General features: G+C 45.2%; 1 protein-coding gene and 1 long non-coding RNA gene across 2 annotated transcripts; one reads left to right on the plus strand and one right to left on the minus strand.

Annotated features, from left to right (window-relative positions):
- Positions 1–7,610: 7,610 nt before the first annotated feature.
- LOC139588951 (uncharacterized) lies at positions 7,611–22,914 on the minus strand. Its single transcript, XR_011678876.1, has 2 exons — positions 22,778–22,914; positions 7,611–21,727 (listed from the first exon to the last, which is right to left on the minus strand). It is a non-coding gene; the product is annotated as an uncharacterized lncRNA (long non-coding RNA).
- On the plus strand, positions 22,481–56,422 carry SLC1A4 (solute carrier family 1 member 4). Its single transcript, XM_071424802.1, has 8 exons — positions 22,481–23,073; positions 32,232–32,274; positions 33,379–33,441; positions 38,496–38,662; positions 41,371–41,604; positions 42,777–42,971; positions 44,406–44,540; positions 46,750–56,422. The coding sequence occupies exons 1-8, from the start codon at positions 22,550–22,552 to the stop codon at positions 46,982–46,984; spliced, it is 1,596 nt and encodes a 531-aa protein (XP_071280903.1). The 5' UTR covers positions 22,481–22,549; the 3' UTR covers positions 46,985–56,422.
- Positions 56,423–60,931: the final 4,509 nt, after the last annotated feature.

Here is a 60,931-nt window from a genome sequence, read left to right on the forward strand (position 1 = left end):
CTGTGTTACAGCTCTGTGATATTAGCAGAGTCTTTCTGCATTACACCTTGCCTATTTCAATAGGGAAAACCATTTGTTCCCTGCCACCTCCTGAGTTGGTCAGACATTCACAAGTCTATTGCTAACCTGCTTTCTCTAATGAAAGCATCAATTCCCAGCAGCAATAGTTGTCATTAAATCAATAAGACACACAACCCATTCTTCTGGTGCCTCACAAAAATGCTCAAGCAAATTGTTAACAAGATTTGCTAATGCTGGGGTCCCATGGTCCGGAAGTCTCTGCTAAAAAATAATGGTATTTGGCTCACAGAAGAACTTTCCTGGTTTGCTTTGTTCTCTGAAATATTTTAACCCTGTTTTCCCTACAATTTTTCGGTGTTTGAAACCTGTGGAACAACTTTGCTTGGGTGGAGGCAGTTCAGGCTGGAACAATGCACTGACAGCAAATATCAAGGATAGTTTTCTGCAGGTAGTCAAACACTGCCTCAGAGACTGTCAGTTCTTGGTCTGCCCAGCAATTTATTTTTCCCCCAGGAAAGCACTAAACTGGCTCCTAGTAATCCCCAAGGGGTTTCCTTCTCTCCCTGGGATCTATTCCTGATATTTTTCCTAAATCACTTGAATGTAAAAGTATGGCCTCTTGTCATCTCCCAACACTCTTCAGGGTGGTGAAAAAACCCGTTCCTGGAAATCTGGAGGCTGACTAATGCCTTAAGGATGAAGAGATGACCCAAAGGTTGGCAGGTTGGCAGTTTTGCCTCCTGAATATTTCTGACATTAAAGTACAGCTGACGTGGCTTTTCTCTCAAGCACTGGGCACAGCATATGCTGACAAGGGAGTGCTTCTATGATAAGAATCAGCCTTTTTTACTGGTTTTACAGGGTTTTGGTGTCCGGGCCTGACCATCTCCCTGAAAGGTCTTCATCCGTGTTTGTGTGTGCATTGACATAGTGGGATTGAGGGCTGCAAAAATAAGGATCCTACTGCTGACCTTCTGGCTCGCAGACCATAATTAGTTTATGTCTGAAAAGCATGGCAACAGCAAAACACATCATGTGTGTCTGTTCAGAGAGGCAAGCAGGGAAGCAAGGAGGGTGATGATACTCGAGGAAGAAGAGAAATATCAAAGGAGTGAACAAGCTGGCAAAGGGGCCAGGAGTGCTCAAGAACAAGAGCACCGGGAATGAAGCTGATTATGAAGAAGCAGAGGCTGTGCTTCAGAGCATAAAGGGGAGCAGCACAGAGGGACAGGAAGGAGCAAGACTGACAGGAGATGGATCGGATGGGCAAGCTGTGGATAGAAGGCAAAGGCACAAAAGGGCAAGGACAAATACACACAGCTTTGCAATTAGCAGCTGTGATTTATGGTGGCTTCTTTGTCTTATCATGCTCCCCTGGCAGATGTCCTGCCAGCAGGGGCAGTCGAGGGGTGTCTAGGAAGGGGACAGAGGGGGTTTTAAATAGTCAGACTAACGGAGAGATATGGAAGGGACTTTCTAGTAATCTGTACAGCCTACCCAGGCAATTCTCATTAGCAATATCTAAATTAAATAGTAGCTGATTTTTGCAATTTTAGGAAATTTTCCATTTATCCCAACATCTGGGCTTCCCACAGCAGGTTTCTGTTCCCTCAGACAGAGCCTGAACACTGAAAGCTGGTTTTGGACTTCAGCTGGTGGCTCGTGAGGGGCTGGGGGGAGTTAAACAGGAATGAAAGTGACAGAGAGGAAAAACATCCTTTGTTGGCACAAATCTGCTGCACTGCTCTCTGATCCTTTCTCCTCATCCTGATCATCCCCTTTTCTCTGTAGACACACACACAAATTTCTGTCCTATCCCTGTGCCAAAGCTCGAAGCATTGTGATGTCATGGCCATCATGCAAGGTAAGACCATGAAGCTGATGGAGAAGTTCCAAACCCAGAAGGGGGCTCAGATATTTAACTTTGATTTACTTTCACTGAATTGTTTACATCTCTGGAAGATGAACACTGTCAGTTGGGAGCAATGGGCTAACCTGGGGCTGCCCCAAAGGGAGCTCCATCACTACCAGTGCCCGCCACAGAGGAAGGGGCATCTGAAGGAGGAACTGGGGCTGCACAGAAGGAGGAACAGGAGACAAACAGTGAATTTGGGAAAGGAGGGGTGCACTCCCTTGGGAGCAGAGGTCAGAGAGGCTCCAACATTGAGAGGGAGCCAGCTGCAGCCACAGCAAAGGCGAGTGGTGGGGCAGGAGGGAGGCACGGCTGACCACAAGCTCCTCTGCTGGGTGTCCCTCAGGGAGTGAGTCAGGACATGTGGGCTCACTCTTTCCTATAATAGCTAGGGCCAAGGGTGTTTACCCTGTCTGCTTGGGCAGCTCGAGCACAGGCACCCTTTGTAGTCCTGCAGGAACCCACCTGCAGCTCCAGGCTTAAAGGCTTCATGCCCAGGGCACCTCAGGACTCGTGTCCCAGTCAGGGGAATCAAGAAATAAAGCTCCTGGTATTGACTGTGTTAATAATGACACCATAGACATTTATGTAAAGGCAACTACATGAGCATATTAACTTTGCTTCACTGTTCAATGGCTCCAGGAAAGCTGATGTTTGGAATGAGCACACTTCGGTAAATCACTCCCAAACACCTGGGAGTGAAATGAGGTTAATGCACTTTTTTTCCTCCCTTAAACTGCTTTTGAAATTTCTGTTGCTGTTTTTCTCTTATCTGCAGGTCCTTTAGATGAGCTGCAGATACCTGCTTGTCCAGCTTGACTGCTTTTTCTTGATATCCCACACTCTCCCTCATATTCCTTGGAGTCTGTAACAGCTCCCATGCCCATAGAGGAGCTCAGGAGGAGATTCGCCTGGGAAATGGGGATTTGCTGCCTCTTAGGCTGAACAACAGCACACGCTGTGGTAGTAAAGCATTAAATCTCCTCTGGCATTTTGTGTAAGAGATACAACCCTGAGGTTTTCTGTCTGGTCTGGGGAATGGACATCCCTGTTTCTCCTCTAAGGGAATCTATGAGTGGTGATTTCAAAATGCAAGTCAGGTGAAAGTCATTATCTGAAGTCAGGTAATCCCCATTTTGAGTAGACGCTCTTAAAAGAGTCAGAATACCCAAAAAGGGTGCAAACATCTGCAGGGGACAGTGTCCCAGGCTTGCTTCTGACAAGAGCTCATCCCTGTGCTTGGAGGTAACTTCTACCAGCTGAGTCCTGCATCCTCCTGGAGCCAGGAGCCTGCAGCAGACTCTTGAAAAGATGCCTTGTTAGAGGACCCTCAGTCAAGCATCCCTGGATCTCAAATTAAGAAGGAAAAGTAAAGTGAATCAATTTTTATCCTGGAAAGCAGAGGTTATTGGCCCTGCCTGGCTCAGTGGGGTGCTTCCAGCTCTCCAGAGGAGAGCTGGCATTTGCCCTTTGCCTGCTTGGAGCAGTTTCGACAAGTTCAGGAGAGAGGAAAGCAGTGGGAAAAAGGATGGGAATAAATAAAATAAAGACAGGAGAAAGAGGAATTATTTATGTTAATACTCACTGCCCACCTGCAGAAAGGGAGAGAAACATGCTTGGGTGTTTGTTGCCCTTTCAAAAACACATAGAAATGAAAGTGCATAAATCGTTTAAAAAAACAACACCTGCCAAACTGAAGGGGAGGAGGAGGAGGAGGGGAGAAAAGAAAAAGACATCAATTGGAGGGAGAGTGGAAAATATTTTGATTGAAAAATGTCAACAAGCTCCCCTAGAAGCAACAACAAGCAGCAGTGATTGTGTTTGTAGAAAACAAGCCCTTCTCCCTGATGTAGAAGATTGATTTTTAGTTTTCCATAGGAAAGCCAAATAAAGCCACCCAGACATCCCAGCTCCATCCACTGAACTCCCCAGAAAACTTTGGGCTGCAGAGAGGAGAAAATAAGGGGAAAAACCCTTAGGCACAAAATATGACAGCAAGGTCCAGATCCCCATTGACCTAAAAATAGCCCTGAGGGCAGGACTCTGTGTTGGCAGTGACGTTTCAGGGGAGAAGCTCTTCCCGCACATCCTGGCTCATAGCTCAAATCCAGGCACAGAAAGGGATTTTTAAGGTGTTTGGGTTGTTTGCAGGTTTAGTGCCTCACCAATGACTTCTAGGTTTTTTTATTCCCTAATCCTATGTGAGCATTGTAGGCCAAGAGAGACATTATCCAGACTCTTGAATGAATCTCGCAGAGTTTTGTTCTTAGACAGAAAATGAATTAGGTTAAGCGGGGATTAGAGCAGACACACCACATGCCCACTTGACCCCATGCAATCACAATTGTTTATGTGTGAGCTGGAGGAAAAATTGGTTTGGGAAAAAGAGTAAGTGAAAAAATTAATGGGTTTTGCAAAGGAAAAAAAAAGTAAATAAAAAGTAAGTTGGAGGGTTGGCACATTTCGTGGTAGTGAATAGGCCTGGAGGTGTGGGGGAAAATGTATCTAAGATGGAGACTGTATCCATGGAAAGATGGAGGTTCAGTGGCTGTGGATAAGTCTGGGAATATTGAAACAAAGCTTCCCTGAGCTAAGAAGTCTGGATAGGGAGGGGAAACCTTTAGACAGCAAAAATCATGAAGATTCAGGTGGTGTATTATAAACTGCAGCAGGGGGTGGTGATGGCCTGTGGGTCATCTTCCTTAACCCTGGCATTTCTCTGGCCCTGTGAGGCCAGATCCTGCCCTGCCTGCCATGCTGGAGCTGGGCTTGCTGAGCATGGAGCACAAAGCTTGCTTTCTGGATTTTCTATTTTAAGCAGCTTCCGTCAGAGGTGAGGAGTTGAAAGTTGCCATGCCGACAGGGAAATTTCAGGCCCTAAAATAGTCAAAACTTGCTCCTGCATCATGTGAGTGTGTGTGTGTGCTTCCTGCAAGGGAGGCGAGGACCCAGCTAGGAGGGTGTAGGGAGGCTGAAAGGGTGCAGGGAGGGAAACCATCATCTCAAGAAAACATCTGTAGGATGCTATCTGTCCCCTTTCCTATACCTATAGGGTATCTGGATAAATTAAGCAGCAGTGGGAAACAGACTGCATCAGCAAGGGGGGGGGATCTAAATGATCACAGTATTAAAAACAACAGTTCTTCCAGTTTTTACTGTTACTGACACTGCTGGAGGTCTTAGGCACTGGATCTTGATAAGGAATCCAGTCCTCAGGGGGAGACATAGAGAGAAGAAGAAAATGAAAAGGGTGGTTTTTAAGAGGGAATATGTATTTCTCAAGGAGTTCTTGCAATGTGCTTGTGGAGCATTAGCGGTTCATCAGGATGTAAAAGATTTGCAGCTGTGTGCTGGAGATACCCAAAGGCTGCACCAAGCACTCAGGTGCCTCCTGTTGATCGTGGGCCTGAAGTCTCCTGACATGCTGGGCTGAATGGTCACAGATTTGCCTTTTCCTGCTGTTCAATCCCATTTCGCCAAAAATTCCCAAATGTGGAATTTTTTAAACATTCTTTAAAACTGGAGTAGACCCTGAAGAAATGCTCAAAATATTCAAACCCATGACACAGATCTGCCAGTAGTTAGGGGGCATTTTTGTCCCTTGTACATGCTTGGGTGAGGTTATTATCCAGCCTCAGAGAAGCACGAACACAAATGCTGTTTAGACATCCCAGAATGAGGGGAAAATCTATTCCCTACACATGCCCTCACAAATGAACCCCAGAAGAGCCCACGAAGCTCCTCGCTGCATTTTGGCAGGGAGAAATCACAGTTCACCTTCCATTTCCCACATTCTGCTTTTTTTTCCTCCCTCCCTCTCTCCTGTTGTTTTTCCCTGCTCGCCCCTCCAGCCAGTTGTCGCTTTGCAGTCCACGCTTACAAATGTAATTTCTTCTGATGTATGAATATTTCACAAGCACTCCCTCCCTGGGGATGCTGCCTGTGAGGAGGAGGCAGCCTCTGTGGAGATGGAAACGGTAGCAAATGACAATCTTAATGAAAGATCTCTTCTCCAAGGGCGTCTCTGCAGAAGAGAACACCATCCTGCAAGAGCTCTCTGTTCACCAAAGCACGCCCTGCTCTCCAGCTGCTTGGATTGCCTTTGGCCATGGCTGGTGGATGTATAGAAAAATAGAGCTCAGTCTTTTCCCAGAATACACAGTTCTGTAGGCTTGGAGGGTCTTGGGATGCTCTGGTCTGAGCTCCTCATAAAACTGTTGGAAATATCTTCCCTTCTGTAGATGCAAAGTGGCATAACCCAGAGAGTGACATGGTGCTTTGGGTGAAATATTTTCCACTCAATGTTCAGACAGAGGATATTCATCACATAATTCCATCTATCCTGATACACATAAGTAGCTGATAACCAAATATGTATCTATTGCAAACAACAAATTAAGCATCTTCATTGAAGCATGCACATGGGTCCCTATTTCCCTGCACCATCACATCTCCATCCCCTCCCAATCTCCTTGACTATCCCTTCTAATCCTGCAGGCCACCCAGGGGGGCTGGCACCCACCTATGTATTTAACCAGACACTTGTGACCTCCAGACCCATCCAAAGTCTTTCCAGAAAGGTCTCCTCCTCACTGGATCTCCACTCACTTCAGCTCAGCTTTCTGTGACCCATCAAGACTCAGAATGGTACACAGACATTGATTGATGTAGACAATATTTATATCTCTATCTATATATATACACACACAGCTCACCCCAGCAGTATGTATATATCTGTGTGTATATATCTTACTGTATGTAGAGAGCTGCCTTATAGACGTCTGGCTCTCTTAGATCTCAGAATGGTCGATCTCAGATAAATATCTTTGTTACTGATGGGAGCAGCAAGCGCCGCCCATCCGGCGCAGCGGCCCCTGTGCCGTCTGTCTCTCCGACAGTGGGTGGCACTGTGCAATCAAAATAGCTTGGCTTTCCCTTTATTCCACTGCCTTCATCTTCCAGCCCGCTAAGGTTTGAGCCTGCGGGGCTCTGCAGGGACAAGGGAGGTCAGTACCGACAGCATCTGAAAGCTGAGGTTCATAGGATGGGAACTGGAGGATGCTTCCTTATGAAAACCAGAAAGGGTAAATTTTCTCCAAAAGGCTGAGCTTGGTTTGAGCTATGCTCTTCATTACTTCTTCTATTATTTAAGAAACAGTAAGTGTTTATTAGGATAAATCAAGTAAGATTGCTGCTTCTCCCTCCCCTCCCCCTTTTTTTTTTTAATGTGGAGAATAATTTCTAGTCTACTTTTCCAGGATGATGTTATTTTTTGACACTCCCTATCTTATGTACAACTTCAAATATTGCTCCTGATAAGAAGACGTGGAACTTGATTGGCATCTGTTGCAATAATTTTTATTTGGGTTTCACTTCTGTTAGAGGTGCAAGGGAGGTGGTTGAGCCTGACTTTTGCCTGCCCTAGTATTTTCTCATCAGCAAGCTTTCCCTAATTAACTCCCATTGCAAAAATTCTGCCAAAATGAATGGACCTCATGTGAAAAACAGTAAGAGTGTGGTTTGTGAGTCCCTGAGCAATGGCACAGTCACGTTTATCATGAGGGCAAAGGACACAGAAATGTTTGCCCGGACTGCTGGGCTCACCAGCTGGGCTGGACTCATATGAAAATGTTGTTCTCAAAAAAATTAAGAAAATTTCTGCAGTAATAGCAAACACTAAGCTGTATGGCAAACTGTATTTAAAAGCTGAATGGATTTTTTTTAAGCTAAACCACAACCTTGGCAGGGAAACCACAAGTTGATAAACAAACAATGAGAAAACAACCATGTATTCATGACAAAAATGCAGAATCTCCTGACACCTCAAACCAAGACCAGGTTCCAAGGGGGCGCATGCAGCAGAGTAAAACCCAGTGTGTAGTGTTGGGTATAGCCCAAAGCAGAATTTCTCAGGCAGTGGCTGGTGAGTCTTTTCCCAGTGATACACGATACCAGGAGGTGTCAGTGTCTCCTGCCTCTGCTCTGTGTGCTTGCAGAGAGTTTATGGTAGGAGCTGCTCAGAGTTTGCAGCTCTGGGACTCTGGGATTTGTTCAATAGAAAGCTGCCCCTGCCTTAAGCAGAGGAATGGGACCAGCTTTCAACAGCAGCACGGTCCACAGAGAAAAGCAGCAGAGTTTATAGGGGTCAGTAGGGGAATTAAAACTTTGCTTTGGCTCTTCAAATAGAACAGGGGGGATATCCACCTGGGGGGATGTAAGTCCTGGCCTCACCCTACTGAAAATGATCCCAAAATAGGAGCAAAACACTTTAGTCAGGTGGCCCAAGTTAATGTGGTACCCTGCTGAAGGAGGGTTTGTAAAACAACAATGCATCATCTCTCTGGAGGGTATTTTATTCAAGGGCCCTTCCACTCTGTCAGTCTTGGCCAGTTCAACTTCCCTGAGGCAGATGAGGACCCAAGTGAGGAAACTGCAACACAAACATCTTCTGAGCAAAAACTGCTGTGTGACCCCAGGAGCTGCTGGTTGTGCCCGCAGCAGCTTGGGCTCAGTTTAGAGGACAGGCTGTGCCCAGCCTGGCACACTGACTGTGGACAAATCCATCAGCAGGGATATAAGCCATGCCTGGGCAATAAAATGCAAACAAAGTGAGACTGCTGAACTGGAAATGCTCAATGTCATGCAGTGGGGCTGTGCTGGTGCTGGCAGCCAGGAAGGCTTAGGGTGACCCTGCCTGTGGTGGTGACATGGGACCAAGCCTCTTTTCCCAAAGAGAGCACCCCCAGGACCTCAGAAAGCTACAGTTTACTTTGGAGATGTGCAGCAGCTAATGATTCTCTTAGATGTTTGGAGGAAGCCTTTGGAAGAATAACAATGCTCCTTTTGGAGGCCCAGACTAGAGAAAAGACTTTCATAGGGACTCAGAAACCCAGTCCCTACATGCAGGGAGAGTAGCAGATGGTCGTACAATCCCTCTGAGGTGCAGTGAGAGGCTGGGCAAGCATACACAGGATTGGTGCCACATGGTGGACACTCACTGCAGACCCCAGAAGTGCGACACCACCAAAAGGACATGAATGTGCTGGGAGAGTCCTGCTTTTTCCACTTCCAGAAGATACCTCTTTGGCAACTGCAAAGCACACTCCATTTTTGCAGACTACAGCAGGTGACTTTTGTCTCAATGTCCACCTCAGGGGATGACAGCTGCTATGATGCTGGCTCGTGACCAATCCCAAACCCTCTGTGCACACAGTGTGTGTCTCCTTTCACAGCCATACCCTGCTCTTCTTTATTTTAAAGTAAATGATTCCGTGGGCTTTATACCAGCACTTCAGACTCTACAGTGTCTGTACATCAGTCAGATCCCAATGCAGTGTAGCTCCAGCAAGTTTCATCTTAGTGGGACTGGAGGGAAAAACAAGAGGCTCTTGTCCCAGGGGAGATGCCTGGGTGTGAGAAAACACCAGTTTCCCTGAGGCAGACTGACTTTGTACACTGCAGGATCCAAACAGGCAAAGACCTCACACAATGTCAGCTCCCCTGCTCCCTCTTGCAGAGGACCTGGGGCTCAGGGGACCAGACCACATGGGCCAGACCTTCATCCTCTCCTTCACAGCATCTTCTCTGCTTGGGAGGGCAGTGCAATAGAACACTGAGTGACAACACCTGCTGCTGTGGTTGCTGTCCATATGCTTATGGGTTTTGTATACACTGGTGGAAAAGCCAAAATCTGCACTGGTAGTGAAATCTGTGAGGTTTTATGGCAAGTCAGGCAAGTATGGCCCTGTCATCTATGTCAGAGCTGGAGGTGTCCTGTAATTTTCTAGAGTTTCCCCTGAGATTCCCCCCACCAGTCTCCCATCTTTCTTACTCCAATGGGAGCAGAAGCCCATTGCCCAAGATCTGTCCCCACCATCCCCTTCCCATACATCATGTGCCTCAGTTCCACGTGCCTTGAGTGGCAAAATGAAATTGTGCTTCTGGAGCTGGGAACTGTCAGGCTTTGCCCAGACCTGCGCCTGTCCAGTGCCCACACAGGTGGCAATGCTTGGAAAAGCCCAAGGCTGAAGCGCTTGGCTCAGACTTGTTCTCCTGGCTTTGCTCACCACCACTCCTCATCATGTGTGGACATTGTGGTTGGTGTGGCAGAGTCACAGCCCTGGCCTGAAGTCCTTGCCATCAATAAGATGCCCTTTATGAAACTATTTCAGCCAGGGTCATTTAATGAGAAGTGCTTTGCCCTGTTTTACCTCAGTCAGATGCCTCACTGGGACTGGCGGGAGCTTTGCTCCAGCGGGGCCAGTGTCTCATCCAGGAGCCAGAGGCTCTCAGAAGTGGCTTTTCTGAAATTAGTCTGCTTGTGACTCACAAACTTGTGTCTTGCTCTCAGATGAGAAAGAGAGATAGAGGAAGGATGGGTAAATAGGCAGACTGGTGCAAGTTTCATTCCAGGCTCTGCAAATTGCTTTAGCTACATTAGAGACGCTGGTGGTGGGCTTTAGACAAGCAATTCCTGCCTGCTCCTTCCCTCTGAGCAGAAAATGAGAGGATTTCATTTCCTCACCAGGACCAAGGCACAGTGCTAGGAAGGGGAAATGACTCCTCCCTCTTGTGTGCTGTGGGAGCCTGAGAAGCAGCATGGCCATGAGAAGTGCACAGGGCTCCATCACTGGGGCTCCTGGGTTTGCCTGGGAAACCTTCACCGAAATCTGTTGCATTTCTCACCAGCTTTCCCACATGCCTGAGATCTGCAGGAGGAAACTCTGCATGAAGTAAGCAGCCACAGGGAGGAGTAGGCAAGGTGCCAGCAACAAGAAGCTGGGTAAAACTTCATGTGTCCCATGTCCCTTCCTGCTGGATACCTGCTTCACACATGGTGAAGGAAAAGGTCCCAAGAAATTATTTCAGAATATGCACACGATTAAAAGAAAATTGTTGTTTTCCTGCTGGCTACAAGAGAGCCAAGAGTACAGCTACACACCTGGTTGCAACCTTTTAATTACTGGAAATTTGATTATTGGAAATTTGTATTTCACTGGATGCATTTAGAAATAATAGCTATATTTGCTAGTGAGGCTTCTGATACAGTGACAAGAGAAGATCCTAAGATACTTATGGGGTTTTCATTTCTGGAATTGGTTTATCTGGTGTTAATGAAAATCTAATTCTCTCCATTGCCAGTTGAAATTGTTTTTCATCGATTCCAGGTCCTGGGGAAGGGCCCAGAGTCATGAATATGGCATTTCCTGTCTGGGAGTTGGACCCATGTACCCTAAGTATGTGTGTGTACCCTCACGCAAACTAACACATCCCTTCTTGTTTATCTAGTTCAGCCTCTTGTGAAATACTTCTACCAGATTCTGTGCATTTTCAGCCCAATTGCTCTGAATTTAATTACCCAATCTTGCTAAAACTGTTTAAATGCAATTAGCCAATGCAATTATCCAATAATAGAATAAGTCCAAAAATTAAAAGCAGCAGAAAGAAAAAAGAGAGGAGGACAAACGAAAACAGAGGCATTTGCATCAGATTTTTAAAAATTAATTTTCCTCTTTTACAGTATGGTGGGAACAACACTCTGCAGCTAGAAAAAGATTGGTTTCAGAGTGGGAAAAAAACCAAATCCACCTTATGACTAGAATTCATTCTTTGAAAACAGTTTCCTGTCTGAAAATGCTAATGCAGGGAAGATTCTGTGCCATTTTCCCTGAGGTCCTCTTTGGGCCGCTGGAGGATGAGAGATGGTGTTGCCTTGTTCCACATGAGTGGGAACAACAGTGGTCAATGTCCCATGAAGAAAAATGCATCCAGAACCTGCTGGAGCTGGCTGGTGATGCTCTCCTGTGAAAGATGCTGAGGTCTGGGGGAACCATTTGGGGTTGAAGTGGGAACTTTGCTCCAGATGTGCGGACAAATGCTGTGTCATGCACAGCAGCAGCACCTCAAAAGTTTGCATCCCCCTTCACCCAAAACGGCCCTTCCAAGGACATCATATGGTTACAGACTCAGCCTTCCCTGAGAGGCCCTGAGGTTGAGGGCTACTGATCAGCTCAGTCCCTTTCTTTGCTGATTCCTCACCATTTTTCTGAACCATGTGAACAACCACATTAAACATCCAGACACCAAATGAACACGGCTCTCCCAGCTCAGTAATGGAGGTTATAAGCCAAATTAACAAGTCAAGACTTAATTCTATGTATTCACTTTTCATTCTTCATTTCACTAATTAAGCAAGAAGCCTGGGTCATAAATTAATATGGTTAAAGCAATTAAGCAGCATAGAGTACACCCTTAACTGTACAGCGCATGTAACTGTGCAGATCATAGGTTGCTCCATCTGTGCTTGTTTGCTTAGCCCACTCTGGACAAAGTCCTAGTAGATTTTGAGCATTTAATTGTCAACTCTTCTTTTTTTACGGTTCATTGCTTGCAAGCCCACAGATTGGACAGACATCGAGAGACAAAGGGCCAAATCCTGCCCCATCCTGTCCCACTGGGAATGAACTGAATCAACAAGACAGGCGACTGTGCTGCCAAGGGTGGGACATGGCAGTGCCCAGCCGCTCATGCTGCACTTTGGATTGAGCAGAAGTCGGAGGGATTGGTGTTTTATCATGGAGAAATTTCCTACTTCCAACCTACCTTGCAAGACCCACTACAGTGATCTCATGTCCCCATTAGTTTCCCCTTTTCAGCTCAGGCTGGATATCAAAATTTTTCCTGAACACTTTCTCTGTTTCCAGTTGGCAGCAAGGGGTGTCCAGTTTCCCATCACAGGACTCACAGGAGTCATCCCTAAGTATTATATCCTTGAGTATTACCCTCACATAGTTCATCCTTTTGCACATCCTGGAGAGCCCTTGCTGCTCCCCTGTCTTCTTGCTCAGTACCAGATCATTAAGGGACCAACTACTACCCAGCCACCACTTGCATAGATGTGCTGCAGCACCAGGGGATCTGAACCCTTCCTGACAGTGCACACAGTCACCTGACAAAGAAATTTTAAGAACACCTTCATTTAATTCTGGGGATGTAAAGCAGAGAGATCAAAGTGACTTGCACTTCCATCTCAGCCATTCATCTCCAGGTTGCACTGGGGTGAAAATGCCATGAGGCTTTGGTAGGCGAATCTCTGACCCTTCATTAGCTGAGCCCAGCTGAACATCTCCCTTCCTGCCTTGTTAGGTGCTGTGGCCCTGCAAAGGTAAGTCAGGATTTGAGATGAATGCAGGGAAGGAAGGGCAAACCTCCAAACACCAGTATTTTTCTGAGCCCCAAGGCTGTAGGTGAAGCAGTGCATCTGCTGGCTTGAGGTGGATATTGTTATTGGAATTTGGGATGCCTTTTGGATTAAGCATCACGCAGAACTCACAAGGCTCCACTTAGCTGACATGTCTGAGCTCTGCCTGAAAATCTCCCTGTCATTACTCCTAAAGCTGTCTTTGCCTCTCCTTTCTTTTCTGATTATTTTCATCCTGGCCAGTTGTAACACGCACCTCCCCGTTATGTTCTTCAGATGTGCTGCTCTGTTTTTACTTGAACTAAATAATACCCTGTGCTCTTTTCTCCCCCTTTCCCAGTGTTGGATCTTCCCCCAAATTCCTTGTGCAGGCAGTTTGTTTTCTATGGTTTTGCTTCAGTTGAGTTTGGTTATTAAATGTGCTTTCTTCTTTCCAGGGAGACTCCTGGTCCAGCCTCTGAGCTGCTTTTCCAACACATGAAGTATTTCCGTGTCTTTTCTTCGCTCCAAAAAGTTTTCATTGTAATGTTTAAAAGGTAGCAGTAACTTTGGACACCTCTATTTCTGTCCCATTTTCTAAGAACACAAACTTTTGTTAAGGGTACTATGTGTGGGCATAGTTGCTGATTCCCTCACCACTTGAACTCATCAATGAAATTTAATGAAGGTGGACAGAAGGTCAGAGGGCTCAAAGACTTCAGGTTCTGAAAAGTCTCATGAATACATCTGAGTGAGCAGACAAGGAAGATGTTCTGTGTTGCCTAACCAAATGGCAGAATAAACACTGATTTTTGGGCTAAAACCTCAAAAATATGATCCAAGGGTTCCAGTACCAAAGGCAAATTAGGAGCATGCACTTATTTTTCTTTCAAACCTCATGTTTTTGAAGCCATAAAGTCTCATGCTTTTAAACCCTTGGGTATGGAAATAGCCATGTTGGAGTCTCCTTGAAGCCAGGAGTAGTTAATAGATCATCTCAACCCCCAGAAGGTAGAGCCTCACCTCCTCCTTCCTGCTGGTTCCCTGCCATGCCATTCCTAGAGGCAGGAAAGCAATGCTCCCAGCCTGGAGCTGTGCTATTGCAGCCTGATATGTGATACAAGTGCCAGAGGGGACAGCATGGGACAAAGCAGATGAAGGAGCTGGGTGTACTGAGTAATCCTGGGCATGTCTCTTTACCTTCCTGTGCCTCCACTTCTCTACTCATCCTGCAGAAACCTTTGTTGGGTGGGGGTTTCCCTGGTGTGTCTGTACAGCACCTACTACTACAAGATTCCCACCAGGCTGAGCGTGCACGGAGGGAGAACAACAGGTCCTAAAACAAAATAATTATGGGCACCTCAACTTCACAGGATCAGCTTCACTTTAGAGAGCAAAGAGCCTGTGTTGTAGGAGACATTGCTCTGGGGCTTTGTTCCTTGGATGGGTTCCCCTTGGCTAGGGTTTGTCTCACAGGCACTCGTCCCAAACAACACTGAGGAGATAAAAAGTTAAGGTGTGGTAAGAGAAAGAAATGTAAGAGCAGGCAGGGAAGGAAGGCAGAAAATGGGAGAGAGAAAGCAGGAGACAGCTCTCAGGTTTGCCAGAACAGGTAGTTGCTGATTCAGGGCAAGACCAAAGCCCCAGCTTCCTGTGTGCACAGCCCCTGCACAGGCAGCCAGCCTGCAGAGGGTCAGCACCGCTCCCCACCGAGGAGCACAGCTGAGAACAGCCACGTTTGCTACCTACAGTTCCCACACGAGCAGGCCCCTCAGCTGTGACCCAGCTCCTGCCTCCATGCAGACAGCTATTTACAGGATTTCAATGGGTAGGGCCGAAACGACTCCATGTCCAGAGCTGCCACTGCCAAAGGAAGGAGACGGGGGTCTTTGCAAAGGGCTTTAATAATCTCTCTGTTGCTCTGGCTGGCAGTTTTCGGCAGGCATCCCACATTCTTCAGCAGCCCTTTCCTTAGCAATGAATAGGCTTTTAGCACACTCTTATAATGGTTTCTTTTCCTGTGGCACTCAGAAAAAAACTTTCAGTGTGCTCCAGCAGCCGTCTCTGCTGCCTCTCCTTATCCACCAGAAAGATGTGGTGGCTCTGCTCAGCATATCCTCTGCTGCCAATAGAGCCACTTTGTCACCTCTGAAAAAGGTGGTGTGTGAGCAAGGAGTGGAGGGTGGTTTTGCCTCTCTTCACTTTTCTCAAAGCTCCTTTGCAAGCTGAGGGTAACAAGGCTCTTCACCTCTTCATCTTCCCCCCAGAAGCACGTGTCCCACAGATCAGCAGCCCCAGGGCAGGATCAGGGACTTCACCCTGGGGCCGCCTCCCTGCTCTGTGGCTGCACTGTGCCAGAGGTGAATTCCACTCCCTGATGCAGGTCTTGGCTCTGACCTCAGGCAGGTGGAACGTCCACACTCCTCCTGCCTTGTTTCTTTTATCTTAATTCCCAGCTGGGCTATTACTCCAAAACCTGCAGTAACAGGAGTGTTACATAGTCACAGTGGTGTGTAATGTACTCCACACAAGTATGTTGTTTGTTTTGTTTCACCTAATATAATGATTTTATGGTTTTGATAATGATGCTGCTTCATTAGAGAGCTAAAATTGCTTCAGTTCAGGCAAGTAAAAGGGCATTTGGAGCTCCCAGCAGGTATCCCACACACCTACAGTAGCCCAGGCAGCTTTGAAAATTGTACAATAGATAAAGTAAGCTCAGATTTTCAAAGGTTTTGAGATCACTGAGAACTACAAGCCCCAGAAAAACATCAAGTACCTATGTACTTTCCTAGGTCTAGCTAAGAAATGTGTCCGAAACTGTGGAATTCAGCAGCAAAAAGCTCATTTTCCACAATGCAAACATGTTGGGAGAAAAGGGAGAGAGTAGCAATGCAACACCCTGCTGTGGTGTTGAAGACTTTGAGGTTATTTTCATACTAACCTGCAGACTCATCACACACGTTTCTGTGTTTCTCCTTTCTTTTGAATATGCATTTACTGTTTGCCTGAGATATATGTGACTGCCCTGTATCTCCACATATTTTATGGGTCTTTTCAGGATTAAAGGGAAAATCTGCATCAGCCCTTTCTCCCAGATCAGGAGAACTACTTTGTGAGTCACACAGAGAGTTGGGACAGCAGTGAGCATAAAGGTAAGTTTTAGCCAGGTACATTGGCACATCCACTGGGAGATGTGTCTCTGCTTGACTCCATATAGTCCCTCATTAACAGCACTCGATTCCAACATGCAATTCCACTGAATATTTTGCTGAGGGGTAGAAATCGCACAGGAAGTGTACTACTGTGAGTTTCTAAAAAAATGGGCAGGTTGGCTGAAGAGCAACCTCGCTGAGGAGCTGCCTGAGATTATCTCTGAGCAGAAATTCAAGGACTGAGCCTCAGAGACCTACAACCTTATTAGACTCATGAGCCTAATAATGTCTCCTGAGCCAGAATGCCAAATTCCTTTCTTCATGAAGGAGGGAATTGCACTTGGTGGCTGAACAGCAGCCTTGGATGACAGAGGCAAAAGGCTGTAAAACCTTCTTAAATCTGTATCTCACGGACTGTAGTAAACATGGAGATTTTTAGTGGATGCAGTCCTGGTAGATACCTGTCTCCACCAGGAGAGGTGCAGAGGGTAACAGAAGCATACAGTGAGCTCTGCAGAGGGTTAACCACTTCTCTGGAAAAGAGCTGATGGTGTTAAAAACCACAGCAGCCAAATTTACTGGTGGAAAATTAATGGAAGGCTTTTAAATCAAAGGACCACCTGGAATTATGCAGATTGGTGGATACTTGGAAAGTATTCTCTGAAAACACCACTTTCTTGCTTTGCTTACCCTTGTGTTCTTTTCCAGTTACTTCTCAGATGTGCTTGGTCCCCACATGGGCTCCCACAACTCCTTGGTGTGGCCACTGTCACATCCTGCAGTGAACTGAGGGCACGGGAAGGCAGCCTTACAGTGGACAAAGGGCAGCTGCCTACTCCCCTATGTTTCTTGGCAGAAGCTTTGTCATTCCTGTTTGCTGTCATCCTAGTTTACTGTCACCCATAATCAGGGATACAGTATTCATTGTCATACTGTAATCAGGGATAAAATATGTAAGGATAGAGATTCTCCTTGTTGTTTCTAGCCACTGAATCACAATCAGCGTTCAGAAATTGCTCACGCTTTTTTTTTCCCCCTAATGTGGCTTTTTGTAGCATATGCCATACAACTGATGTGAATCAATGCATGCTCTGCTTGTGTATGGATCCTTGAATGCCAGGCAAACCCTCAGATGTCCAACTTATCCATCTCCTGCCAGTGGCAAGGCACTTTGTCAGCCCACTACCATGGGAGAAATCAGCAGGCACTTGGAGCATTTTCAAGCTCTTCATTCAAGCACACTTCCCATGGCTGAGACGCTCTGGTCGCTTCCCTCGCCTCTTCGGTAGCAAAGCTTCACTGCTTGTTTTCAGATCAGCCCAGCTTGTTTTGAAAAGCCTGACCCTGAATTTCCCCCACCAGCTAGAGGCAATGTCCCCTGCTAGGACAGGTTGTCACATATCCAAGATCTTGAATGTCTCTTCTTGTTCTTGCCCTTTTTTCCTACTTTTCCCTACTTTTCCTTGATTTAAACTCAAAGAAAAACCTCTGGGAGAGCTTATGAAGGAAAAAAAATTCTACTATTCTTGGGGGGGTGGCTGGTTTTTCTTCATGTTTTCATATTATAATAGTTTTGAAAAAGGGAACAACGCACACAGTTTAAAAATTACTCTTGCCTCAGTATAACTTTGTTTCCAGAGCCCTCAAAGGATCCTTAGAGTAAACAAGGTATGTGTGTGTGGGTATTATTCTATATTTTTCATCTTCTTTCTGGTAAAACTGCATGTACCTTTGAAGGATAAAGTTAAATATTTACCCTAGGTCAACCATCCCTGTCTGCAGAGTTTATATTTTGTTGGAGTTTGGGCAAGCAAGTGGTATTTGCAAAATTCCTTGCCTGCCTTTGCTATTAAAAATGCATTTACAGACGACATTTTTTTTCCTACTCAGAATATTTTTGATCAGGTGTGAGCACATACCCAGCCTGGAGAAATGCTGAATCAACATGTGACACTGTGGTAGGATTGTGTTTGGGACTGTGTTATTTCAGTTGCTGGCCAAGAACCTAAATGAAGCAGGACCAGAGCAATATTCTTTGGTTCTGTCATCACAGGAGGCCAGGGGTTTTTTTCTGTGGTTTCAGATGTCTTGAAATCTGGCTCATTCTGGTAAATCCAGGTAACTATGCATGGGTGGCTAGTCCTGCATCCAGCTTGCAATGAGGTGAGCAGGCCAGGGGCACTGGGAAGAGCTGAGGAACACATCTCATGTTTCTCCCAGATGCAGACATAGAGGATTTCTGCAACGGGGCTGGAGTCCCTCCAAATTGCTCGGCATCCCAGGCCCAACAAAGTCTTCTTGCCAAACTAAAGTCTGCATACCAAGAAAGTGCTCTAGGCCTTCCTGCCTCAGCTCACGTGCTGTGCCTCTTCTGAGGACTTCATTTTGCTCAGTAGAAAACAAGAACTCTTCCATGTGCTCTTCATGAATCCTCCTCAGAAAAAGGCCACATTGTAATACAGCCCCTTAGGACACTGCAGGCTGCCCAGCACATCTCTGTTGGGAAGTTTGAGAGCACCTTTACTCAGACTTGTCTTGAAAAACACGGCTACAAAATACAGCCCCTTCCTGCAGTCTTCCCTTTCATCTTGTTCCCTCCTCCCCGCCATGCCTTTGAGGCATCAGTCTTCAAACTACTTCAAATCAAAGCAGTTGCAGGAGATGACTGATGGATGACTTATCTGGAATCCTGCTGATGTTTCTATTGGGTCTCCCAAAAGCAGAGAGCAAACAGCAGCCACAAAAAGCTGCAGATGACCTTGCCAGTCTTAGGAAGAGGGAAATAGCAGCAGGAAGACGGGGAAAGCAGAGGTGGCACAATGAGTGTTCTCTGCACTCCTGCTGCTATGCAGGTTTGTAGGAAATGTGGCCTGAGGGCTACTCTAACCTGTGCTAGCTGCTGAGACTTGTATGTATGAGGCATGAGACTCAGGGAGCTGCAATCAGCTCTTCGAAGGCCTTCCTCTCTTTCGCTAGCAAAGAAATTCAAATTTGATTTCTTCCAGTCTTTGTGTTGACCTTCCACAGGTGTGAGAAACAATCACCTCTGTTTCCTAGGGGCATTAAAATCCTACATTTCCAGTGTGTTATTATCAGCGTCCATCTGCACTGATGTGCAGATGAAACATAAAGGGACCTGGTTCCCTTACAGCCATTAAGATTTTTTCATTCCTTCCACTGAGGCTGGAATTTCAAATACCTACCATCAAAAACCGGTATCAAGTTGAATTTGACTGGAAAACAGCATGACATCTTCCTTCTGGGCCAGTGGTGAAAACTATATTGGCTGTTTTTTCACTGAAAGTAAAAGGATTAAAAAAAATTTCTTTAAAAGTAACTGGATTTTTTTTTCTGGTTGTTTTGTTGTTGTTGCCTGTTCATGATCCCTCTGCTGATTTCTGGAGGAAGCACCCTAGCCCTATGCAGGTGAAAGCCACTTAAGCCAAAAAAAAAAAATCTTCAAGTTCCAAGAGGGAAAGTCGAAATCCCTAATTTAGAAGCACCAGAGGGGTGGACATTGGGAACAGGCAGACTCACTCACTGGAAATCTCCCAAGATCTACAAGCGCTGAAATGAAAACATGACACAATGGATCAGTCAACGATTACTACTGAATAAGCCAGCGGGCTTTGGGGTTAATCACTTCAGCCATCCATGAACTCTCACAGGGTGGAAAAACAGTTAGCATTGCCTAGAACATCTTTGGGATGATGTCCATTTGTACAGTGGGAGGTTCATGTGCTCTGTTGTCTTCTTGTTGGCAAAAGCATTGTCATCTGGAGATATGTCAAGAGAGGAAGGATAACTGTTTGGATCAGTATTTGAATTAAACAATCAAGAGAGGGGGAAAAAGGAAGGGGAAATTAGGAGGAATTCTCTTGGTGTTATTGACGAGGAAGCTTGACACCAGCATCCCTATGTCAAAGTGTTGTTTTGGAAAGGTTGGCTATCACCAAACAGCCTCAGCATGGGTTCAAGAACTTTCACTGGGATCTACAGTTCTGGGGGTGTGTGTTCCTGCAGGCCCCCTGGCTGTTCTCATGGCACTGCTCTGAGCAAGGTGAGTCCCACAAGGACACAGGGGGATACACCAAGAGAGAAGGAGTCCACTGTCATATGGTGGAAAAGGTTTTGTGTTGGTTCTTGCACTGGTCTCATACATGTGCCGCTATCAATGAGTTTTCTGATTTAATACATTCTTCTTGTTTACGCTTTCCTGAATTTCTCCCCTTGCTTTCAGTTTGCTCAAGGGAACAGCATTTTTGTTTGTTGTTTGGTTTTAGAATCTCTTCTCGTCCGAAACAAGGAATAGATTTCCATAATTTTATATTTATTTTATAATTTTCTGTTGTAATTTCTTTTCTGCTTTTCTCTTTCCCTTTTCATGGGTAAATTGAAAGAAAAAAATGTGAGATCAGGAGTGAAGGACAGGGAAAAATGCAAGGATAAAATGAAGCATGACATTTTCACAAGGACCACTCTGAAAATATTAATTAAAAACCATTTTAGAAATGCTTCTGATGGAGAAAGAAACAATTATGTTGGACAGTAACTTGTTCATTAATCACAAACCTATTTGCAGAAAAAAATTCAAACCCGATTTTAAAAGATCTTCGTAATTTTTTTGTTCTTTTTGAGGTTTGTGGAATTGTATGTCTTTAAAAGTGTTTGCAGATACTTGTTTTCCTGTTTAGTCTGTTTCCTATATCTGTTGATTTGATGGGACATTGATTCACAGACTTCCACAAACCAAGTGTTACTCAAAGGGAAAGTAATCAAGGAAAAAATACAAAATCAATAAGAATGTGCTGTTATCATGAGTCTAATTTCAGAGCAAAAGCGAATCAAGAATTTTCATCAAGGTCTAAAGTGGATGGTCGTGGACATAGCTGCTTGTCAGTGGTGTTGTTACCTATTTACACACAAACAATTCCCAGGAGCTCCATGGTATAGCGATCTTCAGGCCTATCCATGAGATTGGAAAACAGAAAAGTCTTACTAAATCGGGATTATTGTTGCATCACACCCTGTCAGTCACCTTAATTAGTGCAGTCTACTTGAAAAGCAGATGTGTGGCTGGCTGTTTTCACAGCGTGTTTTCTGCTAGGCTGTGCTTTGCTGATGTCAAGGGAATGAGCTGAAATGGAGCTCCTGACAGAGTCCAAACACCAGCTGGAACTCCTGGAAATGCCCTTGTGAGCAAACATGACACTGGTGCACCCACAAGGCTCTTCTGGGTTTGAAAGCCCCAAGTGCCCTTTTTCAGCTCTGTGTATCATCACTGACATTGTCTGCTCTTCAGACAACCAGCTTGTGAGGTGAGACATGGGTTCCTCAAGGACAGGTGCTCAGAGTCCCCGGATGAACCCATGGACCTGCTGAATGGCTTTGACAATGTAGATGGGGACACACACACAACCTGTCCTGGTCCAGAGTGGCTCCTGCCTCCATGAGAGATTCCTGGAGAGGAGAGGGGGACACTGAGGCCACAGGTGAACCCCACTGATGGGGACAATGTGTGAGTTGTGAAGAATTTGAGGGGGTCTCTGAATGGACAGGTGAGCTGTGGGAACACTGATAGGGATGTATGCAAACCATGGGGACACTGAGGGAGACGTGTGAGCCGCGGGCACACTGAGGGGATGTGACTGAACCACGAGAACATGGAGGGGGACATGTGCAAACTGTAGGGACATTGAGGGGGCATTTGTGAACTATGGGGACTGCAGGGGTGTGTAGGAACTGTGATGATACCAAGGGGGGACAATGAGGGGACACGTGTGAGCCACGGGGACATGGACACGAACAGAGGGGACACATGTGAGTCCTGGGACACTGAGGGGACAGGACTGAGGGGACACGTGTGAGTTATGGGGACACTACGGCGGTGTGTACGAACAGTAGGGATACTGAGGGAGGACAATGGAGGGACAAGTGTGACCCACAGGGACACAAAGGTGGACGGGAAGGTGATGGGGAAATGTGTAAAACGTCGGGAGACACGCGTGATCTCTAGGACACCGCGGGGACCCGGAGGGGCCTTCAGGCCCCGGAGGGGCCTCACGCCGAGGGGACGTGGGGGAGGCAGCCCGGCCCCTGAGCCTGCGATGGCGCGGAGCCAGGCCAGGCCGGGCAGGCACGGGGCGGGCCGGGGGCTGCGCCCTCCCTCCCCCGGGCGGGGCCGGCGCCGCTCCCGGGCCTGGGCGGGGCGGGCCCGCCGCTCAGTCCGTGCCTGGAGCGCCGCACGCTAGCGGCACACGCGGAGCCGCTCTTCGGCGCAGCATGGAGGAGGCGGCGGCGGGTGAGGGCAAGGCGGGCCACGGCCGGAACGGCCATGCCGAGGGCCCGGCGGCCGAGGAGCGGCGGGGCGGCGGGGCCCGGCTGCGGGGCTGCCGCGGGTTCCTGCGGCGCAACGCGCTGGTGCTGCTGACGGTGTCGGGGGTGGTGGCCGGCGTGGCGCTGGGGGCCGCCGTGCGCAGCGCGGCGCTGAGCCCGGCACAGGTCTCCTACCTGGCCTTTCCCGGGGAGCTGCTGCTGCGGATGCTGCGCATGGTGATCCTGCCGCTCGTGATCTGCAGCCTGGTGTCGGGCGCCGCCAGCCTGGACACCCGCTCGCTCGGCCGCCTGGGTGGCATCGCGGTCGCCTATTTCCTGGGCACCACGCTGCTCGCCTCCGGCCTCGCCGTCGCCCTCGGCTTCATCATTCGCCCCGGCGCCGGTGCCTCCGCGCTCAACACCCAGCTGGGGCTGCCGGGCGCGCTACCCAAGAGCAAGGAGACGGTGGACTCCTTCCTCGACCTCATCAGGTGAGGCCGCCCCGCTCCCCTCCTTCCCCCGCCCTCCCGCCGCCGGAGGATGATGACAGACCCGGCAGTGTTGCACGCTGCAGCCGGAGAGTCCTCCTCCCTCTTCTCAACCTCCTTCATCTTCTTGTCCTCCTGCATCTTCTCACCTTTCTTTCTGCACCTTCCCCTGATTTTTCTCCTTCTCCTTAACCTCCTTCTTTATCTCCTTCATTTTACCATCCTCCTCATCCTAATCCTGGTTTCTCCAGAAACACGGCTCTCTGCCCAAGTACCCGCAGCCCGGTCAGGTGTAGGGCTTGGTGCTCTGCTTCTCTCCGCTTTGTTTTTAATTTTGCCTGGGTGGCTGCAAGGATGAGTCGAGGCTTGCTCAGAGTTCTGGGTGCCTAGGCCCGTTTTTGGTTCTGCCTGGAGGGAGAGCGGCTCCTGGGTGCCGGCTGCGGGGCAGGCTTTCCCTGGCACCTTCCCCTGCCCTGCTGCCTGTTGTTGCCTGTCTCCTGCAGGCAGGGCAGGGCTGGGCAGCTCTTTTCATCCCTCACACACACTTTTTTCTTTAATTCTTCAGCACTTTACTAAGTCTCCTCACCCAAATGCCTGCCTGCCTCTTAGAGTGCCCTCCCATAGATGTGCACGTGGAAACGCAGCCCTGTAATTCCATGGAGGACATACCCTAAACATAGTCCAGTGTAAGGATGTAGGTTCGTGAGCTTCCCTTCTTACCTCTGCATCTTTCAAAGACAAGACTTGCATTCCCCAAATCTATCTGGAAACAAGGCTTCCACTTCTAATCAGATGATAGTGTTTAGTGTATCCTTATTCCTCCTTGCAAAGTTGCGAACTTCACCTTTTTTGTTTTTCTCAAAGCCCATGTCTTGTTGAGATCTGTCTGGCTTTTTAAATAAGATAGGAGCACACAGACAAACGAGGCAGTCATCCAGATGGTGCTTTGAGTATTGGGCTTCCAGCTGCATTTCCTTGTGCTTTGCACCCAGGTACCAACACAAGAATAAGGGAGGTGACCTGTGTGTGTCACACCGAAGTGGCTGGAAAGTTGAGCTTAGTCGATATCCCAGTAATTACAAAACTGAGTGGTTTTTTTAAAATTATTTTGATTGTTTGCTTTGCTTTTATGAGTCCAGTTTTTCAGCTGAAATGTTTTTGCTCTGTCTGGACAAGTGGATGTCTCAATAAAGATAAAAAAAAATTTCTAAATAAAAAAAGCCCGACCCCAAATCCAGAACTGTATTTACAAATTCAGGTTAATGTCCTTTTCTCCCCCTGAGACAAGTATGTCCCCTTTGGATAGAAAGTAAGTCTGGTTTGTTCCTTTGGCAGCCATGTGCTCAGTGTCCTCAGCTCACCTCTCCCTCTCTTAAGAACCAACAATTAAGGACCTTTCTTAAGGACCAGCAGTTCCTGACAGCATGTTAAGAAGGAATAGCAGGAAAATGGGAGTAGGTAGTCTGGCTGTGGTGGTGATTTGTTGTTGAATGGAGGGGAGGGAGGTGAAGGAAAATTGCCAAAAAAAAAAAAAGGAGTAGTCACACCTGGGAGAGTTGGGAAGATGCCTGTAGTGGTGGCTGCCCCAGTGCATCCCGGTGTTACATCCCTGTGTTACCTGGCAGCATGGAGTAGGATGGAGTTGAGGAACAGGCCAGGGATGTTCCAGTGAGCTTCAGGCTGTGGGTAATATCTAAAGTTCAGAGGAGACAGCTGTTTCTTGGTCTGGTCTGTAAATGCAGGTTTAGAATTCATCTTCAAAGGGGTTATGATGGTGATGGGATTGAGTCCCTAATTCCAAAGTAGAGCTCATAATGATGAGGCTTGGGTAAAGCATGGTGGGTTGCAGAGGAGTTTCCTTCTTGGAGGTGAGGGGACAGTAACTTTCCCTCAGTAGTGCATGTATGGGGGGCTGTGAATACAGCTTTTTCTTGAAACCCCAGAGAAGGGCTGTTGCAGCCACACTGTTGGGCTGTCAAGTTGTTACAGCAGTGACATTGAAATCCAGTCCAGAAAAGTTGTGTTTGGACACAGCCATCACTAAAGCTTTCAGTCTTAGCACAAATCCCTGACAGACTGAGGGATGGAGAGAGTATGTGATTTTCAGGAAATAAAATCTCTCTGCTGTGTAATGTTTTTCTTTTAACTGTTCTTGAAAACATGGGTGTTCTGGTTTGAGCACTGAACCTGGTCCCTGCTGTGATGAAGGGTAAACTAATTTTGAGATAACAAAGCAGTGATTCTATAGGGCATGGAGGGTCGAAATGATTGCTTTTTGTGTGGGTGGGTCTTACAGCATCCTCCTCTTTGCTTCTCCTTTTATCTCATTTGGCCATGAAATTTTCTGTTAGATGCAAGAAAACTGTTTTCAGTGTAGCACAAGACTGTGTCCTTCAAGGCTTTGCTGCTGCTTGGTTTCAGAGGAGAGGTAAAAATGAGTTGCAGGTGGGTAAACTGAGTCCCCTATCAGCACTGAAAACCAATGACCCAAGGAAGAACCAGCAAAGAGGAAATCACAGCTGTGTGTCACTATTTGGTTCTGCAAATCACTTCTGCCTTTGGGAAGTTTTTTAGGTAATGATTCAAGGTGTTGCTTTTCGTTGTTGCAGTGATGTTTGGAAGCCAGCTTAGTTCTTGGTTTTCCTTTTCAAAGTCTAAAGCTTCCCCACAAACATGCATGTAGGCATGGACAAATGACCTCTGGAAAAAAGATTTATCTTGGGCTTTGGTATCAAATGAATGATGACTCACTGGTGAACCCAAAGGCTGTCTCTGTTTGGTTTTGTCCATTGACCATAACCTCCAGGTCTGATTTGTCTGGCTGGAGGTGCTGGAGCACCCTCCTGGTTTCCCTTCTGGCAAGTGCTAGAGGCAAGCGAGTCCTGAGCATGTCTGGTCAGGGCTTAGGCACACTGTCCTCTGCCCCAGCCATGGGGTGGGGACAGCAAAGCTGCCCTGAGGTGCTTTTGTGCCCCGAAGCAGGAATGCTGATGGCTCCTCTCAGATCTGTCATGTGGGCAGCTCCTTGGAGCTTCCTAGAAATGAGCATGGCCAGAGGCAGTGATCATGGGAGGGGATCCAGCAAGAGTTCACAGCTACCTCCACAAGGCTGATGGCTTTAAAAAAGGCACCCAGAAAGTGGGGTGTTCCCTGAACTCAAGGCAGGATCTTAGAATTCCTTAAGTCTGTCAGCAGAAGATGAGGAGAGTGAAGGGAAATTTTGGAATTTCTGGGGTTTTCCCTAACTCATGTATTTGGTGGAGAAGATAAAGCAATAGAGAATAAAGAGAGCTTATGAGCTTGATTTTTGAAGTGGTTGGCAGCTGGAGGAAGGGGCTGGCTGGGATGTGGTGGGCTCTGGGCCTCAGCCCCCACCTGAGAAGGTGACACTGGGGAGAGCCAGCTTGGCTGTGCTTGTGCTCTGCTTGTAACCAGGGAGAGGGAGTCCCAAGGATGGGACTCCAACCACCTGCTCACACAGCCCACCTGCAGCTTGTTGGAAAGCAGTTGGAACAGCAGGATCAAATATTTTGCAAGAATCTATTGATCTGTTAACACTTTTGATGGACAATTGTCACGACTGAATGTTTCAATAAGGTCAGAGTTTTGTTCTAACTCTGATTTGTATTTGCTGATTCAACAAAATTGAACAGTTTCACCTATTGATCCTGTCAAAATTTCCATAGTGGGTGATTGTGGCATTTCATTTCGGTGAGATCAGTGTTTTGCTATCATTTTATACAAAGGACTTAAGCAGAGAATCTCACTCATCAAAAAAGGAACATTTCAACAGAGTATTTTACAATTTTTTTTTTTTAGTGGAAAAAAGGATCTGAAACAGGCTTTCTTTGCCCAATTTTGGGATGAAAACATGTTTTGCAACTGTGAAATTGGCCTTGGAGAAGGAAATTCTGTTTTTAATCCAACCCTAACTGTAAGAATCTGGGAAGGGAAGGAGGTAATCCCTTTTTTTTAATAGGGAGAGTGCACAGAGGTCCACACATCTGACCCAAGCAGTAAGGTCAGGGTTTCCCAGTTTGCCAGGCAAGTCTGCAAAAGCTGTTTAAATTTTATTGCTTCTCAATGCCCTTTCTGTCTGTCTGCCAGATGTTACCAGCGGAGCTGCCAAAGGGAGCATCCACACCAAGCTCATGCCTTTGCTCCCAGTGTCTTCAGAGCCGTAGGGAAAGCAGACATGAGCACAGGGAGAAGCATCAGTTGTGTTTTGCTGGCTGGGCTGCAGAGCAGGTGGCCAGAGTGGCAGTGACCCTCTCCTGGGCACCAGCTGCTGCAGTAGCACTTGTTCCTTGTAGCCTTGGTCTTCCCAGTGAGTTACCCAAAACCAGCAGCCATGAAAGCCATCTCTAAAATCCCAGTGTGGAAAGACAGTAAAATGTGGCTGTTAGAGGGGAGGGGGGAGATGCCACCTGTGAATTCATAAATAGAATAAAAAGTGTCCAGGCAATGGCTGCAGTTACCCCAGGAGACCTGCTGACCTCTGGGTTTGAAGCTGATGGCTGGTTCTTAAAGTGAAGATAACTGTCCCACTTTGCTTGTGTCACTTTCTGAGTCTGGAATGAGTTCTGTAGGAAGAACTCTGTTTTCATTCATGTGCCTGCACTTTCTGGCAGAGCTTTTTTAGTAAAAGCCTCTGAGCATTTCTGCTCCTTTCATTTGTTGCCTTTTACAACTGACTCCCCCCAGTTACATTTTATTTTCCAAGCATCAAAAATACAGACTGGACCATTAAGACAAAAAATGTGTCAAATATCTGCTAGAAGTAAACACATTTTCAAGTTTCTCTGTGTTAAAACGAATGCACACACTCAGAAATATGAGTATGTACAGGGCATGTGTTGTGCATCCACATATCAAAAAGCAGATGAAGAAAATTGCTGTGTGATGTTGAAGGAAAATCTTTGGACAGAAAAAAACCACAGGTACTGGAGGAATTCGAACTGGGCTCTGGCATTTTGCCACAGATGGCAATAAAGTTTCTGCAAGTGGACTTGTACCATTGAAAAAAACCCTGCAAACTGGAGATAACCAACACAGAATATTTTTTTGTAGACTTCCTCAAAAAAGTATGTTTTTCAACACCAAGGTTTTTGGCTTCAGAAGTGGAACCTTTTTGTAAGAAGCAATGTGAGAGGAATGCATAGTATTTTAGGGTTTCATTCCATTTGCCTGGATTTCCCTTCACGCTTTTGCTGCCAGAGCAAAGTTGTTTGCAGAGCTCTAGCAAACAAATAATTTAGAAACAGTTGTTAATAATAATCCCTTACACATACAATGGAGGAGTTCCTGTGTAATCCTCATCCCGCTGGTGGAAAGATACAGGCATGTAAGGAAGAGAGCAATTTGACTAGAATATCAAAATGGAGAGGGAGGAGAGTTACAGCCCCCCTTTTCTTCATTTGCCAGCTCCAGGTTCCCTTAGTTGTCTGGGATTCCCAAGAGTGGATGTTGCAGCTAAACTAAAGATTTCTATTACAGCAGAAATACAGTGGGATCTTTTTGGGGAGTAATGGTCAATTTCTGACTGGTAGGAGCAGCTTTTCACAGGAAGAAAGGTGCATTTATCTAGCTGTGCACAGGGAGATGGTGTGATGAGCACAGTATTCAAGCAGGAAATACACACTTAACACCTGCCCTTGGTGCTGCTACTTTCTTGTTCCTGTTTTAAGAGGATCTGAGAAGAGTGCTTTTCACCCACCCTGTGTTGTGCAGTTACATGGAGGTTTCTTGGCTCAGCCCAGCTGTTGCTTCAGCCTCAGGACACAGCTGTCCCTCTTGGCAGCTGTCAGATGGATTTCTGATACGGCTTTTTTGGAGGCTGTCTGCAACTTGTAGCAGGCAGAGAGAGGCTTTCCTGCCTGGTGCTTGGTGAGGGGAGTAAAGCCTCTCTGTGCCTCACTTTTGTTGCACAAAGGATTTGGGGGTCTGTGTGTGTGTGGAGTGAGGTGCCGGCAGCAGGGGAGTACGTGGGGTACAGGCAGCACATCTGTCCCTCTGCCATGGTGGTGTGTTATTGGCCTGTCTGGTTTGTGCCACGTGCAGCAAGTTTTGTCTCCCTGCATCTGGGGCCAAGGCTGTCTGATCCCACACTGCTGTGCTGGGCTCCTTATCACCCAGACCCAGAGTCTGGCCAGCACCGTGTTCTTGTGATAATCCACATCTGCTTCAGAAAGACGACCGTGTTCTCTGGCACAGGGCATGGGGATGGGGCCATCAGAAACAGTTAACAATCCAGCCATACAGCCAGGGTGATTTCCCTACACTCCATGTTCACATTTGCTACAGGCTTTCAAAGCACAAAAACCTTCTAAACCTTTGGTCCTCACAGAAAAAACAACTGGCAGACACCCAAATTTCATTTGCATGCCCAATTACCCAGTTCATCAGCTTTCCTGTTTGTTGGTTCACCCTCACACGAGGGATGTCCACACTTCCCCACGCAGCTCCTCTGCTCACAGGGACAGAGCTGTGTCTGTGTTTCTGTGATGGGTGAGCTTCACCTTACCAGGCGTGAGGAGCAAACCCTGCAGGCACAAGTCCATGATGGGCCCAGGCAGGTCTCCAGCCAGCTTTTCTCTCTCCCCAAAGCAGGCAGCATCTTGCCCCATTTTTCAGGCACTGCAGTGGTGTTCTTGCACAAATCCATCCAAAGGTAAGAACTTGTGATCTGACCCACCTGTAATTAAAGTTTAATTTAGTTCACATGCTGGCTGATCTTAGATGAGCAATAAGTGTAGCCTGTGCAGACCTCGTGCCTCCAAGATAAGCCATTTATTTGTAGATTGCTTTTTATGAGCCGACACATTTTGTTCTTAAGCTTTGGGATTTGAAACAGAGGAGCTGTTTTTATTTTATGTGGTTTTGGTATTTTGCAGTCAGGTGTACTTAGAAGTTGGATTGAACAGAACATAAAACTCCTTATTAGCTGCTTAAGATCAAAATTTTTTACTTGGCAAATTGTCAAGTTCCGCATCTGGTGCTGTGTCTACTCTAGGTTATTTTTCAGCACTGTTCACACTTGAAGTAAGAACCTGCCCCTTGCCTTGCTGTACCAGGGTTGCTGGCATCACTTAACTGTGTGCTTTAAGTATATGCTTGGAGATAAGTTAATGTTTAGTTACTGAGGCCCATGCCTGACATACTGTGCAAATTATGGAGGGTTTGGTTTCCTGGCCACATTTAAACATTGGAGAACTATGTTGTTTAGGCTTTAGTATTGCTTCCTTTGGTTTTGTTTCCATCAGGATGGAAAAGCTGATTTAAAGAAAAGAAAAAAGAATTGATTTCTGGTTGGTTTTCAGTCTTTTTTAATCTCTTTGCTTCTTCAAAGTCCAGTCAGTTCTTTTTTTGAAGAAAAATAATCATCCTGCTATGAAAAGCTGAAAAGAAATACCTTTCTTTTCCCAACAGCATGAGCCCATTTGTATATGTGATATTTTACTCCTGATAAAGGCAAGTTTGCTTTTACTTTACTCAAGGTTTTTATCCACCAGAGAGTTCCAGCTGTGCAAGAACTGATGCATGTTAGCTGTTCCATTGATCTTACTTGGCCAATTCTTGAGTGTCTTTGCTGAATGGGAGAGAGCTCACACTCCTGCTTTCAGACAGACAGCTGTATGGTCAGCTTATGAGGAGAAAAAGTTGCTGTTTCCTTCATGCTTGGTGGAATGTAGACTCCAAAAGACAAAATATTCTTGCAGCAATCCTCCTAATACAATTGTAGTGCATCAGAGAGAGAGAGGCTGAATATTTCACAGCAGACCAGTGTTTGACAAAGTTCCATGTCCTTTACAGTTGCTGTCAAGGCTGTGGGAAAACTCCCTGTGTGGCAGGAGAACAGAGCCATGCAACCAAAAAGGCCAAAGTCCTTATCTGGGCCACATTTTAATCTCCCTCTTGCTTTCAAAGATTTGACTCTGCTGCTCCTTTCCTGGCTCTGGTTTGGATTTGTGCGTTCCATGCCATTCGTGGAATGACCTGGTTTAATGTTTGCCTGGGTAACTGTGGCAAAAATGGGGGGAAGTTAGCAGGGCACAGCCTGGAGGGAGCTGCAGCTTCCTCAGAGCAGCACAAAGAGCAAAGGGTGGGGAGCAGCTATCCAAATGTTTTTTACCACAATTAACTGGCTCTGGGTAAGGTCTTCTGTTTCCTTACCATAAGAGTTCTTGTGCCTCTGTGATGCCTTCTGCTGGCAGTATTTTCAGCTGATACCCATCACATTCCTGCCCTTGCCAGCTGTGGTCCTACCATGATCCCAGATACCAGGTTTTATTCCTGTTTTCCTTTCTGACACAGAAAACCAAGAGCTGTCATTTGGCTAGGGGAACACGTGCTCTTTCCCCTAAGGTGAGAAAGGAATTAGAGCATTAAAACCAACTATAAGATACCACAAGAAGCTTGGAAGAATGCCCTGCTCGGTCCAGTTCATGATTTTAATTTCCTGTATGTAGATACATACTGGATGGTCAGAAAGAGTGTACATCACATTGCATGCTGTCCTCTCTGCACCAACTTCATGCTAGATTGGCATTTCTGTGTGAAGGCACTACTGGATTCAGATGTTCCATAGGAGTTGCCTGTACTTTCCACCTGTGTTGTCTAAGTTCTTGCAGAGAAGTCTGGCCTGTGATGTTGTTCTACTCTGCCTTGGTGATCAGGGAAGCTGGCTGTGCTGCGTTGAAGGGTTAAGCCATTCTCATAAGTGGATTTTGCTGATTGGATTGTCCTTCATGTTGATGCTGTGAGTGAAGAGTAATCACATGAGCAGTGCTAAAAACCTGCCTGATACTGGAGGCCATAAGCTGGTGCTGCAGGTGGTGTGGCTGAACCAGTTTCCATAGCCACTGGGCAATGGGCGTGTAGAGCCAGCATTGTGTGTGATTGCCTCTGGTGGCCCTGCCCAAAAGGTGAGGTGTGACAGCAAGCATCTGTCATCTCTTTCATGTGAGCCAAGGAAGATGTCATCGACACCTCTGGACACATAGCAAGCTCCATGCTGCCGGAGAATTTTCTGTGCTACACGCTTCACCAGTGCCAATGTGCTTGCCTTTGAAAAAGGCATTCTGTTTGAGAGAAAGATACATTGGTGCATTAATTTAGAAGTTCTCCATGACATATTTCATTTTCTTTTTTGTCTTTTACAGAAACCTGTTCCCTGCAAATCTTGTTGCTGCAGCTTTTGAAACGGTAAGATCTGTGAGGTCTTTGGACATGAGCTACAGTGCATAGGCTCTTTTATTGGAAGAGGACTAGAAAGATGGTATAGAAAATATCAGAAGTTAATTTACTTACAGAAGGCAGGGTTTTTAAAAGCACATGATATAGTCAGACATACAACTTCCTTGGCAAATTATTTGAAAAATATTCCTCAAACAAAAGCATATTCAAAGCCCATCTTTTCTACCTTCACCAAAAATATTCTTTAAACTTTGGGTGCCATGCTAGGCAGCAGTGGCAATCCTGTGCAGGCTGCTGACCATGTTGCAGTAGCTAGCTGGGAATCCTTTGGCTATGTAGTTTAGAGCTGGGTTTAGAACAGACAAGGCTGAAGACCTTTAGGCTCCCATGTGTGTAAGCATTACCTGTTGCCTGATGGTTTTATTCAGTAGTTTCCATTGTATCCCTTGCTGGATTAATTACTCAGCCTGGTTTCCCTTCCAACAGAGACAGCGTGGTGGGATGGTAACTGGCACCAGAACATAGTGTGGTTTAAACTGATGGATGGGAGCTGTAGGGCTCCAAAAAGATTTTGATTTAGTTGTCAATGCTAATTTTATATGTCAGGATAGAGAGTATTGAGAATATTGTCATACGGCAGAATGATTCTTTATGATATAGGAGCAAAATAATGGCTTTTGCTTTCATGGTGGGTTTGCTTTTGTATCAAAACCAGGGGCAAACTCTTAAAATCAAGTTCCATATTGCATGAATATATAATACAGTACAAGTCAATATTCCATGAGTAAAACCAGAAGCAGTACAAAAATAACACCTTGAAAAGGATATTTTGTGATGCCTCTAGTGTCAGGGCTGTGTGTGTTTAGGGATGAAATAAAGCAGTCCTCTTTTCCTCTGTGCTGCTGTTGTCACAGGGAATTGACAAGGACAGAGGCTTTTCCTTCCCTCCTTTCATATTGAAAGAAAACAAGCCCAAAGAGGTGCCCTGCTTTTGTGAGGTGTCTAGTTTGTTTATCAAAGTAAATTGTTGCCCTAGTTTTTAGATATTTTGCTGACAATTTTAATGCCTGCCTCACCATTTTTGTTTGGTTGTGTTTTATTTCTAACCTGCAGTATGCGACAGACTATCAGCTGCTGCTCAGGAACACAACCTCTGGAAATATCACATGGGAAAAGGTAAGGTCATGGGGAAAAGGTAAGGTCATTTCTTAGGTTTTTAAACAAATTGTTGTCAGTAATATTTGACTATTTTACAGCCTTTAATCCTTTTCAACAGTCTTGAGAAAGAAACAAGTGCTTTTATTTTCCTGGAACTGAGATACGCACAAGCTGAATGAGTACCCATGGCCACAACAGAAAGCCGTGTTTGAGAGGAGAGTTGAGCTCAACTGATGTGACCCTTGACACTTTATTTTTCTAGGCCATGCTTTCTTAGACCTGGTCTCACTTGATCTAAATTTTAGTCAGTCTACATAATGTTTCCAAATAACTTTCTGTAGACTTGGAAATAAATAGCAATCAAGCTGGCTGACTATGTCCCTTAAACCTTACTCTTCATTAAGAGTTTGGAGAGAATGCGGGTTTTTTTCCTCTACCCAAGGCTCTTTTAAAAAAAAGAGATTTGTTGGGTTGAGAATTTTTTCTCGTTGCTGAAATTTTGTTTGAAGGAGTAACAAGTGGTCTGAAGGAGTAAAAATTACAGACAGGCTTATTATTAATATTATGTATTAATATTACAGCTAGGCTACTGTTGCAATGGTGTCAAAAAGGGAACTGGTGTGTGGGTGTAGACAAAGTAGAGTGGCACCTTCCATATGTAGATGGTAGGACTTCCAGAGATGCTCTGTATCCCGCTAAGTGTCATTTCTCCAGCAGACAGGGCTATAAAACATGTTTATTATTGGCCAGAGCCAACATGTTGCAGGCCCGGCAATAATTACTGTTGTCTTACAAGCAGCATGCTGTGAAACAGACCCAGGGACCCAGCCTGCAAGGTGTCACCTTGCTCCAAATAAAGTGTCTCATGTGCTGCCATGGGATTTTTGGGAGACTGGTCTGAGAAATTACTTTCAAGGTGATTTTCTCTTCCTCAGGCTCATTCTGGCTGTCTGAGCTCAGTATCAGATGTTGGGTAAATACATTTTTAATATGATTTGAATTCCCCTAGGGCAAGAGACTTGTAATGTTTGCATTTGTCATGGAAGGGCTCAGCTGGGGTTTGCCCACCAGTTTGTAAAACCATCAAAGAAAGAGCAGTTTATGCTCACCCAGAGGGACTCTGGAGCCTATCCCTGAGCACAGGAAGCATTGGCTCCATTGCCTTCTCCTCCCCATGCGTGGTGTGTGAGCAGGTGATGCAGAACAGTGTTTGTGAACTCTGCTTCCAGCCCTGACCTGAACTTTCACCAGCCCTGGAGACAGGGTGACAGGTGACTGGGATGGCGCATGAACCCGAGCAAAGCTGTCCCTTGCCTGAGAGCCTGGCATCACAGGGTGGGCAGCTCCACTGGGGAGGAGGCAGCTCCCCCTGCCCGTGCCTGCTGGATGGCCCGGCTCTGCGGTCACCCCGTGTGACACGGATGTGTGACACGGATGCAGGTCACCGGGAATCCCAAAGGAGCACTTTGTGTGCCCTCGGGCAGGGCACGCCCCTGCAGCTTCGTGCTGCTGAAACACGCTCGGTATGAGAGGCTGTAGGAACGTGCACTTAGATTTGTGTGTTTGTTGCGGAGTGCTGAGTTATTTGACATTTAAGCAAGGGTAAGTGAAATGGGAGTAAGTCTTTTATTTATCTTCACTGTCAGGTTTGATATGGACTCCGTAGCAACCAAGCATGGATTAAGGCTAACCATATCCATTGAAAATGGTGCTGCTGTCAAGTACTTTTTAAATGCTTGTTCAAGACCATCACTTTTCCTTAAGAGATAAGAATGCATCTTTTGGCCCTTTAAAATGCAACATTTATTTGTTTCATTTTTCCTCTCTCTTTTTCCTGCCTATCGGTCTCCTGTTTGATGTAACATCAGAAAAAATATTCTGAATATGCCACTGGTGTCTGTTTTTGCCAACAGTTGTGATGATGTAAAGGTTATTTCTGCTATTATTTTTCCAAAACCTTTTTTAAGTTGTTGGAGCAAAACCAGACTGAGCTTCTTTAATTCCAGAAGACGCCCTACTGTCTCTAGGGAAGAACAGACCAAATAAAAAGAGAGCATCATCTCAGTTTTGTTAGCTCAGTTTTAGTACTGGTCTGGCCATAGTATTTATGGATAGACGAGGATTAAGTTTGGAAAGAAGAGTATGATTTTTGGATATCATAGTGACAGAAGTTTGGTTCCTTAGGAATAAGATCATATTCCTATCTACTTTTTTTCTTTCATCAGCAGAATATTTGAGGGAAGAGGAGAAATATTTTCCTTCAATTTTCCATATGAATAATGTAGAGCAAAAATTTCCATTGATTATATCCCCCCCCCCCCCCCACTGGTTACTAGGCTCTGTCTTCTCTCACTGATGAAGTGAACAGTGGGACATGTACTTGTTTGCTCAGCCATGTCCTTTTTTGTTGTTTCACATGCTCACCTCTTGTTTACCCAGCTTTTATGGCTACATCCTCTCTGTCTCATTGGCAGCAAGACTTCCTGGGGCACAGACTATCTCAATTTACCATCTGCAGAACAGGGAGCCTGGGGGGGCTCAGTTCCTCTTTGGACAGGAGTAAAAATACACAAACCAGTGGTTGCTCTTCTTCCTCACATCACATGGCTGCATTTTCTTTTCAGCCACCTACTACTGGGACTGTTCAATGTCAGCAGTTGTTTCCTTGATAAGCATTTTGTTTCAAGAGCTAAAAAACAATGGGATCTTCAGAGAGATTCAAGGACCAGAAGAGCTCCATGAATCTTCCTAAGAGAATGCATAATTTCAGGCAAACAATAACGTGTCCCGTAGTTTGTCCAGGAACAAAGTTCTCATTAAAGCTGTTTTTGTTTGGCGTCCACAATGCTGCTTGGTTTGGCTGCCCCTTTGGGGTGATGCACTCTTGTGTGAGAGTACAAAAAGGCTGTTCAGCATCTGCCAGTTTTAGAGGCTGGGATTGTGAGGATCTTCCGCTGAAGATTTTCTGCTGGACTTGTTCTGTGTGGTGTCGCAATGAGGTAGAATTCCCTGAATGCTGAGGATCGTGCCCTGGATTTGCAGGGAGAAATTTCTTGCAATAAGTTACTACTCTAGGCAAGTGGTGCATCTCCTGCCTACATCTGCAGTGTTGGGAGGTGATGGTGAGTGTTGTGTGTTGTAAAGAAATCAGTGAGAGACAAGGGGAGAGCAAGGCCTGAAAGTAGGGACAGGATGACAGCAAATAGAGGGAGACAGCTCACAAGCTTTTGGCAGTGGCACACACAGTCATCTTCTGGTCACCAAGAGGTCAGGGGTCCCCAGATCTCAAAATCTAGGCTTGAAGTGCTGGTGAGTGTGAGCACTTGGAGAACAGCAGCAGCAGTTACCACAGTGCTGGGAGCAAGGTGGACAGAGACTTCTCCAAGGGTGAAAGAAGACCATGTACTGTCATTCTGGAGGGTACAGAGTTTCTCTCCCAGCAACATCCAGGTCTGAATGCTGGGCTCTTAAAGCGTTGAAACACTGAATTTCTGTTTCATGGCAAAGTTTTATACCATTTTTTTCAGAATGGGAACCAAAACAAGAGAGTATTCACTGTTTTTAGGACTTTTTTTGTGGAATGGTTTGGGCCCATTATGGTAAAATTCTGTTCTAGCTGAACTTTTCATATTACCCCTCTATCAAACAAACCCAGTATAGAATGATATATGTTATAAAATAACATTCCATGTACACAGATGGTTTGTTTAATTAATAGGATGGGGTCATTTGTTTTGTCTTTACTTTTCTAGCCACAGAAGAGTTTAGAACTTTCAGTCAGAAAAAACAGAATATAGCCAAAACTATCCAGACAGAAAAGTGTTAGTGTGTGTGAGAGCATGTTTCCTCAGACATCTCTGGAGATACACTGTGCCTCCTGCTTAATATCTGTCTGTGTTCTCAGTTCTCTCAATCAGGTATCAAATAAATAGTGGCAGCTTAACCCTGAACAAGCAAATACCATAAAAATTGCAGATTCCATATCTAATTTTTTTTACCTAGTGAATAAAAAAGCCAGCACCTTCACTGTTTGTAAACACTTCCCTTAACAGCAGTTTAATCTTCCTGCTTTTGTGTATAATTTACATTTTACCCATTTCCCTGCAGGACTTTTTTTCCACCTGCCATTGAGAGAGAGTCCAGTTCAGCAGTGTACTTCCAGAAAAAACATGAATCTTAAGCAGGCTGGTTTTATCAGATTTAGGAGATCAGTATCTTGAGTTCTTTAGTCGATACTAAATTCAAACTTTTAGCTCAGAATGTATTTTTCTTTCCTAATGTTGAGCTAGTGTCCACTTAAACTAGCCAAAAGGCCAAAACTTGTACACAAACTTCATCTGTTGTAGAAATTCTTCCAAATAAAACAACGATTTGACATGCTTGTACTGCCAAGTTGGAGAGAAAAAAACCCAGTTTGTCAAAACAATTATATTTTTATGTAGCCACAAGAGTACTCATTGAGTTCATATGATACTACATTGCCAAAGAGAGCTCTGGCTCTCTTTGAGAAGCAAACCGTGAAGGACTAACCACAGAGCAGACCTGTGGGTAGACTAGTTTTTGTCAATAGGTGGATCCTGTTTTTATTCTCTTTTTCCAGGCAGTGACAGATTTCTGAGAAGGGCAACAGGTATCTCTCTTCTGTTCTGTCTCCCACAGCTGACATGGACAGATGGAGTAGGTTGCTACAGTTTGCTGCCTTTCTCCCCTCCTTCTGCTTCATAGCATTGGTTGTTTTCTCATGGTTTTCACCTTGGTATCATCATTGCACTAAAGTCCTGAGTAAATTGGGGAGTTTTCTTGTTCAGGTCACTGAGAACACAACTATTATATTGAAGGGCACGTGGGCAGGCCCTTTCCTTCTCAGTGAATCCATGCCAGCTCATAACTAGGGAGGTTTGTACCTGAGCTGCATCCAGATCTCCTTGATTCCCTTTGACAAAATAGGCTCTGCCTTTCCAAAATAGGTTCTGCTTGTTGATTTCAGATCAATCAGACAGCAACAAAATGACCCTTTTGTTTGGTTTTGTCCTTTCTCACATGTAACAAGCCTTCTTTTTTTGTCTCTGCAGGTCCCTGTAGGTACTGATATCAGAGGGATGAACATCCTGGGACTGGTGCTGTTTGCTCTGGTTTTAGGAGTGGCACTGAAAAAGCTTGGCCCAGAGGGGGAAGATCTGATTCGCTTCTTTAACTCATTCAATGAAGCAACAATGGTCTTGGTTACCTGGATTATGTGGTAAGTGTGTGACTGCAGAAACACCTGCACTGCAGTGTTATGCACAGATCAGCAAACTCACATTTCATCTCTCTGTCCAGCTCTTTCCTGTGAGATCCCTCATCACAGCAAAAGTGAATGCTGTGATGTCGCACCATGGGGTGTTTTCTCCTTGCTTGTGCCCTGTAATGAGACAATCACTCATAGCTTAAGGTATCAGGCTGGAGAACTTCAAAGGGTTGCCTATAAATCCTCTCCAGAACTCCATTTTGATTATTTAGTGGAAAGAAAACTCAGTATTTCCTAATGCTGATTTTTTTGCTCTTGCCTATTAATAAGCAAATACATTATTTCACTTAATTCCTTGGAGTCTGGAAAAGTTCGTGGGCTGACTAGTGCTCTGATCAGTCCCACAAAGCTTTTGATGCCAAAAAAAGTCTCTTAGTTGGGAGCTGGAGCACGCTAAACTTCCTCATTAGGCAAGAAACCAGCTTTGGAGGCGGCAGGCACCTCTAGAGAGTGGTTCAGGCTACCTAAGCTGGGGTAGGAGCAGCCTCCTGGCTGGGTTTTCCATCAGGTGGGATGAACCTGGGTCTCAGAGCAGTATCATGGCTGTCCTTGGTAGCTGTATGGAGTTAGGCTGCTCCTCTGAAACCAACAGTACTAATACCTCACATACAAAAGATAAAGATAGCTAGCAAACAAATTAACAGTGGGACATTTCTCACTCCCTTTCCAAAGCTGGTGAAAAAGCTGTAAATGTACCTAATGTATTAAATGTATATTTAAATGTATATTTAAAATGTATATTTAAACATATTTCTTTCTTCCTTCATTCTGCATTTTTCATTCCTACTGTTTTCCTCTCCCTGAGAAGTAGAAGGGTTTTAACAAAATACCTGATTTTACACAGGCAGATCTCTGTGTTAGTTGCTATCATAAGGGATTGAAAAATTCAGTCTCCAAGCAGCTTAAGCTTTTTGCTCTTGAGTGTAATTCCTTGGACACTGAATACTGATAAGAGGCAGTTCATGCATTCAGCTTATTACAGTGCTAGCACTTCAAGCCAATCAGTTGGTATGTAATCCTTTATTTTGTGGATTATAGGGACCACTGCTGACCCTTAACAGTGAAACCTTTACTTGTTCTCTTTCCTTCTTTAAGGCTCTTGTGTAGTCCTGTTATTTGTTCAAAATCTGTAAAGCTGCATGTGCTTTCCAAGGGATACCATTGGAATGGTGAAACCATACTACCAGGGGCAAAGGCAGCTTGAGCTCATATCTGGTCCTGTTCAACAGCCACTCTTGTGCTTTAGCAGCACTTGGTTCTCAACTTTCAGTTCTTTCCTCTCCAGCCTCCCTCTTCAAGGGGAGGAATTCAGTGTTCAGAGCTTGTGCAGGACCAGGGCTCAGCTGGATCTGACTAATCAGGGCCCTCACAAACACAGTTTAAAGGCAGAATTGCAGAGGCTAATTGTGGGATGTTCCACAGGCTCCCCTAGAGATTTGGTCAAGGGAGGACAGAGGATGCTCACATGGATCTGGGATATAGGGAGATGCTCTCTGCATGGAACAGAGGAGCTGCAGAACTACTGAGGGAGAGGCAGGCCAGGAAAAAGTGAGTGATTTTAGCAGCCTTAAGGCTTGCCCACCTTTCCAGACCTTTGCATGCTTAACCAAATCTTCTGAAGTTTGTCCTGACTCCACAAATCAGCTTCTCTGAACATGGGCATTGGATTCTTTATTCCTGAGACGTACAGGTAAATCTTTTTTAGTCACATATTTTCCTGGGGCAGGATTTTAGGGAGCTGGGTGGTCTTTTAGTATTTCTTAATCTTAGAAGAAAGGGATGAAGTGTGGACAGCATCAGCAGAGGTACTCAGACACAAACATCCCAGTAAAGCTTAGGAAGGAGCAGGCCCCAGGCCTGCAGTGATTCACAGTTTGTTTAGAGCTGCTGTGTTGTTGGTGCAAGGGCAGTTCAGTCTTTTCAGGGCTACTGGGACCAGAGGTGTGGCTGTAGCGTGCAGGTGGCCCTTCCCCTGGAGCAGCTCCACGTGTTCTTTACAAAGGAAACTTCAAACAAATGCTGACGTGGCATGTTTCTAGATAGGAGGCATGAATGTGGCTTGGGGGAAGCTCTGGGAGCCTGATCATTTAACTTAGTCCTTTTTAGGCAAATAGCAGAGTTAATTGCTGTCTTTGGCAAATGCATCAGCAGCCTTTAGCTGAGCTCTCTGGTATGTACACAGCTTTTTCTTAACCTCCACAGAGCTGGCACCCAGTGTGTCTGTGATTTTAATGACCTGACTCTGTACTCCTGCTGGCAGTTTCTGCATGTCTGAAACCCAACTCTTTGACCCCTGTCTGTACTCCAGTGATGTGATGCTGCTCCCTTCCCTTCCCTCCTCTCCTCACTGGTGTCTTGCCCTGGTAGCTCCTGGCAGCATTTCTGCTTCCCACTCACTTTCCCTTTGGCAATCTCCTTGCCTTGTGTCTGAGGGCATAAGTGAACAGACTTTTTAAAATTTGACTGCTTACCATCCACCAAACAAGAGTCTTAGAAAAGCCTTCCAAATTTGCCTAACCTGAGCGTGTGGTGAATAAAGAATCACCCTTCAGTAGGAGCAGCAGATTGTTTAGGGGAATATTATCTCTAGGACAGAAAATGTCATGTTTTCCAAGGCTTGTTGTTTTTACTTAATGACAGCCAATATTTCATTTACACAGGTATGTACCTATTGGCATTATGTTCCTTGTTGGGAGCAAGATTGTGGAAATGGAAGATATTGTGCTTCTGGTGACCAGTCTGGGAAAATACATCTTTGCCTCTATCCTGGGCCACGTCATCCATGGAGGAATCATTCTGCCACTTATTTATTTTGCAGCCACACGGCAAAATCCGTATCGTTTTCTCTTAGGACTTATCACACCACTTGCCACTGCCTTTGCCACTTGCTCCAGGTGGGTTTCTGTGCCACTTCTGAGACTATAGCCTGGGTATGTTTGTCACCCTAAACTGGCTGTATCCAGTTTTATTTTAAGGTGTGACTGTTGTTCCTGAGATTGCAGAAAGGAGAGAGTTCTGAGTCTTCTGAGCACAGAGACGCTCACTGCTGTCGTCAGCCTGATAATCAGCTGTTGAAAACAATTCCTCAAAATATGGAGGCCATAGCATGATGCCTAGTTGGAAATATCTTGGGGGAAAAAATTGCCTTTAAATGATCCTGCCAGCTGTCCTTTTTAGTGAAGTGAGGGTCAGTAGTGAGTGACTTTGTCCTCAGAAGTTTACTTTTTAAGTTCAGAAGGACCTGGAACAAATTTAGACTAATTTTGTAGGAGCAAAGCAGACTTGCTTGTTAGTGTAAAGGCATTTAACATTATTTATTTCAAAGATCTGGCCTGATCAGCTTTTATTTGTCATAACCAAATGATTGAGCATGTCATTTACACTTTTCTCAAATACAAACACCTGATCAGATGACATACTATATAAAATCATTTCAGGTCGTCCCCAAAAGCAGTCGCATGTCTGCTGATGGCGCTGAAGTACTATTTATAAACTCTCCTTCTGCATAGTAGGAGAGGTTTATGAATAAAACTATCTAAATTATAATGCGAGAAGTAAATCCAAGAGTGATGTTTTATTTTTAATTATTTTTCTGTTCATTTGAGAAGGTACTAATACAGCATTAACAGAGATTGCTGTTGCATCTGTTGTGTTTATATTATCATAGAATCATACAGTGGTTTGTGTTGGAAGGAACTTCAAAGATCATCTAGTTCCAACCTCCCCTGCTATATTTGCATCTGTTACTGCATGTTTGTAGTTTGAGACTTGTTCATTCTACAGCCATGTAATGCTGCATACTGTGTTAAGTCATGAGTTCTTGCTTCTGGGAGATTAAAGTCCTTATCAGCTATTTCTGGATGAAAGCAGATTATTAAATACCTCTGCTTAAAACTGAACCAGGAAGGCCCCTCATTGCCATCATGCCAGAGAGGGACTGTAAAATGGCATTGTTGCCTTGACAGTCCTGTCTGCAGCATACCAGCAGCATGGAAGCTATGAGACAGTGATGGGACATTCAGAGCACCCTGGTGCTCCGTTTCATTTCTCCCTGTTCTGTTTCCAGCTCTGCCACACTCCCGTCCATGATCAAGTGTATCGAGGAGAACAACGGAGTTGACAAGAGGATCAGCAGGTTTATCCTTCCCATTGGGGCCACTGTAAACATGGATGGAGCTGCTATTTTCCAGTGCATGGCAGCTGTGTTCATTGCTCAGCTGAATAATGTCGACCTCAACCCTGGGCAGATCTTCACAATTCTGTAAGTTGTTTGCAACCACATTCTTCTGGCCCCCAGACACATTCAAGCTGTGGTCTCTCCGTTAATAGCTAACAGTTAGCATTCCACATCTCTGACCTAAAGCTTACAAACTGCTATGTAACATAATTATAGGGTGATTAAAGGATGGAGTCTTTAAACCTTTACAAGATTTGCCAGAGTCTCGATTTAATGAAAGGTGGAACCTGGTAGGGGTAATTGAATTCTGAAACAGTCCTTGAGCTGTTTAAAGCTCTTTCTCACATGAAATTCCTCTCCTTCCTTAAGCATCTCACTCTTCCATCCTTCAGTCACCATTAGGCTGGGTAATTGAGGCATTCTGCACTGCTCAGAAAGTATCCCCTGACTCCCCCTCTGGATGTTTTAGAAAATTCTCCTGCCAGCTCCTTGGTTCCTTATGCACGAATTTTGTTCTAAAGACTCTGTTCCTGCTTATCTCTGTTCTTCCTACCATCACATTGCTGGCTTTCCTGAACAGATCTCTTGTTCTTCCCCTCCTAACTGCTTTGCTCCATTATCCCCTCCACCTCCCCAGTCCTACCTCCTTCTCTAAGACTCTCTCCCCTCTATGCCTGGAATATCCTCCAATGCCCCATATCCCATGAAGTGTCATTATCTTCATTTCTCTCCTCAAAATCCCTTAAATGAGGATGCTACAAGCAGTTCTGTAAACTCCTCGCTGTGCCCAGCAGCCACAGCTGCATCCACCACATGCCTCCTAGGGCTGGTTCCTGGCATTTTTCACCCTTCCTGGCCAGGTTTTATTTTCTTTTTGATTATGTTTCCCAGTATGTTGTTTGTCTATTTAAGGCAGGCCTGGGCACTGGTTTTTTTTTTTTGGGTGAGTAGCCAAATTAGCTTTTCAGGTACTCTCAGTGAATCAGGTGTGAAGACAGGTCTGAGGATGATGCAATGATAGCCCAAGGAGAGCTCAGTTGCAGACATCTGCACACAAAAAGGTGTGTTGAGCACAGGCACTGCAGGTTTCCAGCTCCTGGTTTAGGGTCTGTGTTGGGATGCAAATGAGACACAGAGAAGGTGCTGTGCCCTGCATGGCAGAGTTTGCCTTTGTACACGTGGGGTCAGGAGCTGTAAGTCCCTCAGCATACTGGAGCTGGGAGTGTTAGTAAGGCAGCAGGATACAGTTGTGTTGGTTGTTTGTTATCCTGAGAAGGCAGTCCTGGTGTTGACTCCAGAGCCATCGCCACGGTAACTGCTGCGGATCCCTGCTGAGCCCGTCCTCTGTACCCATTCCTTTGCATCAGCAGGCAGGAAGGGGTTTGCCTGGGAAGCAAACGCTCCGCGTGTCCCATGCTGAAGCATTTGTTTACAGTTCCCATGGTGGGGAAGCAGGTGGCAGAGTGCAGCAGAGGAGAGCTGGGAGTCCTCTAACCAGGCATGGACGTTGCTTTGCAGCGTGACGGCCACGGCGTCCAGCGTGGGAGCAGCTGGGGTCCCTGCCGGAGGCGTCCTCACCATCGCCATCATCCTGGAGGCCATCGGGCTGCCCACCAACGACCTGTCCCTCATACTGGCTGTGGACTGGATCGTGTGAGTACTGCAGGCCCCGCCTACCTGCTCTTGGGAAGCATGGAAACATGCAATTTCACAATGGCTAAGGCTGGAAAAAAACGTTCAGATTTTGTCAGTGTAGCACCACACACCGTGCTCCCCATTAAGCTGTGTCATGGGGACTCCGCCACTTTCATAGGCAGTCTGTTCAAATGATTTACAATTCTTCCCATGAAAAGAATTTTCATAATATCAAATATAAATCTCTTCTGGTGCAATTTGAGGCCATTTCCTCTCATCCTGTCACTTGTTACATGGGAAAAGAGAGTGACATCCACGTCACTACAGCATTCTTGTAGCATGTTTAGCTGGAAATGTGGTCAAAGTACAGAATATAACCCAGTAGAAAATAAGACCCCATGGGACAGGTAGCCTGTGATGGAGAATGGAAAAGGTGGTGCCTTCCCATTTAAAGCAGTCAGCATGCTGAAATCCCTCTTCAGCTTTTTTATTCAGCCTTTGTAGAAATGTATTTCTTCATGGCTTTAATTCCCATTAGAATGGTTGTTAAAAGTCCATTTAGAAGGTGTTGATATTGCTGGAAATTAATTGGATGCTAGAAGGGCAGGGGAGGACAAAGGAAATTGAGTCTGAACATCACTTGTGGAAAACTTCCTAAGTCATGTGTGCGAAGCAGTTTCCATCAGAAGCTCTTGTCAGCTATTGTTTGAACTTTTTTAATAGTTTCAAGACTGTGGTCAAAGCGCCCACACAAGTGTCATAGAGGGGTGCTGTCCATTGGCAGGGCAGGGACACAGGGTTTGTGACACTTGGGACTGCCCTGGGCATTGTCATGGCTGGAACACACTGCTGAGTGTCACAAGTTTAGCAGACAGTATTACCACCTTTCCTTTCCATCTTCAGGGAAGGAGGTTAGAGGTCACATGGGTCAAGTGATCTGAATCCTGCTTAGGTAATTTGTTTCCATTTGGTGAGTTATTGGGCAGCTCCTGGTTTGCACTGCACATAATGCCTCAGCACTGCTTTTTGGAAACACCAGCCTGTCTGTATAGATGGTGCATTCCCACAGCAGATGTGGAAATTAGGATGCTTGAGGACACCCTTGAATTTCAGAGACTGTGGGATGTGGCAGCTGTATTACCTTCCCTTCCCACACAACACGTGTCTGTGGAGCATATTCCTACAGCTTCCTTAGGGTCATCACTCTTTCTTACTGTAACCTCTTGGGGATCAGCCACCTCCAGAGGACAGGAGATACAGGCAAAGCTCTGGCTAGCCGTTTTTATCCTGTCTTTCTAAGGAAGTACAGTAGTGGCTGAGTGTTCCACACCTATACTTGCAAGTGCTTTGAGGCAAGAGTGAAAAACTTGCCTGTCCTTTCACTCAGGGCTGCTCTTAGCCTGTGTTGTGCTGGTTGCCTTCCTTTTAAAATAGGTAGCATCCCTCTGTGGTCAACAGTGTTCAAGTCAAGGAGCTCAGCCTTGTAACAAAAGGGGAAAAGAGGGAGGAAGGAGTCCCATGTTTTGTTTTAATGCCAGCTGTTTAATTACCAGAGAGGACCACAATTACACATTGAGCCTCTGGTAAAGTTAGGCTGCAGAATGACTAGCAAGTCTCAAAAGACACGTGAGAATGTTGTTCATCTTTATGACTCATAAATCTCTTCCATTATACCCTGGCACATGAGTTTTGTGTTGTAGGACCAAAAATTAGGGCAGGTGCTATGGGGAACAAATGCAGAGAACACAAGTCATTCTGCCTGCTTTTGGAAGGATCCCTTAAGTAGGTGCTTGGATTAAGATATCAGTCACAGTAGTTAAAAAAGAGAGCTGGGTGTTCTGAGTCACTTACTGGATAAGCCCGAAGTTAAGTTCCTGCTCTGAACATGCATTTGAAAAATGCTGGCTTGCGGAAAGGGAAGAGGAAGGAGGTGACCTGTGAAAAGCAGGATGCCTGAGAAAGAGTAGTACCATTGCTGCAACCCACAGAGAGACCAGAACCAGCTGATAGTAAGTTTGACTGACCTTAAACCTGCTCTGGTGCACATTTTTAGTTCTGAAATAGAGATGATACTTCTGTGGAAAAGACCTTTGATAACTACATCTCCCTTGTCTGGTTCCACTGATGTTCATGGTTCTGCAGGGGTGAATCAGCTCCCCTTATTGTGTTATAACTCTCTTAAAACTAAAACCCTGCTGCTTTGGTTTTTGTTTCTGATCTTCACCAGGGACCGAACCACCACAGTTGTGAATGTGGAAGGGGATGCCCTGGGAGCAGGCATCCTTAATTACCTGAATGAAAAAGACAAGAAAGAGAGAGAGCAGGAGCTCAAGGAAGTCACCGTAGAAGCAGTTGCTAACAGCAAGTCTGAAGCAGAAACGTCACCCTTGGTAACCCACAAAAACCCAGTCTCCAACACAAGCAGCACAGCAGACCCTGAATCCAAGGAATCAGTATTGTGAACTCGAGGCCGCTCGTCGAGACCAGTCCTCGAGGTGGCCCAGGGACTTGGCAACGCACCCAGACCTTTGCAGTGCGACCTGGGGCTGGATGGCTCTTGGAAGTGCTCAGTTCCAGTCTGCTTTGAAATATGCTGGGGAAGGGGAGGGAGGTGGGGTGGGCAGAGAAGGGGTGTTGAGGAGGAACACTCACTTTATAATAGTATTTTGATAGTTTATGTGTGTACATGTATACATGTTGCACTGCACACTTGTGTACATGTACGTGAGAACTGCCATCGAGGCTTCTGGTGTAACAAGACTGCCATTAGTGAAGGCTCAGATGGGTTGAAGATAGGGAGGTAGACAAACCCAGTATGTGCTTATTGTAGGGAAAAATTTTTGCTGCTGTTTGAATGGAGAAACAGTCTAAAAACTCCAGAGTGGGTGAAAATGTTGCTTGAATTTGTTTTCCAGCCTGGAAACACTTACCAACCATTACAGCCATGATATGAAGCAACATTTTTCTCCCACTCCCCTTCCTCTCATGTTCTCCGATCCATTAAAAACCTTGAATATGTCCTTAAAACTAGCTGTTTTCCATTTTTAATTTTTTTTTTTTGTTTCATACCTAAATTAATAGCTTACAGGGACTTGTTTTATTCTCTCTCTACCTTGCAGCTCATAGCAGCTTTCCTTGTTTAGTAACTCCCAAACTGTGGGACCAAACAGAGGAGATCTTCGTGCAGATCAAGGATTGGTTTCCTCCTTTCTTCTAACCAAGCTGTTTAGGAAAAAATCCAGAGGAAGAACAAATTTTGTTAAAGTAATCCCTTTGGAGCTGAAAAAAATGTAGAGTCTGTTTCAGCATTAGTATGTCTGAAAGAGGCTTGCCTGTGACAACATCCATAAATCCAAAAGTCAGTTCCCTTCATGAAAACACACATGATTCTCTGTAAGCACACCCCATCCTGCTCATGTTTATTTAATGGGTCAATCAAAACAACTTTAGTCATACTCTCTTTCAGCAAAATTGAATAGGGGAAGAAAAATTCTGAACACACATCATGTGAAAACTGTTGACAGGCAACTCTGAGTCTTGGCTTGAAAGGGGAAGAGAAGAGGTGAGTTTATAACCCCAGTGTCTCTGTGTGGGAGCTGGCTACCTGTTCCTGCTAGGAGTTTGGTCCTGCATAAATGCTTTTCTGGCAGCAGTTTACTTGTAGTAATTCTGGGTGGTGCTGGGCCAGGATAATGCTTTCATGGCAGGTGGTAACCTTTGCTTGAAGCTCAGCAAAATGCTTCTGGATTCTTACTCCTCCTTTTTGCCTTTACTTTGTCCTTCCTGAATTTACATCCCAAACCTGAACAAAGTCTGGCAAACTCATTACCAAGATCCTGTTGCTTTATCTTGGCTCTTTGGATGCTAATAGTTAGAAAATTATGACTTCGCATGCCAAGATTTGCCTGGACTTGTGATGTTTTCCCTTGGCTACTTCAACAAGAGATTGCATACTGTCCATCTCCACACTGTTAGTTCAGCAATATATATTTACACTTAGCTTTGATATAACGTAATGCTAAAGTCTCCCTTTTACTTTCTCCTCTCTTGCTTCAGAGGAATCTATCTTGGAAAGATATCAGTGCTAGGAAGAGGAAACTCCACTTCCATAGCAGCAGCTGCCTTCCTTTGCAAAGCATCCCTCCTGGTAGAGGGACACAATGAATTTTGCAGGAGGACACTCAGAGTGAGATGTGGCCACCCCTGAGGGAGAGCACCGTGAGTGTGTCATGACTGGCGGTTAATCCAGTCACTGCAGCCATGCAGACAATCCAAGTAGGAAAGGATTAGTCAGCCCTCTGGGAACTGCAGGTGGAGTTTCTTCTTAACCAGTTTATTTGTAGCCATGTCCACAAAATTTGGTCATTCCTTGGCTCACCTTCAAAATGGAAGGAGACAAAAACAGTTCTGTAGGGATGTCTTTTGCCCAGCAGATCAACTTTGCATTTCTTCCTGTTAGAATCATCCTAACTCCTTTCAACTCAGGAAAGCAAAAGCACATTTTTAGGTCTAATTATCTCTTTGAAATATCTGAGTGCACCAGAACCCCAAATACTTAGATTTTAAAATAGTATATGGATATCTCAAGGAAGTTGAAAATCTTGACTGTCTCCTATGGGCTGGGTTCTGTAGTTTAATTTTATCCCTCATCAGACGTTTAGCTCCTATGCTTTTGTGAGACCCCCTGGAATACAGTGTACAGTTCTGGTGTTCCCAACATAAGAAGGACATGGAACTCTTGGAGCAAGTCCAGATGAGGGCCACAGAGAGAATGGGAGCACATCCCCTGAACAAACAGGCTGACAGAGTTGTTCAGCCCAGAGGAGAGAAGGTTGCATTGCAACCTTCCAGTATCTGAAGGGGGCCTACAGGGAGGCCAGAAAGGGGCTTTGTCAGGAACTGTAGTGGTAGGACAAGGACCAATGGATACAAACTGAAAGAGATGAAATTTGGTGAGATACTGAAACAGGTTGCCCAGGGGGGTTGTAGATGCCCCAACCCTGACGGTGTTCAAAGCCAGGCTGGATAAGGTCTTGAGTAACCTGGTCTTGTGGGAGCTGTCTCTGCACATGTCAGGGGGATTGTGACTGGATGATCTATAAGGTCCTTTCCAACCCTTTAACATTCTGTGGTTCTATGCTGCTCTCCCTCACTGTGACACACGCAGCTAGGATCAGCACATGAGGGCAGTACTAACCTGACAATTCCTGAAGCATCACAGCACCATTTCAGAGAAGAAATCACAATTTTAATTTTTTTCACCCCGAAGATGTTGTTGCCCACAGGAAGAAGTACTGCCCTGGGCAAACCCAAAGGCTGGGCTTCCTTGCAAGGCACTACTTTGCCATATGAACCTTCTTTCCTATGGTGCTGCAGCTGGAGCTTGCTTCATCCTTGTAGCAGTGTGCCATAGGCTGTTGCACATTGTTCCTGACAGGGGATCCCAGGAAATGGAGAATTGAAGCAAATACCCCAGTATTAGTATTTTCCAATAGCAATGCAGAAGATCAGTCTTCACTGAACGCCTCTCCCAGTCCCCACTATGGGTTGCCCTGTTTTGCATTGATATGAATGTCTAGTCCCATGTAAAGCTTATTAGAGCAGTTGGATTTAAGGAGGTCAAATCATTCTCATAGCAGGAATTTAATCAAGGAAATCTGATATTAATTTTCTTGGAGATAGGTATAATAAGATTTATATGAACCATGAGTATTTAGCTCTTAACCTGCCAGAAATCTGTAGTCTTACAGAAGCCTTACTTTAGACTTAAAAATGTGCCAGGTCTTTTGTTGTTTGTGCACAACAAGAGGGATCTATGGAAGCAGTAGTGCTGGATAATTACTGCTTGTCAGAACATCTTCTTGGTAATTTTTTTAATCATTTGTGTCAAAATTTACATTTCTTGTTTTTCTGTGATGTTCCCATTCCTCTTGATAGCAGTGATGCATTCTAGAACTCTCTACCTGGATTGTTTTCTTAAGGTAGGAATATGAAAGATCTAGTATTGCACTCTCTGAGACTGTAAAAAATGTGATGCATTCCAACAACTGCCACTCTAATGATGTGGATCCTGGTGGTAAGCCTGATGAGATAGAAGACTTGGCATTTGCTCTGAGTGGTCAGGGTCTTCAGGCTGCTGGGAGAAAAATGAAAGGGCAGTTGATGTATGTACATTTGAGATGCTGTTCTTGACCTGCAGTGTAATGTGTTACACTGGGAGCTTCCTATTCCAGGAGGCTGTGAGCTGGAAAGATGCTCAGGAGCCTTGCAGGTGCAGCCAGGGGTATCTGCTCTGCTCTCACCCAGGCACTCCACAAATCTGGTGCCAGTGTGGTACTTAACTCCAGTGTCTCTTGTCTGGACATATATTTCTGTCCTCCTGGCATAATTGTAAATTGGAAACCTTTAGTCAGTTGCTTTTTTTTTTTTTTAAGAGGAAATAAATTTCATATTGAAAACACTATTTTCAGAAAACACTATTTTCTATTTGATTTTAGGTTGGTTTTTTTTTGTTGTTTTGGTTTTTTTTCTGGAAGGTACAAGTTCTCTTCTCAGCTCATGTCCTACCCTCTAGTACAGGAATTGCTTTTTGAGAGAAAGATATGGAAATACATGGTGTGTTTCTTCAGGTGCAGGAGTTGGCCTCGATAATCCTCATGGGTCCCTTCCAACTCAGTGGATTCTATGAAATATTGAAGAGTCTGCAAGCCTTTTTTTTCAGTGAAGTTTCTTTGACCATTTTGCACCATCTTTTATTTCTTCTCTAGGATTGACTTTTCACTCCATGCTTTATTTATCACTGCCTGATCTCATCCTGTTTCCTGGGATACCCTATGTTCTTTTTATGTTTCAGTGGCTCAGGAATAAATGGGAGAGTGGACAGAGTTTTGAGGGCTCCGGTTTGCATTCTGCCTTGCTCCTGTTCTGGACTCAGCAGAGGCTTGTAAGCCTTGGTAATTTAGAGTTGCTCTGAGAGTGCCAAGCAGTATCTGTCTCTCATATTGAGAAAGGTGCTTGTTCTGTGCTGTGAGATATGGGTGTAGATGCCTGAAAAACTTTAGTGAGCAGTGGAAGATGCCAAGACTTGCTGCTTGTAGGTTATTTTCAGTAAAGATCTTGTATTCCAAAGAACTGAGCTTTAGCTGAGTCTTGGTGTTGGTAATTGCTCTACAAGACTGGGTAATTGCAAACCCCTTCAACCCCTTCTGGGGATGTCTCTTGCAGTCAGGATGGCTTTTGTCTTGGGAACAGACTAGAGCCAATCCCAGGGCTTCCCCTGCCAGGATATGACAGATGGGACGGTGTCCCTCAGATAGAACAGAGATGTGAAGCCAGCCAAGTACCACATGGGTTGGTGAAACAATCTCTGCTTTGTCTTTCCTGGGCAGCCCTGTGGAGGCAATGGCCCTGAGGTGGTGAGAGACTGGGGGCAGGGTGTGAGGGGCAGGCTTTCCTGGTGCTTGCTGGTGCTTGCTCTGTTCCCATACTATTCCCTGGGCATTTGCTGTGACCAGTGCCAGATATGGACCTGACCCAGTGTCACCTTTCCTGTGGTTCCTCCTTATTTTGCAGCAAGAACAATGAAATCTGAGGTGTTTACACAGTTCCTCTTTCAGTCAAGTCAGAGTCCATGTCATCTCTGTGACTGACCACCCGGCCATATTTTGTAGGTGGTGTCCTCAAGAGCTTGCAAAAGGGCCAAAATCACCACCTCTTCTGCAAAGATTTGCAGCATTGGTCAACAGCCTGGGCTAAATCTTCACTCTGGTCCTCTGCTAACACAGAGCATTTCTGCAGCCACTGTAAAGCATCATCCTGTTGGAAATAATAATTTTTTAATCCTGACCCTCCCACAGGCAGTGAGCAGTGGGCCTCAGGTGCCAAGTCAAAAGACCAAAACGCAAACTCTCACCAAAGAAAAATTGTTACATCTTCACTGATTTTAACAGAGCCTTGGCAGTTCATAATGACAGAGCTGCCTGTAATGACTGATCTGGTGACAGATGAACAGCACAGAATTAGGCAGGTTGCATAAGTCCTATACCTGTGCTTCCTTTTCTGTAAATTAGGTTTACAGATACTTAGATGTCTTTCACAGGCCATAGTGTGGAAGATAGTGAGCTGCAATATTTGGAAAGCACTCTTAAGACACAGAACAGTAAATCTTGGAGAATAATGAACTTTTCAAAAATTTTAAAGTAATCAAATAATGAAAGTATGCAGAGTTGCATTGTGCTAGAGGAGGAATGACTGATGGAAAAGAGATCAGGTGGATGCATTTGCTGGGCTAATTCGGGGGGAGCTGGTGTCAGTGTGAGCTGCAGTTCAGAAAAGGGATGTGACTTAGTCAAGGACAACACAGTGCCCTGTTCTATCTGCCTCCTTCCATCTCCACCTGACATGCCATAAAAGCTTAGGCTCAGGTAAATTAACAGACATCACCATGGATTCAACATCTAAATTGGGAGTCTTGACTGCTTAGTTCCTGACTAGTTTCAGTGGGAGAAAGAGCTTTTCAACTCAAAGAACAAGTTGTCTTGGGTGACAAAGGTGGAGAAAAAGAAGGAAGAGCTGGAAGGCTGCAGAGGCACAGGGTAAGCAAGAGGATAAAGAAGCATCTTTTCCTTGGCATTTTGATATGGATAGGATCAAAGAGGTTGCAGGCATTTGTCTGGCACGTAGTAGAGACAACGCAAATCCCTGCCTGCTGATTGGGTGGGATTTGCAGGGAGAGGCAGGAGTGCTGAAGTTTCTGAAATGCAACAAGGCAGCATGCAGAGGGCCAGCATGGAGCTCTGATAAGCTGCTGCTGGCTGCTGGCCATGACCAGAGGAACAGCAGTACAGTTCTGGATCAGGGATTGACCCACATTCCTCCTTGCAGGATAGCTAGGACAAATGCTCCTCAGATAAATGCATGGAGACCATTATTCTCCAAGGACAAAGACCAACTTGTTATCTATGGGAGCATATTGATGAAAGCCATGCTCAGTTGCTGCTTCAGTTTTCTGGCAGGAAGAAAAAGGATCATTTGACAAATGATTGAAAACTTCTTCCAGACTTTGGGCAACACATTGAAACAGTTGCCCCTGAATATTTTAACTCTGACAATAAGTGATCCAGAGTCTTATTTGGCTCACGTAGGTCTTCACATCTGAGCACTGTCTTGGGAAGTTAATGTTAACACAGAATTCATTCTCTGCATGGGATCTTTACAGGCACTTGTGACCAGCAGGCATCAGTTCACCTCTGCACAAGTGAATGAATACAGAAAAAGGTGAAAGAACTCTCTCTCTGAAGAAGTTGCCAAGCTGGCTAGGAGCAGACTCTGAGTCCCCAAGCCAGGTTCATTGTTAGCTAACAACTATCACCTCCTTAAAAGAATCCACATCTGAGGGCTTATAAATATATTTGATTCTGTACAGAGATTTTGAAAAGAAAAAAAAATCTTTCATTCAAGAGTTCACAGGGTGGTTACTTATCAAATTATATCTCAGTGTCAGCAGATGCATCATCCTTTACAGTTGTGAAATCTCATTTCGATTTAACCTCAGATCTTGGTGCCAGCAGGAGGTGAGGACTGTGGACATTTCAGCTGGCCCACAGCTTTTATGTAAAATCTTGCTCAAGAAACATTTATACTTGTCTCGCAAGGCCACAGATATTGCTTGCAAGGCAAGCAGGGCTACCAACAGGAACCAGTATGAGGAAATGGATTTTGAGCCAACTCTGTTGTAATACAAAGTTAACGGTGTGGTTTTAAGCCACAGAGACCAAGAAATTTGGTCTTGGATGTTCCTTAGGATAGCTTTCACTTGCTCCTTCTGGTGAAACAACACTGAGAAAGTAATGCTCTTCCTTGCCAAGCATGTATTTAGTAATTGAAACTAAACTGCATATGGCATGTGCATGCAACTTAATTGCAGTTACATGTTACAGAAGGAAATTACTTAGGGAACTGTTCTCTCAAGGAACTGTTTACAATATCTGAATCCCCCAGATTACATTCCCACAGGAAAAGTTGTGCTTAACTATGAAAAATACTCTGGATACTAACTGGTTTGGATTGTAGCTTTTTTTAGAACCAGAAGGAATGCTGCAAAAAGGACAGGCCAGGGCCTTCACTGATGTGCATTGATGTAATTTCCTGAGCTTTCTGTGGTTTCTGGATTTCTGATGAAGATACCTCTGTAGCAGCATTAGAGGATTGGTCTGGGCCTTTTAAGATGATCATGATCAACAAAGCAGCAGTAAAGCAATGTTTTTAAAGCAATCTTTCTTGGCTGTAACTAAAGGCATTTTATGTGCTCAGAGTATTCTTATGATGTGGCCTCTAAAGAAAAGTGTTTTCCTAGTGGTCAGTGTTGAAGCAGAAGGAAACTTCCTCATATTTTGTTCAGTTTGCCTTCTCTGTATCCCTCCTGCAGAGTCTGTTTGCTCCTTGGAGTCTGCCCAGATCCCAGCAGGATCAGGCTCCTATAGTACATAGATCAAACTTAAAGATATTCTGGCCCCATCTGAGGCCATGGACTGTTTCTTGTCCTGTTGGCAGGGGACAAAGACATGTTTTCAGCTTTGGAGAGCGTCTGACTGAACAAACCCTGCTTCATTAAGGCAATACCTTAATGACATTTTACACTTAATTAGTCAAATAATTGTGACCAAGGTGGCCCAGCTGTCGCTGCCTCCCTGCTCTACTCCACAACAGATGCTCTGTTGACTTGTCTTCCCTGAAGCCCACTGTGGGAAGATATCATGTGTTTCACACATGTGTTTCACTTCATGGTGTGTTTGCCATCCATGAGAATTCCATTCTTTTAAGGACGTAATCTTATTTAGACTTCCTCAGTTCCTATCCTGGCTGCACTCTTGTAAGGTTGTGCTGTATGGGATGGAGACCATGTGTAGCACTGCAAATAGCTGAGCAAACCTCTGCTCCTGAACAGCTTCTTGGTTACAGCAAACTGAGACTGACTCACTCACACTTTGTGAGGGTGAAGACTTTGATTAGATTTTGATTGATCCCTCAGATTCAGGGGTAGCAGGACCACCCCTGCACATGAGGAGTCCCCTTCTGCCTTATTATCCTTAAAGGTGCCTTGTCCTGGCTCCCTTCAGGACAAATTCCAAGTTGCTGTTTGGCTTTCAAATATAACTATGCACCAAAGCTGAAAGACTCCATTATCCCTGGAGACAGGAAGGAGAATGGGATATCCTGGTGTGAGACAAGGAAAATGGTTTTCTTTTCTTTATCCTGTGAGCTCTCTGGCAGCAATCCTGAGGTCTGTATGTGTGTGTGCTTTTATTTCTATCTGAACACAAATTGCTCTGATTAGGAGGAAGGATTATTGTATTTTTATATGCTAAACCATTTGATTAATTACTTTATTAAAGAGAAAGATGAACTCTGAAATTCACTGCCATCCACTCCAGTACAATCCAGTATCACTGATACAAACGTATCTGCCTTGTGCTTAGAGTAACCACTCCTTTGAAGAGGTGTTTGTGCCGTGTGGGTGTGTTGATCCTTGTGCCCATCAGTAGCTGTTCCTCTTTCAAAGCTGTGGGTTTCTCCCATGTGACTCTGTATCAGCCTTTCCAGTGTCTGCCAGGAAGAGATGTACGTGCACGTACGCAAAGACAAGACCATACCGCTGTGTCTGGGGCTGTGTGACCCTCGGGCAGATGTTACAGATGTTTGTTGTGTGCTGTACCCTTTGGAGTAAGGACTCCCTGCCTACCTGGGGAGCAGCCAGTCCTGTGGCTCAGGTTGGGATGGTTTGTTGTATTAGGAGGGTGACACAATGGGATACTCTCTTTTTCCCTTCTCTCATGGAAATATATATTTGTTCTCTCTTTGTGTAGCTTCTCAATCTAAAATAAAACCCACCCCAAACAGAATTCATGTTTCCATCTTTGTTTGGAGAAGACCTGGCCTTTTAGTTGGATCAGCCTTGCAGAGGCAGTGGGACATCCTGCTGGATCAGGCTGTGTCACCTGAGGGAAGACTCCTTTGGAAATGCCCTGCATGAGAATTGTGCAGTTTGGTGTTTGGTTCTGCTTTCCCAGACCCTGCCCATTGTTGGCATGCTGGTGTCCCTGATTGTCAGCATTTAACCCTTTCCCTGCTGGCATTTCTCCAAGCCCTCTGCACAGGTACTGGGCTATAAAAGGTCTTTGGGAGAGCCTGGATTAGCAGTTATGCAGTGGTGGGGTGGAAGGGCTGACAGACACGCCTGCTGCCCTTTGGCCAAGCCAACTGACTTTGTTCCTTGGAGAAGGATTGAAGAGTGGGAGTAATCATTAGGAAGTGCTTTTCAATAGGCAGCCAGGCTGGTAAGTTCAGGGTAATTTTAGATTTGCCACACAGCCATCCAAGCAATGTGCTGGTCTCAGAACTGAGGGCCTGGGTTTGCCCTAAGTGGGTTTGATACAGCTTTTCCATTAAAAGCTTACATATCTCCAAAGGGTGGAGTCTATCCTGAGATGCACACACATAACATCACAAATTCAGGGAAAAACATCTACTATGTAAGGGTTGGTGGGTTAGCTTCAATTTTTTATCTCCCAGAATAAATAAACAAGGGGGCAAAATTCACAAGAGTTGCAAGCACCAAAAGAAAGAAGCAGAATTTGAAGGACCTGCCCATTTATGATTTACAAATTGTGACTGGTGTTATGCCCTGGAATGTAAATCTTACAAAACCACCAATGTGGTGGTTTCCAAAAAGCCTGACTCCATGGTTGTGTCTTTGACTTCTCACTTCCTAGCTGAACTAGCTCACTTCTGGTCCTCTGGGACCAGAGCCTGGAGCCATTCGCATGTCAGCTTCTTTGCATACAGGTTTTCTGAAGTCTTCTGGGATGGTTGGCAGAGCCATAGTGATTTGCCATATGAAACCCATGCAGATTTGTGAGACCTGTGGAAAAGGTGGAATGATTGCTTGTCTTTAATGAGAGCTGAGCTAAGCCTTAGACTGAGGCCCAGGTGCCTTCAGCCAGACATTATTAGCCCTTGTTAGGCATTACTATGGATAAAGAGATGGTTTCCTATGCTATTTCAACAAAGATATAAAAGATGGTGAAGTTTTAATTAAAGTTTATTGATTTTATTCTGTTTTTCTACCACCACCTACAAATCTGGCCACCTGCTTTACAACTTCTTCATTTTGTTGGGTTTTTTTGAAGCATTTTTTGGGAAAATACTCCTCACTTCTTTCTTCTAAGCTCTAGGCAGGCAACACACGTTTCTCTTGTTCACATGAAAAGCATTTAAAAGTAAATTTATTACAAAAGCCACTGCTATTGTTCTAACTTAATATTTGCAGAGGAAATGCAATTATGGCCAATAAGCAGATTAGTCCTTTTTTAAAATCCCCAGTTTGTTTGAGTAAGGTAGATAGAACTATAGGAAAGTGCCTTGTGAGTTAAACAGAAGACAATATCATTTATTCTGCCCTGAAATGAATGGTTTGATTCACACAGGCTGTGTGGTACAGCTGCACTAACTGGTCACCTTTAAAATGTGTAGGTTTGTTGGAAGTCAGAACTCTGCTATATCCCCATTATAAGTCTGAATCATTGTAGGAGGTATTACAGAAGGGCACCATGGTATTTATTTACATTCTATGCTCATTGTAGCCACCTGCACTGGTTCTCTTACAGATTTCATTCACTCTCATGCAACAAGTTCTGTCCAGCCCCAGTCATTTGTGTGCAACATACACCACAAGGGGTGATGCCTGTGAATTCTTCACTAAATATGCCCTTGTGAGGCAGTTGGTTAATAATCCTTAATAATCAATAGTTGTTTTGTGATGATCCTTTGCTGCAGTCTCTCTTCCTGCCTGGCTGCAGGGGAGGGAAATGGGAGATGTCTATCCTCTGCTGTCAGGGAGGAGACTCTCCCTCAAGTGAGTTGTGTGTCCTGTGGTCTTAGCAATGGCTCAAATTATCAGTCCCAAATTTTTTTCTGGTGTCATTTGTTATAAATTGAAGCCATTCTTAGTCCCCCAGCTCTGCTATTTCTTCTGGCACTTACATAAACATATTTTAATCTGTGCTAATCCCAATATTTCTTTTACAAATCTCTGTGCTGATGACTGGTTCCTGCAGATGCCAGCTCTAGTTTTGAAGAGCCTCTTGGTTCTGCTCAGAGAACATACAAATGACAGAGGGTCAAGACATCCCAGCAATTAGAATGAAAAAGAACTTGCTCACATTTTCCCACCGAAAGCAGAAATAAATCTCACATTTAGTAAGTAAACTTAATTCCAATTATTCACTGCCCAGTGAATAATTGGAATTATTGATGAAGAGTCAATGATTAATGAAGAGTTGCCATTGTCTCTTGACCACTTAGCTCCTATTTCTTTCACAGCGCTTGTCACTTTCCTCAAAGGCAAAGCACCTGGACCACACCAACTCCATCCCATTCACCACCTTCTGCTCCCCGGCACGGGCCCTGATCTGCAGCTGTGTGAGTGTTTTAGGGGGCCTGGCTAGAGGTCAGGAGGTGCTGTGAGGGAATACAAACCCCTGGAACCCCCTGCCTTTGTGGCTACGTCTGCAATTGCAGGCGGGCTGGCCGGGCTGTGTTCGCGGTGTGATGGGCACATCGTGTGGCCAGAAAGGAGAAGTGCACTTTCTGGTTTTGACCTTTTCCCTGAGCTAAATCCTGCCACTCGGTCCAGCTGTGCAAACAAGTGGTAAAAAGACTCAAATAGCCCAGCTGCTAGCACTGGACAACACACCCAATTCAGCACTTCCATGCTGACGTTAAAATACTTGTCACTCCAGTTTTCCCTCTGTTCTTCTTTAATCCTGCCTTACATATTTCATTTGTCAGCTGCCACGGGTGTGTTTAAGTTGTATTTTCAGGTGGTTCTCCAAAGCCAGGAATAAAAAGCAGTAGCTACCTTTTTTAGGAAATATTCGGTAATAGTGCAGTGCTGATCTAGAGGAGCAATGGGAAGTGTGTAGGCTTCAGGCAATTCTTCTCATGGCTTTATAAAGAAATTAAAGCAACATGGCTGAGCTTGAACCTGCTTATGTAGGCATTACCAGAGCAGCTGTCCAGCTGAATGACTGGATTCCTACTGAAGTTCCAGGACCATAAGTGGCTGATTAGTGACATCAAATGTCAGAACAGAGAAAATCTGGAGGCCTTACCTGGAGAAGAAGGTCTGGAAAAATGGAAAAGTGCAGGGCTGAAATTCACAGTAACATCAGAAAAATTGACAGAGAGTCTGGGAAACAGAGGCTGGAAAGAATTAACCTAGATAAGAGTAATTACCTGCACTTCTGCTGGTGGGAAACGGTAGGTGAAAGAGCAGGATCAGGAAGTTAAGGGCAGTCAGAAGTAGGAGTCCTGTGCTGTGAATAAGGCAGATCCTGTTCCAGGGTGTGTAAGCAGGATCATAGCCTGGAATACCCCACCAGTTCTGCCTAAGTACAGCCTAAGTACAGCTCCATGCTGGAGCTTTGGATCAGTGTTGAGCTTCAAAGAAATGTGGTCCAAAGAATGAGAACGAAGTAAGAACAGAGAGAATGGTCCAAAATGTGGAAATCCTGACCTCTGGGGAAGGGAAAAGGCTAACAAGCCTTGAGAAGAGAAGGACAGACACCTGCAAACACTTTTCAAAGAAGGGTTAGGCAGCCCAAACAGAGTCCTGAGCAGTTTGTACAAAGACTAATTAATATTGTTATCAGTCAGGGAAGAGATAGGTTAGGTCCAAACCCTGCATTTGCTGACGTCTCATCCATCCCAAACATTTGCACTGCGAGACTGAAATTTGATGCTGAAGATAGTGCAGGTGCTATGCAAGAACATATGGTGCACCTCCAGGCTTCAGGTTTCATCCCAGAGAGCTGACTGTCTGCCTTGTAGCTTGAAACCCTTCAGGGCAGAAGAAGTAACACACTGATGTGCCAAAGACGCTGGATAACTGCAGGTCACTGCAGTTAGGGGCATATTAAAACTCTGAATACATACAGCTGGTGTTCATGATGGGTCCAGTTCTGTGCAAAAAACATGCATATTCTCACCACAAAGGTAACTTCTCATATATCAGAAGTACACTGCTTTCAAATCTGATCATCATAAGGAAGCTCTAGTTCATGTCATAGATATGGAGATTACTGATGAATTGTTGCATCCACAGGTGCAGGGAAATCCATTATCTTTGCTGGAAAAACCCAAGTTTGAAAGAATCCTGAGGTCTCAGATCAGCAAGAAAATATCCGTGTTATTCTTTGCCAGCCTTGAGTGAGCTTGGGTGGGAGTTTGGCTGGGTTGACCCCCTACTATAGATCAAATAAGCCAGTTTCCCTTCAGCAAAGTTCCTAACAAAGATGGCCAGATGCCAGCAGAAGAAAATCGGTATTGTCCCCCTGAATTTCTTAAGAAAC

The sequence above is a fragment of the Agelaius tricolor genome, unplaced genomic scaffold (assembly GCF_023055355.1).
Source record: "Agelaius tricolor isolate 1412-34295 unplaced genomic scaffold, bAgeTri1.0.p SCAF_1, whole genome shotgun sequence".
Taxonomy (NCBI): domain Eukaryota; kingdom Metazoa; phylum Chordata; class Aves; order Passeriformes; family Icteridae; genus Agelaius; species Agelaius tricolor.

What these genes read in the sequence shown, in the direction of transcription:
- SLC1A4 (XM_071424802.1), top strand. Translation starts at nt 22,550, where the DNA reads ATGGAGGAGGCGGCGGCGGGTGAGGGCAAGGCGGGCCACGGCCGGAAC. An exon ending in GCCTTTGCCACTTGCTCCAG is followed by an intron (nt 41,605 to 42,776) that starts GTGGGTTTCTGT and finishes TTCTGTTTCCAG; the next exon opens with CTCTGCCACACTCCCGTCCA. An exon ending in GGGCAGATCTTCACAATTCT is followed by an intron (nt 42,972 to 44,405) that starts GTAAGTTGTTTG and finishes GTTGCTTTGCAG; the next exon opens with CGTGACGGCCACGGCGTCCA.